Source organism: Saccostrea echinata, unplaced genomic scaffold (genome assembly GCF_033153115.1).
Source record: "Saccostrea echinata isolate AGI-Se365-2 ecotype Australia unplaced genomic scaffold, CSIRO_AGI_Sech_v1 ptg000054l, whole genome shotgun sequence".
Lineage (NCBI taxonomy): Eukaryota > Metazoa > Mollusca > Bivalvia > Ostreida > Ostreidae > Saccostrea > Saccostrea echinata.
The window spans coordinates 28,704,758-28,776,846 of record NW_026889803.1 but is presented as its reverse complement, the minus strand read 5'-3'; positions in this window follow the sequence as shown (position 1 = coordinate 28,776,846).

Sequence of the window (72,089 nt, the reverse complement as noted above, 5' to 3'; positions counted from 1 at the left end):
TGAATTCACTTCCGTTTGCGACCGGAAGTGGCGACGACGAAAAATAAAGGTCGTTCCCCATATTGGAATTTGATGTTCTATTTATTCATTGAGTTTCAATTTCATATCTTTAGCCGTTGTCGAGAAAAATTCTGGACAAAATGCCATTTAAAAAATACAAATTTCCCCAAAAATCGCGAACGGAAGTGAATTTTGAAAAAATGAAAAACACGTCTGGAGATATTTACATGATGCATCTTCCGCGAAAAAATCTCTGAAATCTGCTCACTCACAGCTGAGATATCGCCATAACTATGAAATAAAGAATAATAATAATAACTAGATGAGATCTCGTTGCGAGCAACGAGTAGGTCTTCCGTCCGATTTTTCGATAAGATGAGATATGATTTTGACTATGATCTTTGTTAAAAGATAATAATATATAAAGACTTCCCTAATTAGATTTCAATCCTTGGATTTATATACATTATCAAAGAGCTATTGATGAATTGCTTTTGGCCCCTCTGAACCCCTAGTTTGAGGGGTCAGCCCCTTTTTCTTGATATCAATTGAAAGGTCTTGTGATTTTGAAAACGTTTTGTTCAACAACTATTCAGAGATTTCTTTTCGTTGTCGAAATATGCTGAATGGAAATATTTAGGGGCCACCCCTCCAAGTCCTTAATGGGGCCGTTTGACAAAAATTGAAAGGGTGCATATTGTTTAGAACATTATTCTGACCATCTTTTGTTCAGTATTGCTTTTCAAAATATTCCCCCTTTTCGAGATATAAAACATCAAAAATTTAGTATTCTGGCCCCTTGTGACCCCTTATTACATAAAATATGATCAGAATCTTATCATATATTGTTGTAAATCGTTAAGATTAGCATCTTTGCTTCAGTAATGTATTACAAATTATTGATCGTTAAAGAGTTATAGGTTGAAGACTTTTGGCCCCTCTGAGCCCCTAATTTGAGGGGTCAGCCCCATTTTCTTGATATCAATTGAAAGGTCTTGTGATTTTGAAAACGTTTTGTTCAACAACTATTCAGAGATTTCTTTTCGTTGTCGAAATATGCTGAATGGAAATATTTAGGGGCCACCCCTCCAAGTCCTTAATGGGGCCGTTTGACAAAAATTGAAAGGGTGCATATTGTTTAGAACATTATTCTGACCATCTTTTGTTCAGTATTGCTTTTCAAAATATTCCCCCTTTTCGAGATATAAAACATCAAAAATTTAGTATTCTGGCCCCTTGTGACCCCTTATTACATAAAATATGATCAGAATCTTATCATATATTGTTGTAAATCGTTAAGATTAGCATCTTTGCTTCAGTAATGTATTACAAATTATTGATCGTTAAAGAGTTATAGGTTGAAGACTTTTGGCCCCTCTGAGCCCCTAATTTGAGGGGTCAGCCCCATTTTCTTGATATCAATTGAAAGGTCTTGTGATTTTGAAGACTTTTTGTTCAACAACTATTCAGAGATTTCTTTTCGTTGTGGAGATATGCTGAATGGAAATATTTAGGGGCCACCCCTCCAAGTCCTTAATGGGGCCGTTTGACAAAAATTGAAAGGGTGCATATTGTTTAGAACATTATTCTGACCATCTTTTGTTCAGTATTGCTTATCAAAATATTCCCCCTTTTCGAGATATAAAGCGTCAAAGATTTAGTATTCTGGCCCCTTGTGACCCCTTATTACGTAACATATGATCAGAATCTTATCATATATTGTTGTAAATAGTTAAGATAAGCATCTTTGCTTCAGTAATGTATTACAAATTATAGATCGTTAAAGAGTTATAGGTTGAAGACTTTTGGCCCCTCTGAGCCCCTAATTTAAGGGGTCAGCCCCTTTTTCTTGATATCAAATGAAAGATCTTGTGATTTTGAAGACATTTTGTTCAACAACTATTCAGAGATTTCTTTTCGTTATGGAGATATGCTGAATGGAAATATTTAGGGGCCACCCCTCCAAGTCCTTAATGGGGCCGTTTGACAAAAATTGAAAGGGTGCATATTGTTTAGAACATTATTCTGACCATATTTTGTTCAGTATTGCTTATCAAAATATTTCCCCTTTTCGAGATATAAAGCGTCAAAGATTTAGCATTCTGGCCCCTTGTGACCCCTTATTACATAACATATGATCAGAATCTTATCATATATTGTTGTAAATAGTTAAGATAAGCATCTTTGCTTCAGTAATGTATTACAAATTATAGATCGTTAAAGAGTTATAGGTTGAAGACTTTTGGCCCCTCTGAGCCCCTAATTTAAGGGGTCAGCCCCTTTTTCTTGATATCAAATGAAAGGTCTTGTGATTTTGAAGACATTTTGTTCAACAACTATTCAGAGATTTCTTTTCGTTCTGGAGATATGCTGAATGGAAATATTTAGGGGCCACCCCTCCAAGTCCTTATTGGGGCCGTTTGACAAAAATTGAAAGGGTGCATATTGTTTAGAACATTATTCTGACCATATTTTGTTCAGTATTGCTTATCAAAATATTCCCCCTTTTCGAGATATAAAGCGTCAAAGATTTAGCATTCTGGCCCCTTGTGACCCCTTATTACATAACATATAATCAGAATCTTATCATATATTGTCGTAAATTATTAAGATACGCATCTTTGCTTCAGTAATGTATTACAAATTATTGATCGTTAAAGAGTTATAGGTGAAAGATTATTGGCCCCTCTGAGTCCCTAATTTGAGGGGCCAGCCCTTTTTTCTTGATATCAAATGAAAGGTCTTGTGATTTTGAAGACTTTTTGTTCAACAACTATTCAGAGATTTCTTTTCGTTGTGGAGATATGCTGAATGGAAATACTTAGGGGCCACCCCTCCAAGTCCTTAATAGGGCCGTTTGACAAAAATTGAAAGGGTGCATATTGTTTAGAACATTATTCTGACCATCTTTTGTTCAGTATTGCTTATCAAAATATTCCCCCTTTTCGAGATATAAAGCGTCAAAGATTTAGTATTCTGGCCCCTTGTGACCCCTTATTATGTAACATATGATCAAAATCTTATCATATATTGATGTAAATCGTTAAGATAAGCATCTTTGCTTCAGTAATGTATTACAAATTATTGATCGTTAAAGAGTTATAGGTTGAAGACTTTTGGCCCCTCTGACACCCTAATTTGAGGGGTCAGCCCCTTTTTCTTGATATCAAATGAAAGGTCGTATCATTCTGCACAACTTTTCTTCTATATGTTTTAACAAATTCTTAACATGTATGAAGATACAAAAGAAAAGGTGTAAAATTTTGTGAGATGTTTCTGAGACATTTTTTGAGCCCTACCGAGCTTCGGCGCCTTTTGCGCTAGAGAGATTTGGACACCTGCCTGCAAATCTACAAACCTTCCCCTACCTTCACTGAAAATCTTGACTCAATATCTTAAGTCGTTTCGGAGGAGTTTCCAGGACAGGCCGACCCTCTGAAAATCAGAAAATCCTAAATATCTCGAGATGGAAAGTGACGTCATCAACGAAAAAAATTTCCAATAAGGTTCAGATCAATACCTATCAGATCTGAAAGTTTCATGAAAATCGGCCAAGACGTTACCGAGAACTTGCGTGCACAAAATCGGTAAGAATAATAATAATAACTAGATGAGATCTCGTTGCGAGCAACGAGTAGGTCTTCCGTCCGATTTTTCGATAAGATGAGATATGATTTTGACCATGATCTTTGTTAAAAGATAATAATATATATAGACTTCCCTAATTAGATTTCAATCCTTTGATTTTATATACATTATCAAAGAGCTATCGATGAATTGCTTTTGGCCCCTCTGAGCCCCTAATTTGAAGGGTCAGCCCCCTGTTCTTGATATCAAATGAAAGGTCTCGAGAATTTGAAGACTTTTTGTTCAACAACTATACAGAGATTTCTTTTCGTTGTGGAGATATGCTGAATGGAAATATTTAGGGGCCACCCCTCCAAGTCCTTAATGGGGCCGTTTGACAAAAACTGAAAGGGTGCACATTGTTTAGAACATTATTCTGACCATCTTTTGTTCAGCATTGCATATCAAAATATTCCCCCTTTTCGAGATATAAAGCGTCAAAGATTTAGCATTCTGGCCCCTTGTGACCCCTTATTACGTAACATATGATCAGAATCTTATCATATATTGCTGCAAAACGTTAAGATAAACATCTTTGCTTCAGTGATGTGTTACAGATTATTGATCGTTAAAGAGTTATAGATGAAAGACTTTTGGCCCCTCTGACTCCCTAATTTGAAGGGTCAGCCCCCTGTTCTTGATATCAAATGAAAGGTCTCGAGAATTTGAAGACTTTTTGTTCAACAACTATACAGAGATTTCTTTTCGTTGTGGAGATATGCTGAATGGAAATATTTAGGGGCCACCCCTCCAAGTCCTTAATGGGGCCGATTGACAAAAATTGAAAGGGTGCATATTGTTTAGAACATTATTCTGACCATCTTTTGTTCAATATTGCTTATCAAAATATTCCCCCTTTTCGAGATATAAAGCGTCAAAGATTTAGCATTCTGGCCCCTTGTGACCCCTTATTACGTAACATATGATCAGAATCTTATCATATATTGTTGTAAATTGTTAAGATAAACATTTTTGCTTCAGTAATGTATAACAAAATATTGATCGTTAAAAAGTTATAGATGAAAGACTTTTGGCCCCTCTGAGCCCCTTACTTGAGGGGTCAGCCCCTTTTTCTTGATATCAAATGAAAGCACTTATCATTCTGCACAACTTTTGTTATATATGTTTTAACAAAATATTTACAGGTATAAAGATATGATAGAAAACTTGTCAAATTTTGCGAGATGTTTGTGAGCCTATTTTTCGAGCCCAGGCGAGCTTTAGCGCCTTTTGCGCTGGAAAGATATGGACGCAAAAAAGCATATCTACAATCCCTCCTCTACCTTCACTGAAAATCTCAACTATATATCTTTATTCGTTTTGGAGTGATTACCAGGACAATCCGACCCTCTGAAAATCAGATAATTGTCTATATCTCACGACCGGAAGTGACGTCATCAATATAAAAAATTTCCAATAAGGTTCAGATCAATATCTATCAGATCTGAAAGTTTCATGAAAATCGACCGAGTCGTTTCCGAGAACTCGCGTGCACAAAATCGGTAAGAAAAAAAAAGAATAATAATAATAATAATAATAATAATAATAGGGAAAAAGAAACCGAACGAAAACAATAAGGTCTTCCGTTGGAGACGGAAGACCTTAATAATAGGGAAAAAGAAACCGAACGAAAACAATAAGGTCTTCCGTTGGAGACGGAAGACCTTAATAATAATAGAAAACAGACGGAAAACAATAAGGTCTTCCGAAGGAAGTCGGAAGACCTTAATAAGAAACAATAGAATCACTATAAGGTCTTCCGTGGAGACCGAAGACCTTAACTAGAAACTCATTGCGAGCAATGAGAGGTCTTCCGTCCGCTTTTGGAAATGAAAACTTAAATCCAAGCTAAAAAGGTGATAAATCAAGCTAATTCAGAGAATTCGTGTCCCCCACTTAGGGAAAAAAAGAAGAGCATGCGCAGTTGGGGGGGGGAGGGGGTGTCGGACCCCCCTGGATTTGAAGAGTTATTAAATGTATACATGTATTTTGAAGGAAATAAAAAATGCCAATATAGATATAAAGATTTGATTGCTTATTCTTTAATGTGTGTATAGAAGATTCTTTTTATATAGAATATTTATCACACTGTAATAATGATTTTATGAGTTTGAACAAGCCAGACGTCATAACTTTTTCATTTCACATGCTGAATACTATCATTTAGTGAATCCAAAAAAAAATTCCCTAAAAAAAGGGATCGTCCGGGATTTGAACCCGGCACCTCTCACGTGCTTAGCCAGAGTCATACCCCTTGACCACGGAGGCACTTGATTATGTAGCAAATAAAATGCAAACAGAAGGTCACATATAATGTTTATTTTCACGTTCGATATTGTCAAAATTTTACACAATACATGGTGTCTAATTTATCTTTTACTAAACAGTTCTAATAGACGTAATAAGAATATAAAGTCCGCCGGCAACCTGTATTATACGTAATAACTCTCCACATCCCCTGTGCTAAAAATAGTGCCAAGCGACTTTTAATATACAATAAATAATAATAAGAAAAAAGGGGCGGGACCCTTTGAGAGGGGTGAGAGAGGTCCTAGGGAGCTATGATATAAAATTTCATTGCGAAACCTCAAAGGGTTCTCGAGATAACGCGCGGAAAAGAAAGTGTTACAGACAGACAGAAATACAGACGGACGGACAGAACCAAATTAATATCCCCCACTTTCAGTGAAAGCTGGGGACAAAAAAAAAATCAGACACTCTTGAGATTTAACCCTTGTCGTCAGCGTGAAAATCCAACGCGCTAACCATTACGCCATTTGGACTCCCGCTTCAAAGTGAAAATGATGAATATCTAGAGATTGGATTTATCATTACGAAAACAAATTATATATTTAGTATTTTGAAAAGAGGCTCTCTTAACCCTACAAATATTACAGAAAAGTATTGAAATAGAAAAAATCATTTTTTTAAATTGGCTCCCGGTAGCCAATATTATGCTGAAAAAAAGGTACACAAAATCCAGACATTCTGGGGATTGAGTCCAGGTCGCCCGCGTAAAAATTGAACACGCTAACCACTTCGCTTGTGGTACCATCTCGCTATGTATCTTTGTTTGTAAGGATTTTTATGAAGTTTCGGAATCCAATATAAATATAGTAATTCGAATTCATTTTGGTTGTTTGGAATATTAAAAATATTCAAAACTGACACATGATTTTGAAGAAGTTCTTCCTTAGAAAGGGAACTATGAGAGTAAGTTGGATTACCACTTGTAGAATTAAATCCAAGTTCCTCTAAAATACATTTAATATAATGAGTCTTACAAACAAAGACAATGTTGTTACATGCTTTGTCAGCAGGGACCAATACGTACTGATCATGTAATCTATCTTTGTATTACATATCTTTGCAACAAATGCATCAATCAAAATGATAAAAACATACTTAGAACTCTTAGAAAACTCTCTATTAACCCTGTAAATCCTAGAGAAAAATATTGAAAAACAAAAAAAGTTACAAATTTAACATTTTTGAATTCACTTCCGTTTGCGACCGGAAGTACGAACGACGGAAAATAATGGTCGATCAACATATCTACATTTGATGTTCTATCACCTCAGCAAGTTTCATATTCATCTCTTATCATATATATCGAAAGACCTTAATAATAACAAGTAAACTAATTGTTCAGAGAACAATTAGAGGCCTTTCCACCTTTTTAAGTGTTTTCGTGTCGTTTAGGCCGAAAAAAAAAAAAAAAAAAAAAAAAAAAAAAAAAAAAAAAATCCTCCTTCAGCTGGGATCGAACTCAAAACCCTTGGTTTGAAAGGCAGGTGCTCTAACCACTGCGCTACACATCCCGATAAAATTGAGTAAGTTAATTGTTTAAGACTATAGAATAAATACAAGCATATTTTTAGAATCGGTAGGCGAAGAAAGAAGTTCCGTAAAAGGAAATAGTTCCTGAACTTGAAAGCAGTATATAAAATAACAAGGGACGGGTGTGCGTGAAAAAACGTTAACACTGTTCCCTAATGAAAATGTATTAATGGACTGTAGCCCGATTCATCGATATTGTGAGCATGCTGAATTTTTTGAAAATAGCTTTGTTGTAAGCTTAAAAGATCGGGTTCGGATTTTAACATTTCTGACTGAATATCCTGAAATAAATATGAAACATTTAAATAAGCATTTCTTTGGGTTAAATTAAATATGTGTAGCACAAATTAAACTCCCAACATGCATTTTTAGAAGGGAAACACGACAATGAAAGCGAGAATTGTTTTTAATCTACCGAAAATCGCTATTTCTGGAAACTGATTAATTCTAAATAAAAGTCAAATAAATTCCAAATGTAAAAGAAAGAGAGAATGCTTGGTATTAAAATGTCGTATCATATCAGGAAAATCGAATGCTTCTAACGACATCTGAAGAAATAGCCGATAAAAGGTTAAGATCATTTCTTCGTTCACCTGCACTTTAATTTCAAACACAACAGAACTTGTAGTTCTTGCCGTGAAACTTCATGACTTCTATAAACTTATAAGACTCACCGTAAAACTCTCAAGAAAGTTTCTCTGAGGTCTATACTACATATGTACCAAATATGTTGTCGATCCGAGGTCTGGTTTGAATTTTACAGAAATATTCTACGTTGTTGTTGATGTGATTTTTTTTTAAGAAGGGGGGGGGGGAATGAATTATTTATTTTATGCCTCTTTTAAACTAAGAATTGTAACTACTTTCACATCTTTCAGCCTGATTGTGACCTTTGGGTCAAGATCAAAGGTCAAGGTCAAAGGTCAAGGTCATTTCCAAAAAAAAAAAACACCAAACAAACAAAAAACAAAAAACAAAACAAAAAACAAAAAACCAAAACAAAACAAAACAAGGAAATCTTTACTTTTTATGTTTTTACCTGATACTGGAGCTGGATGCATGTCCTTACTTTTCATTTGACCCAATGTCAAGGCCAAAGGTCAAGGTCAAAGTTCAAGGTCATTTGGTGAATTGCTATATTTTACACATATATAAGGAATTTCTTATGTTTTTAAATGACTTTGATCTTGACCTATATTTCAAGGTCAAAGTCAAACATGCCGATGCAGTTGGTCCCATGTCTCTAGGATACACCGTTTTAAAAAAAGTTCATTAAATGTAAGCAGCATAAACTTTCAGGGGCAGTAACTCATACAAGGGACCAAAGAATGCTTTTGCAATGATAGAATGAAGAGAGTATTAAATGAGTCGAAGACACTGCTGAAGGCTTGGAATCTCTACGTTTTACGGTTTCGGAGGAGTAGCGATAACAAGGTTTTATTGCAAAAGGGGTGACAACTTTTGAATGGGTCAAGCTTTGGGGACAAGAATGAAATCCTTAAAATAGTTTTAGAAGGACATATTATAGATGCAAAGATATTCAGTATATGTCGAAAGGTTTTCTACAGAATCTCTGACAAAAAAGCTTTTAAAAATCAGCAAAAACTACCATACATGTTTTTAAAGAGAGAGAAGTCATTAGCAACTGAAAAAAAGAGAAAAACAAAGAAAAAAAAATTAACTACCTCCAGCAGGATTCGAACCCCAGACAGTGGGACAAAGTTTGGATGGGTCATATCTTTGCAATAAATGCACGCATCAAAATATTGAATACATATTTAGAATTTTTGTAAAACACTCTATATACCCTGTAAATCCTAAAGAAAAATATTGAAAAACAAAAAAGTTGAAAAATTGGACTTTTTGAATTCACTTCCGTTTGCGACCGGAAGTGGCGACAACGAAAAATAAAGGTCGTTCCCCATATTGGAATTTGATGTTCTATTTATTCATTGAGTTTCAATTTCATATCTTTAGCCGTTGTCGAGAAAAATTCTGGACAAAATGCCATTTAAAAAATACAAATTTCCCCAAAAATCGCGAACGGAAGTGAATTTTGAAAAAATGAAAAACACGTCTGGAGATATTTACATGATGCATCTTCCGCGAAAAAATCTCTGAAATCTGCCCACTCACAGCTGAGATATCGCCATAACTATGAAAAAAAGAATAATAATAATAATAATAATAGAAAACAGACGGAAAACAATAAGGTCTTCCGAAGGAAGTCGGAAGACCTTAATAATAATAACTAGAAACTCATTGCGAGCAATGAGAGGTCTTCCGTCCGATTCTGAAAATAAAAACAAAAATTCACTTTGAAAAAGTAATAAAAGAAATTCAGCGTGAAAGTCCAAGAAAGCTTACCATTAACCATTCACTTTTTTGGATCACTTCCTGTCACGACCGGAAGTACGGCGATACAAGATTTTCTCGCGATTTAAATAAACTGATGACTGACTATCAGACCTGAAAATTTTAGACTTCAGTCGTTTACTGTTGCGAAGCAATATTGTGAGAACAAATTCTAATTTTGAGGACAGGTAATCACTCGACGGGAAGTGAATTTTATAAAAAAAAAAACTTTTTCAATCAAAAAGATGAAAACATACATAAAACTCCTAGAAGACTCTCTATTAACACTGTAAATCCCAGAGAAAAATATTGAAAAACAAAAAAAGTTGCAAATTTAACATTTTTGAATTCACTCCCGTTTGCGACCGGAAGTAAGAACGACGAAAATTAATGGTCGATCCATATATCTACATCTGATTCTCTATCACCTCAGCAAGTTTCATGTTGATGTCTTTAGCCATTCTCTGATGATACTGTTTACTTTCTTTTATTCTTTATGTATTCAACTTTTTATTTCATGTAATTCCATATACAGGCATGTCCATGTAATCTTTTTCTGCACTTCTATATATGTACTTCTGCATCAGACCATTTGGCTACTACGAAAGGTTGATCACGATTCATTATTTCGCGCGAAACGTCATGGGTAAATATTCGCGCTTATCCTTTGGAATGTATTTTCTATTGAATGGTGATAGCTTCAATGAAATTTCAAAATGTATGTTCTTATAACCTGAATATCGAGCTTGAGAAAGTATACTTATCATATTGTACTTATTATATATCGTATGGATAAGTAACACTAAAGCAGTGATTTAGGTAAGATTTTCTACTAGTTTTATTTTCCTGTTTACCCTCAAAGTGGACTATCCCGATTAGTTACACATTCATGAAAAGACTGGAATGTTTCGTCCAAAAACATGTCTCGTCCTGCGACGGTCAAGGAATCTGATAACATTTATGTTCAATAACAACAACTTTTAGGAAAAAAATATTTAAATCATTTTCATTAAACAATCTTTAAAAAAAATGGTTTTCTTATTTTTGTTTTTTCTGTTCATTTAATATGACACAAGCCTGCATGGGGAAAAAAACAATGGCCACGTAATAATTACTATACATTGATTGCTTTAGTCAGGCAAGTTTCTTGAAAAGCTATTACTTATAACCATGGTTTAGGATAAGTTTTTCCGTGGTGTAAAACAAAAGGTTGTAGTTATCGTATTTTTACTTGTAGTCATGTCGTTTTTTTACTTTGAGATACAGACAAGAACAATTATAGTAGACGTTTGAGGAAACCCCGGATTAAAACTCTAGTTCGAAACAGAATTGCAACGTAATTGTGATGTGACAGTCCAACAATTCCTTCACATTTCTTTGATCCTTATGGAACTTTCATTCAAACAAACGCTCGGCTGACTCCATAAATTCTGACCTACTTATCGGAGTTTACGGAGACAGCCGCCATTTTGGACCCGCTTCAAATTTAGAAATGCGAATATCTAGAGTTTGGATTGATCAATTCTAAAATAAATTATATATTAAGCATTTTCAGAAGAGCCTCTATTAACCTTATTAAAATAAAAGAAAAACATAGAAAAACAAAAAAGTTTAAAATACGACTTTTTTAAATTCGCATCCGGTAAAGACCGGAAGTACTGACGACGCACAAAATGGTGATTCCCCTCATCTAGAAGACATAACCTATCATCTCTAACAAGTCTCCAGTTCATATCTTAAACCATTTTTGAAGAAAAGGGGGGGACAAAATTTCATTTTAAAATCAGAAAACTGTCAATAACTTGGCACCAGAAGCGAGTTTTCCAAATTTTCCTTCTGATGAACAAAGTCCATTTGACGACACATAATTCCTGAAAGTTTCATTTAAAACCACTGAATAGTTTTTGAGAAATCGCCTGCACAAAATTTTGGGGGGAAAAAAAAATAATAATAACTAGAAACTCATTACTAGTAATGAGAAGGTCTTCCGTTATACTACTTCCTGTTTGCATGACCATGTCTTTTCCAACTTCCGTATTAGCCTAAAACTTATGTTGAAACAAATTAATTTTAAAAATTACTTTTTGCTCGTTTCCTGTCACGACCGGAAGTAATGACGACACACGATTTTTTCACGATGCAAATGAACTGATGACTGACTATAAGTTCTGAAAGTTTTAGACTTCAGTCTTTTACTGTTGCCGAACAATTGTGAGAATAAATTCTAATTTTGAGGACAGGAAAACACACGACCGGAAGTGAACTGAATAAAAATCTCTGAATTTTCTCTTGACTTTTGCAGTATCTACAGCATATGTAAAAAAAAAAAAAAAAAAAAAAAAAAAAAAAAAAACATTTCAAATACTTGTCTATAAGTGATATTTATGAGAAAGTTTAACCACGAAATAACATAGTTTATCTCTTAAAACCGGAAGTTTAACGTTTTTGTTTCCGATGGAATCTAACATATTTCAAAGCAGTGAAAGAGAAGCAATAAAGTGATGAAAGTTTGAATTTAAAAAAAAAGTTGAAATTTTCAATTTCTTCGATCACTTCCTGTGACGACCGGACGTGACGGCTAACGCTTTTAACCCTATTTGTTTTGCCTTCTCACCAACGTTTATTACTCCTGTAAGTTTGACGTCTTACTCTCATGCCGTTTCCGAGATCTTGTTGATATAACTTTTCATTTTGAGGACAAGAAAACACGCGACCGGAAGTGAATTTTACTAAGGTATTTCATGTCACTCTAGACATCTGCAGTCTTAATAACATATATAAAAATCATTTAAAGAACTCTATCTATAAGCGATATGTATGGGAAAATTAAAAACCCCTATTATGTAGTTTTTCTCTGATAACCGGAAGTTGTCGTTTTCTGTTTCCGGTGGGACCAACACATATCGTAACTGTGAAAAAGATACAATCATATGATGCAAGTCTTATTCCAAAAGAGAAAAGTTAAAATTTTTGATTTCTTTGTTCACTTCCTGTGACGACCGGAAGTGACGGCTGACGCTCTTAACCCAAATGGTTTTGTCTACTTCTCAAGGTTTAATACTCCTATAAGTTTGGTGTCTAAATCTCTTACCGTTTCTGAGATCTCACTCGGACAAGTTTTCATTTTGCGGACATTTAAACGTGCGACCGGAAGTGAATTTTACAAAGATATTTGACGTTACTCTAGACATTTGCAGTCTTGATAACATATTCAAAAATCAGTTCAAATACTTTACCTATAAAAAATATTTATGGGAAAGTAAAATACTCAAATTATGCAGTTTTTTTGCTTATAGCCGGAAGTTGACGTTTTTGTTTCCGGTGAGACTAACATATTTCGAAACTACAAATAAAATGAAATAATGTGATGCAAAAAAAGATTCAAAAGAGAAAAGTTGAAATTTTCGATTTCTATTATCACTTCCTGTGACGACCGGAAGTGACGGCTGACGCTCTTAACCCAAATGGTTTTGCCTACCCCTCAAGATCTATTAAGCAAAAAAGTTTGGTGTCTTAATCTCTTGCCGTTTCTGAGATATGACTGGGACAAAATATTTTTGAAAAAAAACGGAAATCGGACATATCTGACGACCGGAAGTGAATTTTGAAAAAAAGAAAAAAACGCCTAAGGGTATTTTCATTTTCTATCATCCCTGAAAATTTAAAGAAAATCCGTCCAGCCATCTCTGAGAAATCGCCCCGAAAAGAAAAGGGGGGAAAAAAATAATAAAAAGAAGAAACAGTAGAATCACTATAAGGTCTTCCGTCTGAAACGGAAGACCTTAATAAGAAACAGTAGAATCACTATAAGGTCTTCCGTGAAGACGAAAGACCTTAATAACTAGAAACTCATTGCGAGCAATGAGAGGTCTTCCGTCCGATTTTGAAAATAAAAACGTTAATTCAAGCTTAAAAGGTGATAAAAGAAATTCAGACACTCTGGAGATTAAACCCTGGTCTTCAGCGTGAAAATCCAGAGCGCTAGCCATTAACCATTCACTTTTTTGCATCACTTCCTGTCACGATAGGAAGTAACGGCGATACAAGATTTTCTCGCGATTCAAATAAACTGACAGACTATCAGTCCTGAAAGTTTTAGACTTCATTGGTTTACTGTTGCCGAGCAATATTGTGAAAACAAATTCTTATTTTGAGGACAGGTAAACAAAGGACCGGAAGTGAACTTTATTAAAAAAAAAATCTCTAACGTTTCTTTAGATATTTGCAGTATCTACAAAATGCATAAAAACATCTGAAGTACTTTATCGATAAGTAATATTTATGAAAATTTAAATATCGAAATAACGTAGTTTATCACCTAAAACAGGAAGTTGTCGTTTTTGTTTCCGGTGGAAACTAGCATATTTCAAAACAGCGAAAGAGATGCAATAAAGTGATGCAAGCTTTAATTTAAAAAAGAAAAGGTTAAATTTTTGATTTCTTTGATCACTTCCTGTGACAAGCGGAAGTGACGACTGATGCGTTTAACCAAAACAGTTTTGCCTACTCCTCAAGGTCTGTTATTCATAAAATTTTGGTGTTTTAATCTTTTACCTGTTTTTGAGATCTCTCTCAGAGAACTTCTCATTTTGAGGAGAGAAAAAAAACACGCAACCGGAAGTGATTTTTTTGAAAGATATTTGAGCTTACTTTAGACATTTGCAGTCTGAATAACATATTTTAAATTCATTACAAATACTTTATCTATAAAGAATTTTATTGGAAAGTAAAATACTCAAATTATTTAGTTTTTCTTTTATTTCCGGAAGTTGTTGTTTTTGTTTCCGGTGGGACCAACATCTTTCGAATCTGCGAAAAAGAAGCAATAAAGTGATGCAATTTTTAACTAAAAAAAGAAAAAATTTAAATTTTCGATTTTTTTTATCACTTCCTGTGACGACCGGAAGTGACGGCTGACGCTCTGAACCCAAATGGTTTTAACTACATCTAAAGGTCTATTGCTCAAATAAGTCTGGTGTCTTAATCTCTTACCGTTTCCGAGATCTTGCCCCGACAACTTCTCATTTTTAGGACAGAAAAACACGCGACCGGAAGAGAATTTTACAAAGATATTTTAGGTTACTCTAGACATTTGCAATCTGAATAATATATTTAAAATTCATTCCAAAAACTTTATCTACAAACGATATTAATGGGAAAGAAAAATACTCAAATTATGTAGTTTTTCTCTTATAACCGGAAGTTGACGTTTTTGTTTCCGGTGGGACCAACATATTTCAAAACTACAAAAGAGATGCAATAATATGATGTAAGAATTGATTTAAAAAAGGAAAGTTGAAATTTAACGATTTCTTTGATCACTTCCGTAAGCGACCGGAAGTGCCGACGACGCACGAAAAGGCAATTTTGCAAATCTAGAAGTCGTGTCCTATCATCTCTAACAAGTCTCCAGTTCATATCTTTAGCCGTTCCTTAGATCCTTCGAAGACAAAATTTCATTTTAAAATCAGGAAATTGTCCATAACTTGGCACTGGAACCGAATTTACCAAAAAACGGAATTTTATATAAAATTCATATAAAGAACTTTTATCCCTGAAAATTTCAAAGAAATTCACTGAATAATTTCGAGAAATCGCGTGTACAAAATTTTGTCTAAAAAAAAAAGAATAACTAGAAACTCATTGCGAGCAATGAGAGGTCTTCCGTCCGATTTTGAAAATAAAAATGTAAATTCAAGCTGAAAAAGTTACACTCTGGAGATTTAACCCTAGTTGTCAGCGTGAGAATCCAACGTGCTAACCATTACGCCATTTCCACTCCCACTTCAAAGTGAAATTGACAAATATCAAGAGTTTGGATTAACCAATTCGAAAACAAATTATATATTTAGTATTTTGAAAGGAGGCTCTCTTAACCATACAAATAATACAGAAAAATATTGAAGTTGAAAAATTTGATTTTTTAAATTCACTTCCGGAAGCGACCCTAACTAACGACGACGCATGAAAAGGTCCCTTCGCCAATCTAGAAATCATGTTCTATCATCTCTAACAAAAAAACACTCAACATCATTTATAAAGTTGAAAACGTAAATTTAAGCAAACAAATTCGGGATTAAACCCAGATCGCCTTCGTGAATATTCAATATGGAAGACACTACACCAGCGCAATTTTACCAGCCATCATCAATGTTTACTTTGTATCATTGCCTGAAGTAACGAGCATCAGGGAGGTTAAAAGTTTTTTTATATAGTGCGGAATTATAAAATGAGAGCTAGCTAGCCAAATTTTGTGCAAGCAGATTCACATCGGAATTCGTTACTTGAGTTTAAACAATAACAAATAATCTATTACTGATGAACTGATGATACTGTTTACTTCCTTTATTCTTTGTGTATTCAACTTTTTTATTCCATGCAATTCCATATACCTGTATTTCATACAAACGTATCCGTCTAATCTTTTTCTGCACTTCTACAACAAACCATTTTTCTACTATGAACGAAGAGTCACGATACATTACATCACGAGTAAATCTTCGCGCCTTTTCTTTGAAATGTATTTTCTATTGAATGGTTTCGATTCTCATATATATCATGGTATGTACCGTACAAATTTCTTATTGAATTGGATTTGGAGGTCAGATTATTTATGTTTTCAAAGACAGATTATCCATTTCCAAAATCTGCCAGATCGAACAATTCTTTCACATTTCATTGATCCTTATGGTAGTTTCGTTCAACAAGACGCTCGGCTGTCTCCGTAAACTCCAACCTGCTAATCAGCAATCCTCGACTGACTCCGCTATGCCCCATACAAACCTCGGAAGTGATTGGTGGAGAAATATGCATCAAATCGATTAAATTTCTCCGCCGGAAACTGCCTTGTAACTCATTTCATATTTTACTCTGCATAAAGTTCTTCAAACATTTTTTTTTCTCTTGTCTAATTCTTCCTTGGATATTGGTTTTGATTACAACATCATGTAAGTAGTCTTTGAAAGCAAAAACATAGTGTTGACGTGGCACAAAGTAGCTCAGATTTCAAAGGTATACATTTGGAGAAATTTCAAATAAGATCACATGACTGTATCAGCAACATGGTAGAACACCGTTGACGTCCGAGGTTAGTGTGCGAGGTACGAGCCACCCAAGGAGATCCGAGTGTCGACCTGCTCGTCGGAGTGTACGGTGACAGCCGCCATTTTGGACCCGCTTCAGATTTTAAAATGCGAATATCTAGAATTCGAAGTTATCTATTTGAAAACAAATTATATATTAAGCATTTTCAGAGAAGCCTCTATTAATACTACTACTATCAAAGAAAAATATTGAAAATCAAAAATGTTTAAAAATTCAATTTTTTAAATTTGCATCTGGTAACGACCGGAAGTACTGACGACGAACGTAATGTCGCGACCCGGCTAGTATTTCTCACAATCTATAATCCCTGAAAGTTTCACATTGATATCTTTTACCGTTCTTGAGATTATCCGCGGACAAAATGTCATTTTAAATTCAGAAAATGGTCCGTAACTTGGCACCGAAAGTGAATTTCCAAATTTTCTCTCAGATAGATCAAGTTCATTTTACGACACATCTTTCCTGAAAATTTCATTTAAATCCGTCCAATAGTCTACGAGAAATCGCGTGCACAAAATTAGAAAGTCAAAAAATAATAAAAATAATAATGATAACTAGAAACTCATTACTAGTAATGAGAAGGTCTTCCGTTATACAACTTCCTGTTTGCATGAGCATGTCTTTTCCAACGTCGGTATTAGCCTAAAACTTATGTAGAAACAAAATAACTTTTAAAAAAATTACTTTTTTGCTTCGTTTCCTGTCACGACCGGAAGTTATGACGACACACGATATCTACACGATGCATATAAACTGATGACTGACTATAAGTCCTGAAAGTTTAAGACTACAGTCTTTTACTGTTGCCGAACAACTGTGAGAACAAATTCTAATTTTGAGGACAGGAAAACACACGACCGGAAGCGAACTGAATAAAAATCTCTGAATTTTCTCTTGACTTTTGCAGTATCTACGGCATATGTAAAAAACATTTCAAATACTTATCTATAAGTGATATTTATGAGAAAGTTAAACCACGAAATAACGTAGTTTATCTCTAAAAAACCGGAAGTTTAAAGTTTCTGTTTCCGGTGGAATCTTACATATTTCAAAACAGCGAAAGAGAAGCAATAAAGTGATGAAAGTTTGAATTTTAAAAAGAAAAGTTGAAATTTTCGATTTCTTCGATCACTTCCTGTGACGACCGGAAGTGACGGCTGACGCTTTTAACCCTATGTGTCTTGCCTTCTCACCAAAATTTATTACTCCTTTAAGTTTGGTGTCTTAGTTTCATGCCGTTTCCGAGATCTCGCTGAAATAACTTTTCATTTTGAGGACAAGAAAACACGCGACCGGAAGTCAATTTTACTAAGATATTTCACGTCACTCTAGACAACTGCAGTCTCAATAACATGTATGAAAATCGTTCAAAGAATTCTATCTACAAGCGATATGTTTTGGAAAATTCAAAACCCCTATTATGTATTTTTTCTCTGATAACCGGAAGTTGTCGTTTTCTTGTTTCCGGTGGGACCAACACATATCGTAACTGTGAAAAAGGTACAATTATATGATGCAAGTCTTATTCCAAAAGAGAAAAGTTGAAATTTTTGATTTCTTTGATCACTTCCTGTGACGACCGAAACTGACGACTGACGCTCTTAACCCAAGTGGTTTTGTCTACTCCTCAAGGTCTAATACTCCTATAAGTTTGGTGTCTAAATCTCTTACCGTTTTTGAGATATCACTCGGACAAGTTCTCATTTTGCGGACATTTAAACCCGCGACCGGAAGTGAATTTTACCAAGATATTTGACGTTACTCTAGACATTTGCAGTCTTGATAACATATTTAAAAATCAGTTCAAATACATTACCTATAAAAAATATTTATGGGAAAGAAAAATACTCAAATTATGCAGTTTTTCGCTTATAGCCGGAAGTTGTCGTTTTAGTTTCCGGTGAGACCAACATATTTCGAAACTACAAATGAAATGCAATAACATGATGCAAAAAAAGACTCAAAAAAGAAAAGTTGAAATTTTCGATTTCTATTATCACTTCCTGTGACGACCGGAAGTGACGGCTGACGCTCTTAACCCAAATGGTTTTGCCTACTCCTCAAGATCTATTACTCATATAAGTTTGGTGTCTTAAACTCTTAACGTTTCTGAGATATGACTGGGACAAAATATTTTTGAAAAAAACGGAAATCGGACATATCTGACGACCGGAAGTGAATTTTGAAAAAATGAAAAAATTGTCCAGGCGTATTTTCATTCTCTATCATCCCTGAAAATTTCAAGAAAATCCGCCCAGCCATCTCTGAGAAATCGAGGGGACAAGAAAAGGGGAAAAAATAATAATAACTAGAAACTCATTACTAGTAATGAGAAGGTCTTCCGTTATACGACTTCCTGTTTGCATGAACATGTCTTTTCCAACGTCGGTATTAGCCTAAAACTTATGTAGAAACAAAATAACTTAAAAAATACTTTTTTGCTTCGTTTCCTCTCACGACCGGAAGTAATGACGACACACGATTTTTACACCAAGCAAATGAACTGATGACTGACTATAAGTCCTGAAAGTTTTAGAGTTCAGTCTTTTACTGTTGCCGAACAATTGTGAGAACAAATTCTAATTTTGAGGACAAGAAAACACACGACCGGAAGTGAACTGAATAAAAATCTCTGAATTTTCTCTTGACTTTTGCAGTATCTACAGCATATGTAAAAAAAAAAAAAAAAAAAAAAAAAAAAAAAAAATTTCAATTACTTATCTATAAGTGATATTTATGAGAAAGCTAAACCACGAAATAACGTAGTTTATCTTTTAAAACCGGAAGTTTAAAGTTTTTTTCCGGTGGAATTTAACATATTTTAAAACAGCGAAAGGGAAGCAATAAAGTGATGAAAATTTTAATTTTAAAAAGAAAAGTTGAAATTTTCGATTTCTTTGATCACTTCCTGTGATGACCGGAAATGACGGCTGACGCTTTTAACCCTATGTGTTTTGCCTTCTCACCAAGTTTTATTACTCCTACAAGTTTGGTGTTTTACTTTCATGCCGTTTCCGAGATCTCGCTGAAATAACTTTTCATTTTGTGGACAAGAAAACACGCGACCGGAAGTGAATTTTATTAAGATATTTCATGTCAATCTAGACAACTGCAGTCTCAATAACATATATAAAAATCATTTAAAGAACTCTATCTATAAGCGATATGTTGGGGAAAATTCAAAACCCCTATTATGTAGTTTTTCTCTTAAAACCGGAAGTTGTCGTTTTTTGTTTCCGGTGGAACCAAGACATCTCGTAACTGTGAAAAAGATACAATTATATGATGCAAGTCTTATTTCAAAAGAGAAAATTTGAAATTTTCTATTTCTTTGGTCACTTCCTGTGACGACCGGAAGTGACGACTGACGCTCTTAAGCCAAATTGTTTTGTCTACTTCTCAAGGTTTAATACTCTTATCAGTTTGGTGTCTAAATCTCTTACCGTTTCTGAGATCTCACTCGGACAAGTTCTCATTTTGCGGACATTTAAACGCGCGACCGGAAGTGAATTTTACAAAGATATTTGACGTTACTCTAGACATTTGCAGTCTTGATAACATATTCAAAAATCAGTTCAAATACATTATGTATAAAAAATATTTATGGGAAAGTAAAATACTCAAATTATGCAGTTTTTCACTTATAGCCGGAAGTTGACGTTTTTGGTTCCGGTAAGACTAACATATTTCGAATCTACAAATAAGATGCAACAATGTAATGAAAGAAAAAAATCAAAAAAGAAAAGTTGAAAATTTCGATTTCTTTGATCACTTCCTGTGACGACCGGAAGTGACGGCTGACGCTCTTAACCCAAATGGTTTTGCCTACTCCTCAAGATCTATTAACCGTATAGGTTTGGTATCTTAATCTCTTACCTTTTCTGAGATATGACTGGGACAAAATATTTTTGAAAAAAACGGAAATCGGACATATCTGACGACCGGAAGTGAATTTTGAAAAAATGAAAAAAACGCCTAGGGGTATTTTCATTCTCTATCATCCCTGAAAATTTCAAGAAAATCCGTCCAGCCATCTCTGAGAAAACGCTCCGACAAGAAAAGGGGAAAAAAAAAATAATAATAAAAAGAAACAGTAGAATCACTATAAGGTCTTCCGTCTGAAACGGAAGACCTTAATAATAATAATAACTAGAAACTCATTACTAGTAATGAGAAGGTCTTCCGTTATACTACTTCCTGTTTGCATCAACATGTCTTTTCCAACGTCGGTATTAGCCTAAAATTTATGTAGAAACAAACTAACTGAAAAAATTACTTTTTTGCTTCGTTTCCTGTCACGACCGGAAGTAATGACGACACACGATCTTTACACGATGCAAATGAACTGATGACTGACTATAAGTCCTGAAAGTTTTAGACTTCAGTCTATTATTGTTGCCGAACAAATGTGAGAACAAATTCTAATTTTGAGGACAGGAAAACACACGACCGGAAGTGAACTGAATAAAAATCTCTGAATTTTCTCTTGACTTTTGCAGTATCTACAGTATATGTAAAAAACATTTCAAATACTTATATATAAGTGATATTTATGAGAAAGTTAAACCACGAAAAAACGTAGTTTATCTCTTAAGACCGGAAGTTTTAAGTTTTTGTTTCCGATAGAATCTAACATATTTCAAAACAGCGAAAGAGAAGCAATAAAGTGATGCAAGTTTTAATTTAAAAAAAAAAGTTGAAATGTTTGATTTCTTTGATCACTTCCTGTGACGACCGGATGTGACGGCTTACGCGTTTAACCCTGTATGTTTTGCCTACTAACCAAGGTTTATTACTCCTATAAGTTTAGTGTCTTAATCTCATGTCGTTTCCGAGATCTTTCTGAAATAAGTTTTCATTTTGAGGACAAGAAAACACGCGACCGGAAGTGAATTTTACTAAGATATTTCACGTCACTCTAGACATCTGCAGTCTCAATAACATATATAAAAATCATTTAAAGAACTCTATCTATAGGCGATATGAATGGGAAAATTAAATACCCTTTTATGTAGTTTTTTCTCTTATAACAGGAAGTTGTCGTTTTTTGTTTCCGGTGGGACCAACACATATCGTAACTGTGAAAAAGATACAATTATATGATGCAAGTCTTATTCCAAAAGAGAAAAGTTGAAATTTTTTATTTCTTTGATCACTTCCTGTGACGACCGGAAGTGACGACTGACGCTCTTAACCCAAATGGTTTTGTCTACTCCTCAAGGTCTAATAGTCCTATAAGTTTGGTGTCTAAATCTCTTACCGTTTCTGAGATATCACTGGGACAAGTTCTCATTTTGCGGACATTTAAACGCGCGACCGGAAGTGAATTTTACAAAGATATTTGACGTTGCTCTAGACATTTGCAGTCTTGATAACATATTCAAAAATCAGTTCAAATACATTGTCTATAAAAAATATTTATGGGAAAGTAAAATACTCAAATTATGCAGTTTTTCGCTTATAGCCGGAAGTTGACGTTTTTGTTTCCGGTGGGACCAACATATTTCGAAACTACAAATAAGATGCAATAATGTGATGCAAAAAAAGATTCAAAAAAGAAAAGTTGAAATTTTCGATTTCTTTGATCACTTCCTGTGACGACCGGAAGTGACGGCTGACGCTCTTAACCCAAATGGATTTACCTACTCCTCAAGATCTATTACTCATAGAAGTCGTCATAGGTGTCTTAATCTCTTACCGTTTCTGAGATATGACTCGGACAAAATATTTTTGAAAAAAACGGAAATCGGACATATCTGACGACCGGAAGTGAATTTTGAAAAAAATGAAAGATACATTTGTAGGTATTTTCATTCTCTATTATCCCTGAAAATTGAAAATCCGTCCAGCCTTCTCTGAGAAATCGCGAAAACAAGAAAGGGAAAAAAATATATATCTAGAAACTCATTGCGAGCAATGAGAGATTTTCCGTCCGTTTCTGAAAATAAAAACGAAAATTCAAGCTGATAAAATGATAAAATAAATTCAGACACTTTGGAGATTTAACCATGGTCGTCAGCGTGAAAATCCAAAGTGGTTACCATTTACCATTCACTTTTCTGCATCACTTCCTGTCACGACCGGAAGTAACGACGATACAAGATTTTCTCACGATTCAAATAAACTGATGACCTATCAGTCCTGAAAGTTTTAGACTTCAGTCTTTTTCTGTTGCCAAGCAATATTGTGAGAACAAATTCTAATTTTTAGGACAGGTAAACACGTGAGCGTAAGTGAATTTTATCAAAATCTCTTACTTTTCTCTAGACATTTGCAGTATTTACAACATACATAACATTATTTCAAGTACTTTATCGATAAGAAAAATTTATGAGAAAGTTAAATTAAAAAATAAAGTAGTTTATCTCCTAAAACCGGAAGTTGACGTTTTTGTTTCCGGTGGAAACAGCGAAAGAGTTGCAATAAAGTGATGCAAGTTTTAATTCAGAAAAGAAAAGTTTTAATTCAGAAAAGAAAAGAAATTTTTTTTGATTTCTTTGATCACTTCCCGTGACAAGCGGAAATGACGACTGACGCGTTTATCCCAAATGGTTTGCCTACTCCTCAAGGTGTATTACTCATAAAAGTTTGGTGTTTTAATCTTTTACCTGTTTTTGAGATCTCGTTCAGACAACTTAATTCTCATTTTGTGGACAGGAAAACACGCGACCGGAAGTGAATTTAAGGTTACTCTAGACATTTGCACTCCGAATAACATATTTAAATTCATTTCAAATACTTTATCTATAAAGAATATTTATGGGAAATTAAAATACTCAAATTATTTAGTTTTTCTCTTATTACCGGAAGTTGTCGTTTTTCTTTCCGGTGGGACCAATATCTTTGGAATCTGCGAAAAAGATGCAATAAAGTGTTGCAATTTTAAATTAAAAAAAGAAAAGTTGAAATTTTCGAATTCTTTGATCACTTCCTGTGACTACCGGAAGAGACGACTGACGCTCTGAACCCAAACGGTTTTGCCTACATCTTATGGTCTGTTGCTCGTATAAGTTTGGTATCTTAATCTCTTACCGTTTCCCAGATCTTGCTCATTCAACATCTCATTTTGAGGACAGAAAAACACGCGACCGGAAGTGAATTTAACAAAGATATTTGATGTTACCCTAGACATTTGCAGTCTTAATAACATATTTAAAATTCATTTCAAATACTTCATTTACAAAGGATATTAATGGGAAAGAAAAATACTCAAATTATGTAGTTTTTCTCTTATTACCGGAAGTTGACGTTTTTGTTTCCGGTGGGACCAACATATTTCGAAACTACAAAAGAGATGCAATAATGTGATGCAAGAATTGATTTAAAAAAAGAAGGTTGAAATTTTCCGATTTCTTTGATCATTTCCGTAAGCGACCGGAAGTGCCGACGACGAACGAAAAGAAGTGACCCGGCTAGTATCTCTCACGAACTATAATCCCTGAAAGTTTGACGTTGATATCTCTTGTCGGTCTGGAGATTATCCGCGGACAAAATGTCATTTTGAAATCAGAAAATGGTCCGTAACTTGGCACCGGAAGTGAATTTTCAAATTTTCTCTCAGATGGACTAAATTCATGTCAAAACACATTTTTCCTGAAAATTTCATGCAAATCCATCCAATAGTCTTCGAGAAATCGCGTGCTCAAAATTAGAAAGTCAAAAAAATAAGAATAATAATAATAAGAAGAAACAGTAGAATCACTATAGGTCTTCCGTTGAAAACGGAAGACCTAATAATAATAATAAAAAGACTAGAAACTCATTACTAGTAATGAGAAGGTCTTCCGTTATACTACTTCCTGTTTGCATGAACATGTTTTTTCCAACGTCGGTATTAGCCTAAAACTTATGTAGAAACCAAATAACTTAAAACAATACTTTTTTGCTTCGTTTCCTGTCACGACCGGAAGCAATGATGACACACGACTTTTACACAATGCAAATGACCTGATGATTGACTTTAAGTCCTGAAAGTTGTAGACTTCAGTCTTTTACTGTTGCCGAACAATTGTGAGAAAAAATTATAATTTTGATTACAGGAAAAGCACACGACCAGAAGTGAACTGAATAAAAATCTCTGAATTTTCTCTCGACTTTTGCAGTATCTACGGCATATGTAAAAAACATTTCAAATACTTATCTATAAGTAATATTTATGAGAAAGTTAAATCACGAAATAACGTAGTTTATCTCTTGAAACCGGAAGTTTAAAGTTTTTGTTTCCGGTGGAATCTAACATATTTCAAAACAGCGAAAGAGAAGCAATAAAGTGATGCAAGTTTTAATTTTAAAAAGAAATGTTGAAATTTTTGATTTCTTCGATCACTTCCTGTGGCGACCGGAAGTGACGGCTGACGCTTTTAACCCCATGTGTTTTGCCTTCCCACCAATGTTTTTTACTCCTATAAGTTTGGTGTCTTACTCTCATGCCGTTTCCGAGATCTCGCTGAAATAACTTTTCATGTTGAGGACAAGAAAACACGCGACCGGAAGTGAATTTTACTAAGATATTTCATGTCACTCTAGACAACTGCAGTCTTAAAAACATATATAAAAATCATTTACAGAACTCCATCTATAAGCGATATGTTTGGGAAAATTAAAAACCCCTATTATGTAGTTTTTCTCTGATAACCGGAAGTTGTCGTTTTCTTGTTTCCGGTGGGACCAACACTTATCGTAACTGTGAAAAAGATATAATTATACGATGTAAGTCTTATTCCAAAAGGGAAAAGTTGAAATTTTTGATTTCTTTGATCACTTCCTGTTACGATCGGAAGTGACGACTGACGCTCTTAACCCAAATGGTTTTGTGTACTTCTCAAGATCTAAAACTCCTATAAGTTTGGTTTCTAAATCTCTTAGAGTTTCTGAGATCTCACTGGGACAAGTTTTCAAATTGGGGACATTTAAACGCGCGACCGGAAGTGAATTTTACAAAGATATTTGACGTTACTCTAGACATTTGCAGTCTTGATAACATATTCAAAAATCAGTTCAAATACATTACCTATAAAAAATATTTATGGGAAAGTAAAATACTCAAATTATGCAGTTTTTCGCTTATAGCCGGAAGTTGTCGTTTTTGTTTCCGGTGAGAGCAACATATTTCGAAACTACAAATGAAATGCAATGACATGATGCAAAAAAAAATTCAAAAAAGAAAAGTTGAAATTTTCGATTTCTATTATCACTTCCTGTGACGACCGGAAGTGACGGCTGACGCTCTTAACCCAAATGGTTTTGCCTACTCCTCAAGATCTATTACTCATATAAGTTTGGTGTCTTAATCTCTTACCGTTTCTGAGATATGACTGGGACAAAATATTTTTGAAAAAAACGGAAATCGGACATATCTGACGACCGGAAGTGAATTTTGAAAAAATGAAAAAAACGCCTGGGGGTATTCCTATTCTCTATCATCCCTGAAAATTTCAAGAAAATCCGTCCAGCCATCTCTGAGAAATCGCCCCGAAAAGAAAAGGGGGAAAAAAAATAATAAAAAGAAGAAACAGTAGAATCACTATAAGGTCTTCCGACTGAAACGGAAGACCTTAATAACAGAATGCGGTGTAAGGTTCACGTCAAAACATGGTTGACGCAAAACAATTCCTGAATTTTCCCCTTCAATTCGAGCATTTCTGCATTGGACAGGGCTGATGGTTGTTTATGAGATGAAAAACTATGTGTAAGCTTTCTTAGTTTAGCGGAATCATGAACATTTTCGGCGTGATGAATAATTTGTTTACAGTAGTGATGAGGCTTTCGCGCACCTGCAGGAGCGGATCCAAGGATTTACAAATGAATAAAATTTAATAGAAATGAAGTTTTAATACTTTAAATATTATTTAATGAAATTATTAATATGCAAGTAATAGATATAGAAGAAAACGCGAAATGCTAATGAATGCAGCTGACAATCACTACTTTCTAAAGATAAATTAATTCTAAATAAAATAATTATAAATTCTAAAGACAAAACAGAAGAAGAATGAATGGTAGTAAAATATCAAATCACATCAGGGGAACCGAACTTTATTAATGAAACTCTTAAGAAGTTCCTTATAAGTTGTAAATTTTATATCTGTGTATTCTACCTGGTTGCTTCGAGGAAAGGGGGGGGGGTCTTGAACATAAACATGTAAATTAGCATTACTTTGTAGAAAGAATTAAGGCTTATAATTTTAAAAACGTCAAGAAGAGTTGCTTGTGATATGAAAGTCAAGGTCATTTTATAAAGAATGCAAAACATAAAAGCGAAAAAGAGAAAAAGGGGGGGGGGGGGTGGGTGGGTGTAAAGATGGCAATGTCTTCTACAGTTGACAAAAATAGGGGCGAATAAAATGCACACACATATCATATACAACCGTTTTTATTTAATATAAACTCGTTTCCATGGCAACGGCAAGGTTTTTCTGGCCTATCCCAATCACCCAGTAGGTTTTAACTCTACACCAGTTCCTACGTAAATGAGCACTGAGCAGTCCTCGCAAGCTATATATACGGGGGAAAAATCAATATTCTGTAGTGTTTAAGAAACGTTGGTCCTACGTTTTCGGAAATTCTAAGATATTTAAAGATATTTAATTCCTTCTTAATCCTATCAGGAAACTGGTAATACGTAAAATCTTCAAAGAGGGGCCTTTACATACCCTATGAATATTACAGAAAAAAGAAGTTAGAAAGACGAAGAAATAGAAAAAATCGACTTTTTAATCCAATTTCTGTGACGACCGGAAGTAATGACGACGGAAAGAATATTCATGGTGACATCTACAAGTCATTATCTATGATATCTGACAAAGTTAACTTTCATATCTTAAGCTGTTCTGGAGAAATGGAGCGGACATAGTCCTTTACCAAATTTCGTCTATACAATAATATTAAGAATACTAGAAACTCATTGCGAGCAATGAGAGGTCTTCCGTCCGATTTTGAATATAAAAAACGTAAATTCAAGCTGAAAAGGTGATAAAAGAAATTCAGACACTCTGGAGATTTAACCCTGGTTGTCAGCGTGAAAATCCAACGTGCTCTCCATTAACCATTCACTTTTTTGCACCACTTCCTGTCACGACCGGAAGTAACGGCGATACAAGATTTCCTCGCGATTCAAATAAACTGATTACTGACTATCAGTTCTGAAAGTTTTAGACTTCAGTCGTTTACTGTTGCCGAGCAATATTGTGAGAACAAATTCTAATTCTGAGGACAAGTAAACACGAGACCGGAAGTGAATTTTATAAAAAAAAATCTCTGACGTTTCGCTATACATTTGCAGTATCTACAAAATGCATAAAAACATTTCAAGTACTTTATAGATAAGCAATATTTATGAGAGAGTTAAATATAGAAATAACGTAGTTTATCACCTAAAACCGGAAGTTGACGTTTTTGTTTCCGGTGGAATCTAACATATTTCAAAACAGCGAAAGAGATGAAATAAAGTAATGCAAACTTTAAATTAAAAGAGAAAAGTTAAAATTTTTGATTTCTTTGATCACTTCCTGTCACGACCGGAAGTTACGACAGACGCGTTTAACCAATATGGTTTTGCCTACTCCTCAAGGTCTGCTACTCATAAAAATTTGGTGTTTTAATCTTTTACCTGTTTTTGAGATCTCGCTCAGACAATGTTTCATTTTGAGGACAGAAAAACAAGCAACCGGAAGTGAATTTTTGAAAGATATTTGAAGTCACTGTAGACCTTTGCAGTCTTGCATAACATATTTAAAATTCATTTCAAATACATTATCTATAAAGAATATTTATAGGAAAGTAAAATACTCAAATTTTGTAGTTTTTCTCTTATAACCGGAAGTTGTGGTTTTTGTTTCCGGTAGGACCAACATCTTTCGAATCTGCGAAAAAGATGCAATAAAGTAATGCAATTCTTAAATAAAAAAAAGAAAAGTTGAAATTTTCGATTTCTTTGATCACTTCCTGTGACGACCGGAAGTAACGGCTGACGCTCTGAACCCAAATGGATTTGGCTACATCTTAAGGTCTGTTGCTCATATAAGTCTGGTGTCTTAATCTCTTACCGTTTCCGAGATCTTGCTCAGACAACTTCTCATTTTGAGGACAGAAAAACACGCGACCGGAAGTGAATTTTGGAAAGATATTTAACTTTACTCTAGACATTTGCAGTCTGAACAACATATTCAAAATTCATTCTCAATACTTTATCTACAAAAGATATTAATGGGAAAGAAAAATACTCAAATTATGTAGTTTTTCTCGTATAACCGGAAGTTGGCGTTTTTGTTTCCGGTGGGAACAACATATTTCAAAACTACAAAAGAGATGCAATTAGGTGATGTAAGTATTAATTTAAAAAAGGAAAGTTGAAATTTAACGATTTCTTTGATCACTTCCGGTAGCAACCGGAAGTGCCGACGACGAACGAAAAGGCGCCCTCTCCAATCTAGAAATCATGTTCTATCATCTCTAACAAGTCTCCAGTTCATATCTTCAGCCATTCTTGAGAACACTCAAGGACAAAATTCCATTTTAAAATCAGAAAATTGTCCATAACTTGGCACTGGAACCGAATTTACCAAAAAACGGAATTTTATATAAACTTCATATAAAGACCTTTTATCCCTGAAAATTTCAAAGAAATTCGTTGAATAGGTTTCGAGAAATCGCGTGCACAAAATTTTGTCTAAAAAAAAAAGAATTACACGAAGCAAATGAACTGATGACTGACTCAAAGTTTTAGACTTCAGTCTTTTACTGTTGCCGAACAATTGTGAGAACAAATTCTAATTTTGAAGACAGGAAAACACACGACCGGAAGTGAACTGAATAAAAATCTCTGAATTTTCTCTTGACTTTTGCAGTATCTACAGCATATGTAAAAAACATTTCAAATACTTATCTATAAGTGATATTTATGAGAAAGTTAAACCACGAAATTACGTAGTTTATCTCTTAAAACCGGAAGTTTAAAGTTTTTTTCCCGGTGGAAACTAACATATTTCAAAACAGCGAAAAGGAAGCAATAAAGTGATGAAAGTTTTAATTTTAAAAAAGAAAAGTTGAAATTTTTGATTTCTTCGATCACTTCCTGTGATCACCGGAAGTGACGACTGACGCTTTTAACCCTATGTGGTTTGCCTTCTCACCAAGTTGTATTACTCCTATAAGTTTGGTGTCTTACTTTCATGCCGTTTCCGAGATCTCTCTGAAATAACTTTTCATTTTGAGGACAAGAAAACACGCGACCGGAAGTGAGTTTTACTAAAATATTTCACATCACTCTAGACATCTGCAGTCTCAATAACATATATAAAAATCATTTAAAGAACTCTATCTATAGGCGATATGTTGGGGAAAATTAAATACCCTATTATATAGTTTTTCTCTTATAACCGGAAGTTGTCGTTTTTTGTTTCCGGTGGGACCAACACATATCGTAACTGTGAAAAAGATACAATTATATGATGCAAGTCTTATTCCAAAAGAGAAAAGTTGAAATTTTTGATTTCTTTGATCACTTCCTGTGACAACCGGAAGTGACGACTGACGCTCTTAACCCAAAAAGTTTTGTCTACTTCTCAAGGTCTAATACTCCTATAAGTTTGGTGTCTAAATCTCTTACTGTTTCTGAGATATCACTGGGACAAGTTCTCATTTTGTGGACATTTAAACGCGCGACCGGAAGTGAATTTTACAAAGATATTTGACGTTACTCTAGACATTTGCAGTCTTGATAACATATTTAAAAATCAGTTCAAATACATTGTCTATAAAAAATATTTATGGGAAAGTAAAATACTCAAATTATGCAGTTTTTCGCTTATAGCCGGAAGTTGACGTTTTTGTTTCCGGTGGGACCAACATATTTCGAAACTACAAATAAGATGCAATAATGTGATGCAAAAAAAAATTCAAAAAAGAAAAGTTGAAATTTTCGATTTCTTTGATCACTTCCTGTGACAACCGGAAGTGACGGCTGACGCTCTTAACCCAAATGGATTTGCCTACTCCTCAAGATTTATTACTCCTGTAAGTTTGGTGTCTTAATATCTTACCGTTTCTGAGATATGACTCGGACAAAATATTTCTGAAAAAAACGGAAATCGGACATATCTGACGACCGGAAGTGAATTTTGAAAAAAATCAAAGATACGTTTGTAGGTATTTTCATTCTCTATTATCCCTGAAAATTTCAAGAAAATCCGTCCAGCCATCTCTGAGAAATCGCGAAAAATAGAAAAGGAAAAAAAATAATAATAATAATAATAATAACTAGAAACTCATTACTAGTAATGAGAAGGTCTTCCGTTATACGACTTCCTGTTTGCATGAACATGTCTTTTCCAACGTCGGTATTAGCCTAAAACTTATGTAGAAACAAAACTTAAAAAATACTTTTTTGCTTCGTTTCCTCTCACGACCGGAAGTAATGACGACACACGATTTTTACACCAAGCAAATGAACTGATGACTGACTATAAGTCCTGAAAGTTTTAGAGTTCAGTCTTTTACTGTTGCCGAACAATTGTGAGAACAAATTCTAATTTTGAGAAGTAGACAAACACACGACCGGAAGTGAACTGAATAAAAATCTCTGAATTTTCTCTTGACTTTTGCAGTATCTACAGCATATGTAAAAAAAAAAAAAAACAAAAAAACATTTCAATTACTTATCTATAAGTGATATTTATGAGAAAGCTAAACCACGAAATAACGTAGTTTATCTTTTAAAACCGGAAGTTTAAAGTTTTTTTCCGGTGGAATTTAACATATTTTAAAACAGCGAAAGGGAAGCAATAAAGTGATGAAAATTTTAATTTTAAAAAGAAAAGTTGAAATTTTCGATTTCTTCGATCACTTCCTGTGATGACCGGAAATGACGGCTGACGCTTTTAACCCTATGTGTTTTGCCTTCTCACCAAGTTTTATTACTCCTACAAGTTTGGTGTTTTACTTTCATGCCGTTTCCGAGATCTCGCTGAAATAACTTTTCATTTTGTGGACAAGAAAACACGCGACCGGAAGTGAATTTTATTAAGATATTTCATGTCAATCTAGACAACTGCAGTCTCAATAACATATATAAAAATCATTTAAAGAACTCTATCTATAAGCGATATGTTGGGGAAAATTCAAAACCCCTATTATGTATTTTTTCTCTTAAAACCGGAAGTTGTCGTTTTTTGTTTCCGGTGGAACCAAGACATCTCGTAACTGTGAAAAAGATACAATTATATGATGCAAGTCTTATTTCAAAAGAGAAAATTTGAAATTTTCGATTTCTTTGATCACTTCCTGTGACGACCGGAAGTGACGACTGACGCTCTTAAGCCAAATTGTTTTGTCTACTTCTGAAGGTTTAATACTCTTATCAGTTTGGTGTCTAAATCTCTTACCGTTTCTGAGATCTCACTCGGACAAGTTCTCATTTTGCGGACATTTAAACGCGCGACCGGAAGTGAATTTTACAAAGATATTTGACATTACTCTAGACATCTGCAGTCTTGATAACATATTCAAAAATCAGTTCAAATACATTATGTATAAAAAATATTTATGGGAAAGTAAAATACTCAAATTATGCAGTTTTTCACTTATAGCCGGAAGTTGACGTTTTTGGTTCCGGTAAGACTAACATATTTCGAATCTACAAATAAGATGCAACAATGTAATGAAAGAAAAAAATCAAAAAAGAAAAGTTGAAAATTTCGATTTCTTTGATCACTTCCTGTGACGACCGGAAGTGACGGCTGACGCTCTTAACCCAAATGGTTTTGCCTACTCCTCAAGATCTATTAACCGTATAGGTTTGGTGTCTTAATCTCTTACCTTTTCTGAGATATGACTGGGACAAAATATTTTTGAAAAAAGCGGAAATCGGACATATCTGACGACCGGAAGTGAATTTTGAAAAAATGAAAAAAACGCCTAGGGGTATTTTCATTCTCTATCATCCCTGAAAATTTCAAGAAAATCTGTCCAGCCATCTCTGAGAAAACGCTCCGACAAGAAAAGGGGAAAAAAAAATAATAATAAAAAGAAACAGTAGAATCACTATAAGGTCTTCCGTCTGAAACGGAAGACCTTAACTAGAAACTCATTACTAGTAATGAGAAGGTCTTCCGTTATACGACTTCCTGTTTGCATGAACATGTCTTTTCCAACGTCGGTATTAGCCTAAAACTTATGTAGAAACAAAATAACTTAAAAAATACTTTTTTGCTTCGTTTCCTCTCACGACTGGAAGTAATGACAACACACGATTTTTACACCAAGCAAATGAACTGATGACTGACTATAAGTCCTGAAAGTTTTAGACTTCAGTCTTTTACTGTTGCCGAACAATTGTGAGAACAAATTCTAATTTTGAGGACAAGAAAACACACGACCGGAAGTGAACTGAATAAAAATCTCTGAATTTTCTCTTGACTTTTGCAGTATCTACAGCGTATGTAAAAAAAAAACAAAAAAACATTTCAATTACTTATCTATAAGAGATATTTATGAGAAAGCTAAACCACGAAATAACGTAGTTTATCTTTTAAAACCGGAAGTTTAAAGTTTTTTTTCCGGTGGAATTTAACATATTTTAAAACAGCAAAAGGGAAGCAATAAAGTGATGAAAATTTTAATTTTAAAAAGAAAAGTTGAAATTTTCGATTTCTTCGATCACTTCCTGTGATGACCAGAAATGACGGCTGACGCTTTTAACCCTATGTGTTTTGCCTTCTCACCAAGTTTTATTACTCCTACAAGTTTGGTGTCTTACTTTCATGCCGTTTCCGAGATCTCGCTGAAATAACTTTTCATTTTGTGGACAAGAAAACACGCGACCGGAAGTGAATTTTACTAAGATATTTCATGTCAATCTAGACAATTGCAGTCTCAATAACATATATAAAAATCATTTAAAGAACTCTATCTATATGCGATATGTTGGGGAAAATTCAAAACCCCTTTTATGTAGTTTTTCTCTTAAAACCGGAAGTTGTCGTTTTTTGTTTCCGGTGGAACCAAGACACCTCGTAACTGTGAAAAAGATACAATTATATGTTGCAAGTCTTATTCCAAAAGAGAAAATTTGAAATTTTCGATTTCTTTGATCACTTCCTGTGACGACCGGAAGTGACGACTGACGCTCTTAAGCCAAATGGTTTTGTCTACTTTTCAAGGTCTAATACTCCTATCAGTTTGGTGTCTAAATCTCTTACCGTTTCTGAGATCTCACTCGGACAAGTTCTCATTTTGCGGACGTTTAAACGCGCGACCGGAAGTGAATTTTACAAAGATATTTGACGTTATTCTAGACATTTGCAGTCTTGATAACATATTCAAAAATCTTTTCAAATACATTATGTATAAAAAATATTTATGGGAAAGTAAAATACTCAAATTATACAGTTTTTCGCTTATAGCCGGAAGTTGACGTTTTTGTTTCCGGTGGGACCAACATATTTCGAATCTACAAATAAGATGCAACAATGTGATGAAAGAAAAAAATCAAAAAAGAAAAGTTGAAAATTTCGATTTCTTTGATCACTTCCTGTGACGACCGGAAGTGACGGCTGACGCTCTTAACCCAAATGGTTTTGCCTACTCCTCAAGATCTATTAACCGTATAGGTTTGGTGTCTTAATCTCTTACCGTTTCTGAGATATGACTGGGACAAAATATTTTTGAAAAAAACGGAAATCGGACATATCTGACGACCGGAAGTGAATTTTGAAAAAATGAAAAAAACGCCTAGGGGTATTTTCATTCTCTATCATCCCTGAAAATTTCAAGAAAATCCGTCCAGCCATCGCTGAGAATTCGCTCCGACAAGAAAAGGGGGAAAAAAAAATAATAATAAAAAGAAACAGTAGAATCACTATAAGGTCTTCCGTCTGAAACGGAAGACCTTAAAAAGAAAAAACAGTAGAATCACTATAAGGTCTTCCGACTGAAACGGAAGACCTTAAAAAAGAAGAAACAGTAGAATCACTATAAGGTCTTCCGTCTGAAACGGAAGACCTTAACTAGAAACTCATTGCGAGCAATGAGAGGTCTTCCGTCCGATTTTGAAAATAAAAATGTAAATTCAAGCTGAAAAAGTGACACTCTGGAGATTTAACCCTGGTCGTCAGCATGAGAATCCAACGTGCTAACCATTATGCCATTTCAACTCCCACTTCAAAGTGAAATTGACAAATATCAAGAGTTTGGATTTATCAATTTGAAAACAAATTATATATTTAGTATTTTGAAAGGAGGCTCTCTTAACCCTACAAATAATACAGAAAAATATTGAAGTTGAAAAAATCGATTTTTTAAATTCCCTTCCGGAAGCGACCCGAACTAACGACGACGCATGAAAAGGTCCCTTCGCCAATCTAGAAATCGTGTTCAATCATCTCTAACAAAAAAAACAACACTCAACATCATTTATAATGTTGAAAACATAAATTTTAGCAAACAAATCTCTGATTAAACCCAGATCGCCTTCGTGAAAATTCAATATGGAAGCCACTACACCAGTGCAATTTTACCAGCCATCTTCGATGTATACTTTGTATCATTGCCTGAAGTAACGAGCGTCAGGGAGGTTAAAAGTTATATAGTGCGGAATTATAGAATGAGAACTAGCTATCCAAATTTTGTGCAAGCAGATTCACATCGGAATTCGTTACTTGAGTTTAAACAATAACAAATAATCTATTACTGATGAACTGATGATACTGTTTACTTCCTTTATTCTTTGTGTATTCAACTTTTTATTCCATACAATTCCATATACCTGTATTTCATACAAACGTGTCCGTGTAATCTTTTTCTGCACTTCTGCATCAGACCATTTTTCTACTATGAAAGAAGAGTCACGATACACTACGTCACTAGTAAATCTTCGCGCCTTTTCTTTGAAATGTATGTTCTATTGAATGGTCTCCATTCTCATATATATTATTGTATGTACCGTACAAAATACTTATTTTATTGCATTTGGAGGTCAGAGTATTTATGTTTCCAAAGACAGGTTATCCATTTCATAATCTGAAAGATCCAACAATTCATTCATATTTCATTGATCCTTATGGTAGTTTCGTTCAACAAGACGCTCGGATGTCTCCGTAAACTCCAACCTGCCAATCGGCAATCCTCGACTTACTCCGCTACGCCCCATACAGACATACAAATACATCAGCAACATGGTAGAACACCGTTGACGTCCGAGGTTAGTGTGCGAGGTACGAGCCACCCGAGGAGCTCTGAGTGTCGACCTGCTCGTCGGAGTGTACGTAGACAGCCGCCATTTTGGACCCGCTTCAAATTTTAAAATGCGAATATCTAGAGTTCGAATTTATCTATTTGAAAACAAATTATATATTAAGGATTTTCAGAAGGGCTTCTATTAATACTACTTCCATCAAAGAAAAAAAATTGAAAATCAAAAAAGTTAGAACATTCAATTTTTTAAATTTGCATCTGGTTACGACCGGAAGTACTGACGACGAACGATAGGTCACGTCTTGGCTAGTATTTATTACGATCTATCATCCCTGAAAGTTTCACATTGATATCTTTTACCGTTCTTGAGATTATCCGCGGACAAAATGTCATTTTAAATTCAGAAAATGGTCCGTAAGTTGGCACCGGAAGTGAATTTCGAAATTTTCTCTCAGATAGATCAAGTACATGTTACGACACATCTTTCCTGAAAATTTCATGTAAATCAGTCCAATAGTATTTGAGAATTCGCGTGCACAAAATTAGAAAGTCAAAAAAAGAAGAATAATAACTAGAAACTCATTACTAGTAATGAGAAGGTCTTCCGTTATACTACTTCCTGTTTGCATGAACATATCTTTTCCAAAGTCGGTATTAGCCTAAAAATTATGTAGAAACCAAATAACTTAAAATAATACTTTTTTGCCTCGTTTCCTGTCACGACCGGAAGTAATGACGACACACAATCTTTACACGATGCAAATGAAGTGATGACTGACTATAAGTCCTGAAAGTTTTAGACCTCAGTCTATTATTGTTGCCGAACAAATGTGAGAACAAATTCTAATTTTGAGGACAGGAAAACACACGACCAGAAGTGAACTGAATAAAAATCTCTGAATTTTCTCTTGACTTTTGCAGTATCTACAACATATGTAAAAAAAAAAACATTTCAAATACTTATCTATAAGTGATATTTATGAGAAAGTTAAACCACGAAATAACGTAGTTTATCTCTTAAGACCGGAAGTTTAAAGTTTTTGTTTCCGATAGAATCTAACATATTTCAAAACAGCGAAAGAGAAGCAATAAAGTGATAAAAGTTTTAATTTTAAAAAGAAAAGTTGAAATTTTTTATTTCTTTGATCACTTCCTGTGACGACCGGAAGTGACGGCTTACGCGTTTAACCCTATATGTTTGCCTTCTCACCAAGGTATATTACTCCTATAAGTTTAGTGTCTTAATCTCAAGTCGTTTTCGAGATCTTTCTGAAATAAGTTTTCATTTTGAGGACAAGAAAACACGCGACCGGAAGTGAATTTTACTAAGATATTTCACGTCACTCTAGACATCTGCAATCTCAATAACATATATAAAAATCATTTAAAGAACTCTATCTATAGGCGATATGTATGGGAAAATTAAATACCCTTTTATGTAGTTTTTCTCTTATAACCGGAAGTTGTCGTTTTCTGTTTCCGGTAGAACCAACACATATCGTAACTGTGAAAAAGATACAATTTTATGATGCAAGTCTTATTCCAAAAGAGAAAAGTTGAAATTTTTGATTTCTTTGATCACTTCCTGTGACGACCGGAAGTGACGACTGACGCTCTTAACCCAAATGGTTTTGTCTACTCCTCAAGGTCTAATACTCCTAAAAGTTTGGTGTCTTAATCTCTTACAGTTTCTGAGATATCACTCGGACAAGTTCTCGTTTTGCGGACATTTAAACGCGCGACCGGAAGTGAATTTTACAAAGATATTTGACGTTACTCTAGACATTTGCAGTCCTGATAACATATTCAAAAATCAGTTCAAATACGTTATCTATAAAAAATATTTATGGGAAAGTAAAATACTCAAATTATGCAGTTTTTCGCTTATAGCCGGAAGTTGAGGTTTTTGTTTGCGGTGGGACCAACATATTTCGAATCTACAAATAAGATGCAACAATGTGATGAAAGAAAAAAATCAGAAAAGAAAAGTTGAAAATTTCGATTTCTTTGATCACTTCCTGTGACGACCGGAAGGAACGGCTGACGTTCTTAACCCAAATGGATTTGCCTACTCCTCAAGATCTATTAATTATATAAGTTTGGTGTCTTAATCTCTTACCGTTTCTGAGATCTCACTCGGACAAAATATTTTTGAAAAAAACGGAAATCGGACATATCTGACGACCGGAAGTGAATTTTGTAAAATTGAAAGAATCATCTGGGCGTATTTTCATTCTCTTTCACCCCTGAAAATTTCAAGAAAATCCGTCCAGCCATCTCTGAGAAATCGCCAAGAAAAGAAAAGGGGAAAAAAAAATAATAATAATAATAAAAAGAAGAAACAGTAGAATCACTATAAGGTCTTCCGACTGAAACGGAAGACCTTAATAATAAGAAGAAACAGTAGAATCACTATAGGTCTTCCGTTGAAAACGGAAGACCTAATAAGAGAATGCCGTGTAAGGTTCACGTCAAAACATGGCTGACGCAAAACAATTCCTGAATTTCCCCCTTCAATTCGAGCATTTCTGCATTGGACAGGGCTGATGGTTGTTTATGAGATGATAAACTATGTGTAAACTTTCTTAGTTTAGCGGAATCATGAACATTTTCGGCGTGATGAATAATTTGTTTACAGTAGTGATGAGGCTTTCGCGCACCTGCAGGAGCGGATCCAAGAATTTACAAATTAATAAAATTTAATAGAAATGAAGTTTTAATACTTTTAAATGCTATTTAATGAAATGATTAATATGCAAGTAATAGATATACAAGAAAACGCGAAATGCTAATGAATGCAGCTGACAATCACTCCTTTTTAAAGATAAATCAATTCTAAATAAAATAATTATAAATTCTATAGACAAAACAGAAGAAGAATGAATGGTAGCAAAATATCAAATCACATCAGGGGAACCGAATTTTATTAATGAAACTCTTAAGAAGTTCCTTATAAGTTGTGAATTTTATATCTGTGTATTCTACCTGGTTGCTTCGAGGAAGGGGGGGGGGGTTCTTGAACATAAACATGTAAATTACCATTATTTTGTAGAAAGAATTAAGGCTTATAATTTCGAAAACGTCAAGAAGAGTTGCTTGTGATATGAAGGTCAAGGTCATTTTATAAAGAATCCAAAACATAAAAGCGAAAAGAGAGAGAAAAAAAGGGGGGGTTAAGATGACAATGCCTTCTACAGTTGACAAAAAAGAGGGGCGAATAAAATGCACACACATATCATATACAACCGTTTTTATTTAATATAAACTCGTTTCCATGGCAACAGGAAGGTTTTTCTGGCCTATCCCAATCATCAGGTAGGTGTTAACTCTACACCACTTCCTACGTGAATGAGCACTGAGCAGTCCCCGCAAACTATATATACGGGGAAAAAATCCATATTTTGTAGTGTTTAAGAAACGTTGGTCCTACGTTTTCGGAAATTCTAAGATATTTAAAGATATTTAATTCCTTCTTAATCCTCTCAAGAAACTGGTAATACGTAAAATCTTCAAAGAGGGGCCTTTACATACCCTATGAATATTACAGAAAAAAAGAAGTTAGAAAGACGAAGAAATTGAAAAAATGGACTTTTTAATCCAATTTCTGTGACGACCGGAAGTATTGACGACGGAAAGAATATTGATGGTGACATCTAAAAGTCATTATTTATGATATCTGACAGAGTTAACTTTCATATCTTAAGCTGTTCTGGAGAAATGGAGCGGACAAGGTCCTTTACAAAATTTCGTCTATACAATAATATTAAGAATACTAGAAACTCATTACTAGTAATGAGAAGGTCTTCCGTTATACTACTTCCTGTTTGCATGAACATGTCTTTTCCAACGTCGGTATTAGCCTAAAACTTATGTAGAAACACATTAATTAAAAAAATTACTTTTTAGTTTCGTTTCCTGTCACGACCGGAAGTAATGATGACACACAATTTTTACACTATGCAAATGAACTGATGACTGACTATAAGTCCTGAAAGTTGTAGACTTCAGTCTTTTACTGTTGCCGAACAATTGTGAGAACAAATTCTAATTTTGAGGACAGAAAAACACACGACCGGAAGTGAACTGAATAAAAATCTCTGAATGTTCTCTTGACTTTTGCAGTATCTACAGCATATGTAAAATACATTTTAAATACTTGTCTATAAGTGATATTTATGAGAAAGTTTAACAACGAAATAATGTAATTTATCTCTTAAAACCGGAAGTTTAAAGTTTTTGTTTCTGGTGGAATCTAACATATTTCAAAACAGCGAAATAGAAGCAATAAAATGATGAAAGTTTTAATTTTAAAAAGAAAAGTTGAAATTTTCGATTTCTTCGATCACTTCCTGTGATGACCGGAAATGACGGCTGACGCGTTTAACCCTATGTGTTTTGCCTTCTCACCAAGTTTTATTACTCCTATAAGTTTGGTGTCTTACTTTCATGCCGTTTCCGAGATCTCGCTGAAATAACTTTTCATTTTGAGGACACGAAAAATTGCCACCGGAAGTAAATTTTACTAAGATATTTCACGTCACTCTAGACAACTGCAGTCTCAATAACATACATAAAAATCATTTAAAGAACTCTATCTATAAGCGATATGTTGGGGAAAATTCAAAACCCCTATTATGTAGTTTATCTCTTATAACCGGAAGTAGTCGTTTTTTGTTTCCGGTGGGACTAACACATATCGTTACTGTGAAAAAGATACAATTATATGATGCAAGTCTTATTCCAAAAGAGAAAAGTTGAAATTTTTTATTTCTTTGATCACTTCCTGTGACGACCGGAAGTGACTGCTGACGCTCTTAACCCAAATGGTTTTGTCTACTCTTCAAGGTCTAATACTCCTTTAAGTTTGGTGTTTAAATCTCTTACCGTTTCTGAGATCTCACTGGGACAAGTTCTCATTTTGCGGACATCAAAACGCGCGACCGGAAGTGAATTTTACAAAGATATTTGACCTTACTCTAGACATTTGCAGTCTTGATAACATATTCAAAAATCAGTTCAAATACATTATGTATAAAAAATATTTATGGGAAAGTAAAATACTCAAATTATGCAGTTTTTCGCTTATAGCCGGAAGTTGACGTTTTTGTTTCCGGTGGGAACAACATATTTCGAATCTACAAATAAGATGCAACAATGTGATGAAAGAAAAAAATCAAAAAAGAAAAGTTGAAAATTTCGATTTCTTTGATCACTTCCTGTGACGACCGGAAGTGACGGCTGACGCTCTTAACCCAAATGGATTTGCCTACTCCTCAAGATCTATTACTCATATAAGTTTGGTGTCTTAATCTCTTACCGTTTCTGAGATATGACTGGGACAAAATATTTTTGAAAAAAACGGAAATCGGACATTTCTGATGACCGGAAGTGAATTTTGAAAAAATGAAAAAAACACCTGGGGGTATTTCCATTCTCTATCATTCCTGAAAATTTCAAGAAAATCCGTCCAGCCATCTCTGAGAAATCGCCCCAAAACGAAAAGGGAAAAAAAAATAATGATAATAAAAAGAAGAAACAGTAGAATCACTATAAGGTCTTCCGTCTGAAACGGAAGACCTTAACTAGATACTTATTGCCTAGGCAATAACAGGTCTTCCGTTTTCTTGATTCTTTTGCCAATTGGTTTGAAAAAAGAGCTCAAAATGCACAAAAAAAAAAAAAAAAAAAAAAAAAAAAGTTCTCCCAGCAGGGATCGAACTCAAAACCTTTGGTTTGAAAGGCAGGCGCGCTAACCACTAGACCACGTATTCCGATGAAAATGGAAGTAGTAAATTAATTGTTTAGGAATAAATAGGAATAAAAGCACGTGTTGTTTTGTTTGTTATGGAATGTAGTAATCAGTATTGAATAGATTGAGAAACACGATTGGTGTATAATGCAAATGCAGATTTTCGGTTTAAAAAAAATATTTGAGTTGGTCTATATTTGGAATGCATTGAGTTAATCATTCATAGCCTATGATGCATTAGAACTGCAGTGTCGAGACTTTGTTTACAAATATATGAAAATTCGGATCGGGTTCGGAAGTGACTGAATATCCTGAAATAATAGGTAGGATTAAAATAAGCATCTCTGTGTGGATTGAATTAAATGTAAGTAGCATGAATCAAAATTTCAGATATGCATTTTAGGAAGAAAAATATGTCAATGAGAGCGTAAAAATTTATTTGCTAGGAAAAAATCGCTGTTTTCGACATTCATTCGATTAATATTAATTCTAAATAAAATTGAAATAAATTCCAAATACTAGAGAAAGCAAGAGTGCTTGGTGTTAAAATATCATATCATATCAAGAGAATCGACTGCTATTCATAACAATTGAAGAAATAATCGAGAAAAGCTTTAATTAATTTTTATGTTCATCGGCACCTAAATTTCAGATACGAAAAAAGATGTAGTGTTTGCCGTTAACATTCATAATTTCTATATCCTTTAGAGATTCATCGTCAAACATTCAGGAAACTTTCTTTTAGGTTTCTTCTGCACATCACCGAAATTTTATGTCGATCCGAGATGTTGTATGAGTTTACGAGAAATATTCTAGGTTGCTGTTGATTTGATTTTTTTTTTTTTGAAAAGAGGAGTAAATTAATCATTGATTCTGACCTTTTGGTCAAAGGTCATCAATGTTCAAGGTCAAAGGTGAAGGTCAAATGTCATAAAAAAGGAAATAACTCTACTTTCTATGTTTTTTTTACTTCATCATGACTGAAATTACTCCAAACAAATAAAATGTTCATTCTACACATAAATTATTCACAACTGATCATCCCTAAAAGTTTCCGTGAAACCTACTGATGTTTGAGACAACTTCCGGTTTTTCTGCCGGCACTTCCGGTGAAAATAATTTGCAATGTCATGGTCAAACTATCATCCGCATTACGAAAACATTTTTTTAGAAAGAAAAAAACAAACTCGAAAAATTCACTTTTTTGCATCGCTTCCTGTCACGACCAGAAGAGATGGCAACGTACGATTTTCACATGATGTAGATAAACTGATGACTGACTATCAGTCCTGAAAGTTTTAGACTTCAGTGGTTTACTGGTGCTGAGCAGTTAGGTGAACAAAATCTCATTTTGAGGACTGGAAAACACACGACCGGAAATGAATTTTACTAAGAAGTTTGACGTCACTCTAGACAACTGCACTCTCAATAACATATATAAAAATCATTCAAAGAACTTTATCTATAAGCGACATTTATGGGAAAGTTAAAAATCTCTATTATACAGTTTTTCTCTTATAACCGGAAGTTGTTTTTTTTAATGTGCTGGGTAGGTCCAACACATATCGAATCTTTAAAAAAGATAAAATGAATTATATGTTGCAAGTCTTTTATTTCAAAAGAAAAATGTTTAAATTTTTGATTTCTTTGATCACTTCCTGTGACGACCGGAAGTGATGGTTGACGCGTTTAATCATATATGTTTTGTCTACTCCTCAAGATCTATTATTCTTATAAGTTTGGTGTCTTAATCTCTTACTCTTTCCGAGATCTCGCTCAGAGAACTTCTCATTTTCAGGACAGGAAAACACGCGACCGGAAGTGAATTTTACAAACTTGTCTGAAATTACCCTAGACATTTGCAGTCTGAATAAAATGTCTAAAAATCATTTCAAATTCCTTGTCAATAAAAGGTATTTATGGGAAAGTATAAAACTCAAATTTTGTGGTTTTTCTCTTATAACCGGAAGTTGTCGTTTTTGTTTCCGGTGGGACTGACATATTTCGAAACGACAAATAAGATGCAATAAAGTGATGCAAGAAAAGATTTAAAAACGAAAAGTTGAAATTTTCAATTTCTTTGATCACTTCCTGTGACGAGCGGAAGTGACGGCTGACGTTCTTGACCCAAATGGTTTTGCCTACTTTTCAAGATCTATTACTCCTAAAAGTCTGGTGTCTTAATCTCTTACCGTTTCTGAGATCTGGCTCAGACAAATTCTCATTTTACGGACAGTAAAACACGCGACCGGAAGTGAAATTTATCAAGATATTTGACGTTACTCTAGACATTTGCAGTCTTAACAACATATATAAAAATCAATTCAAATACTTAATGTATAAGCGATATTTATGGGGAAGTATAATACTCGAATTATGTAGTTTTTCTCTCATAACCGGAAGTTGACGTTTTTGTTTCCGATGAGACTAACATATTTCAAAACTACAAATGAGATGCAATAATGTGATGCAAAAAAAATTTCAAAAGAGAAAAGTTGAAAATTTCGATTTCTATGATCACTTCCTGTGACGACCGGAAGTGACGGTTGACGCTCTTGACCCAAATGGTTTTGCCTACTCCTCAAGATCTATTACTCATATAAGTTTGGTGTCTTAATCTCCAACCGTTTCTGAGATATGACTGGGACAAAATATTTTTGAAAAAAACGGAAATCGGACATATCTGACGACCGGAAGTGAATTTTAGAAAAATGAAAAAAACGCCTGGGGGTATTTTCATTGTCTATCATCCCTGAAAATTTCAAGAAAATCCGTCCAGCCATCTCTGAGAAATCGAGGGGGACACGAAAAGGGGGAAAAATAATAATAACTAGAAACTCATTACTAGTAATGAGAAGGTCTTCCGTTATACTACTTCCTGTTTGCATGAACATGTATTTTCCAACGTCAGTATTAGCCTAAAACTTATGTAGAAACAAAATAACTTAAAAAAATACTTTTTTGCTTCGTTTCCTGTCACGACCGGAAGTGATGACGACACGATTTTTACACGAAGCAACGATAAGTCCTGAAAGTTTTAGACTTCAGTCTTTTACTGTTGCCGAACAATTGTGAGAACAAACTCTAATTTTGAGGACAGGAAAACACACGACCGGAAGCGAACTGAATAAAAAAATCTGAATTTTCTCTTGACTTTTGCAGTATCTACAGCATATGTAAAAAACATTTCAAATACTTATCTATAAGTGATATATATGAGAAAGTTAAACCACGAAATAACGTAGTTTGTCTCTTAAAACCGGAAGTTTAAAGGTTTTTTTTCCGGTGGAATCTAACATATTTCAAGACAGCGAAAGGGAAGCAATAAAGTGATGAAAGTTTTAATTTTAAAAAAGAAAAGTTGAAATTTTCGATTTCTTCGATCACTTCCTGTGATGACCGGAAGTGACGTCTGACGCTTTTCACCCTATGTGTTTTGCCTTCTCACCAAGTTTTATTACTCCTATTAGTTTGGTGTCTTACTTTCATGCCGTTTCCGAGATCTCGCTGAAATAACTTTTCATTTTGAGGACAAGAAAACACGCGACCGGAAGTGAATTTTACTAAGATATTTCACGTCACGATAGACATCTGCAGTCTAAATAACATATATAAAAGTCATTTAAAGAACTCTATCTATAAGCGATATGCTGGGGAAAATTCAAAACCCCTATTATGTAGTTTTTCTCTTATAACCGGAAGTTGTCGTTTTTTGTTTCCGTTGGGACCAACACATATCGTAACTGTGAGAAAGATACAATTACATGATGCAAGTTTCATTCCAAAAGAGAAAAGTTGAAATTTTTTTCTTAAAAATTTCGGAATGACCCTGACCTTTGACCTTGAGCAAATATTCAAGGTCAAAGGTCAGGGGTCACATTGCACTTGACTCCATGCTTCAACGACTTTTAGTTTTAAAGTTATAAGGTTTAATAGTAAGCGCAAAGACATTAAAGGGCAATAACTCATATAAGGGGTCATCGGATCCTTTCGCACTGAATAGATTGAAGTTGTGTCTAAAGACCCTGAAGACATTAGTGAAGGTTTGATGTCTTTACAGTCTACGGTTTCGGAGGAGCAGCAATAACAAGTTTTTAATGAAAAGGGCAATAATTTTTAAAGGGGTCAAACTTTGGGGACAAGTATGAAATATTTGAAATAGTTTTAAGAGGACATATTAAAGATGCAAAGATATATATTATATGTTGAAAGACAAAAAAGATATAAAAAGAGCTTAATTTCTCAATTTTGGAATGACCTTGACCTTTGACCTTTGCATCTATTTTAAGGTCAAAGGTCAATAAATCTCATGCAGTTGGTCCCATGTCTCTACGACCTATCGTTTTGAAAATTTTTAATTATTTGTAAACATCGAAAACTTTCAGGGGCAATAACTCATAAAAGGGGTCCACATATACTTTCCCAATGAAAAGATTGAAGAGTCCTCTCAATTAGTCGAAGACATTTGTGAAGGTTCCGTACCTCTATGGTTTACGGTTTCGAAGGAGTAGTGATAACAAGGTATTTCGTACAAGGGGCAAGAACTCCGAAAGGGGTCATAGGTCATACTCGTTGGGTAGTTTTTCGAAATAACTTTTGATGTCAAGTATCATGAACTATAAAGTTTTTCGATAAGTCTTTCGGTTCAAAAGGCCGTAGCGGAAAAATAATAATAACTAGTAGACTAATTGTTCTCGAACAATTAGAGGTCTTTCCACCTTTAAATTTCATATATTCTTCATATTTAACTCTCTACTCTTTATTTTTATACAAAAGAAACCAGAAATGGCTTGAGAGATGGAAAAAATGAAAATTTAAAAATTTTGAAATGACCTTGACCTTTGACCTTGAACAAATATTCAAGGTCAAAGGCCAAGGGTCACATTACAATTAACCCCATGCTTCTACGACTTTTAGCTTTAAAGTTATAAGGCTTACTAGTAAGCGCAAAGACATTAAAGGGCGATAACTCATATAAGGGGTCATCGGATACTTTCGCACTGAATAGATTGAAGTTGTGTCTAAAGACACTGAATACATTAGTGAAGGTTTCGTGTCTCTGCGGTTTACGGTTTCAGAGGAGTAGCGATAACAAGGTTTTTCGCACAAGGGGCAATAACTTTTAAAAGGGTTAAGCTAAGGGGACAAGATTGAAATCTTTGAAATAGTTTTAAAAGTACATATTAAAGATGCAAAGATATACTGTATATGTTGAAAGACAAAAGAGCTATAAAAAGAGCTTTATTTCTCTTATTTGGAATGACCTTGACCTTTGACCTTGACATAAACTTCAAGGTCTAGGGTTAAGGAATCTAATGCAGTTAGTTTCATGTCTCTACGACTTATCGTTTTGAAAATTTTTCATTATTTGTAAACTTCAAAAACTTTCAGGGGCAATAACTCATAAAAGGGCTCAACGAATCCTTTCGTAATGAATAGATTGAAGAGTCTCCTCAATTAGTCGAAGACATTGGTGAAGGTTTCGTACCTCTATAGTTTACGGTTTCAGAGGAGTGGCGATAACAAGGTTTCTAGCAAAAGGGGCAATAACTGCGAAAGAGGTCATAGGTTATATGCGTTGGGTCAAATTTGTTCATAACTTTTAATGACCTTTACGATGAACAAAAAATCTTTTCGATAAATGTTGAAACAAAAAATCAGCGGAAGAAGAATAATAATAATAATAACTAGGAGACTAATTGTTCAGAGAACAATTAGAGGCCTTTCCACCTTTTTAAGTGTTTCCGTGTCATGTGGGTTGAAAAAAAGAAGAAAAATGCAAAACATGGAAAAAAAAAAAAAAAAAAATTGCTCCTCCAGCTGGGATCGAACCCGGCACCCTTGGTTTGAAAGGCAGGTGCGCTAACCACTGCGCTACGCATTCCGATAATATTGGTATGTTAATTGTTTAAGACTATAGAGGAAATGCAAGCGTATTTTTAGAATCGGTAGGGAAAGAAAGAAGTTCCGTAAAAGGAAATAGTTCCTGAATTTGCAAGCAGTATTAAAAATAATAAGGGACGGGCTGCGTGAGAAAACGTTAATACTGTTCCCTAAGGAAAATGTATTAATGGACTGTAGCCCGATTCATCGATATTGTGCGCATGTTGAATTTTTTGTAAATAGCTTTCTTGTAAGCTTAAAAGATCGGGTTCGGATTTTAACATTTCTGACTGAATATCCTAAAATGAATATGAAACATTTAAATAAGCATTTCTTTGGGTTAAATTAAATATGTGTAGCCCAAATTAAACTCCCAACATGCATTTTTAGAAGGGAAACACGACAATGAAAGCGAGAATTGTTTTTAATATACCGAAAATCGCTATTTCTGGAAACTGATTAATTCTAAATAAAAATCAAATAAATTCCAAATGTAAAAGAAAGAGAGAATGCTTGATATTAAAATGTCGTATCATATCAGGAGAATTGAATGCTACTAACGACATCTGAAGAAATAGCCGATAAAAGGTTTAGATCATTTCTTCGTTCTCCTGCACTTAAATTTCAAACACAACAGAACTTGTAGTTTTTGCCGTGAAACTTCAGGACTTCTATAAACTTATAAGACTCACCGTAAAACTCTCCAGAAAGTTTTTCTGAGGTCTATACTACATTTGTACCAAATATGGTGTCGATCCGAGGTCTGGTTTGAATTCTAGAGTAATATTCTACGTTGTTGTTGATGTGATTTTTTTTTTTTTAAGAAGGGGGGGGGGGTGAATTATTTATTTTATGCCTCTTTCAAACTAAGAATTGTAACTACTTCCACATCCTTAAGCCTTATTGTGACCTTTGGGTCAAGGTCAAAGGTCAAGGTCAAAGGTTAAAGGTCAAGGTCATTACCAAAAAAAAAAAAAAACCCAAGAAATCTTTACTTTCTAAGTTTTTACCTGATACTGGAGCTGAATGCATGTCCTTACTTTTCCATTTGACCCAAAGTCAAGGTCAAAGGTCAAGGTCAAAGTTCAAGGTCATTTGGTGAATTGCTATATTTTACACATATATAAGGAATTTCTTATGTTTTTAAATGACCTTGACCTTTGACCTTGACCTATATTTCAAGGTCAAAGGTCAAATATGCCGATGCAGTTGGTCCCATGTCTCTAGGATACGCTGTTTGAAAAAAAAGTTCATTAAATGTAAGCCGTGTAAACTTTCAGGGGCAGTAACTCATACAAGGGACCAAAGAATGCTTTCGCAATGATAGAATGAAGAGAGTACTAAATGAGTCGAAGACACTGATGAAGGTTTGGAATCTCTACGGTTTACAGTTTCGGAGGAGTAGCGATAACAAGGTTTTGTTGCAAAAGGGGTGACAACTTTTGAATGGGTCAAGCTGGGGGGACAAGAATGAAATCTTTGAAATAGTTTTAGAAGGACATATTATAGATGCAAAGATATTCAGTATATGTTGAAAGACAAAAGAGATATCAAAAAAGCTAATTTTCTCATGTTTTGAATGACCTTGACCTTTGTCCTTCACAAAAATTTCAAGGTCAGAGGTCACAAAATCTAATGCAGTTGGTCCCATGTCTTTACGACTTATCGTTTAGAGAATTTTGTCATTATTCGTAAACATCAAAAACTCTCAGGGGCAGTAATTTATTAAAGGGCTCGACAAATCGTTTCGCAATGAAAAGATTGGAAAGTCCTCTCAAGTAGTCAAAAACATTGGTGAAGGTTCTGTATCTCTACGGTTTACGGTTTCGAAGGAGTAGCGATAACAGGCTATTCTTGCGAAAGGGGCAATAACTTCGTAAGAGGTCATGGGTCAAACACGGGGGGTCGTTTTTCGAAATAACTTTTAATGTCCAGTATCATGAACTATAAAGTTTTTTGATAAGTCTTGCGGTTTCAAAAGTCTGGGAAGAAAAAGAATAATAACTAGTAGACTAATTGTTCTCGAACAATTAGAGGTCTTTCCACCTTCTTTAAATTTCATATATTCTTCACGTTTAACTCTCTACTGTTTATTTCTATAGGAAAGAAACCAGAAATGGCTTGAGAGATGGAAAAAATGAAAATTTTAAAAATTTTGGAATGACCTTGACCTTTGACCTTGAACACATATTCAAGGTCAAAGGTCAAGGGTCACATTGCAATTAACCCCATGCTTCAATGACTTTTAGTTTTAAAGTTATAAGGTTTACTAGTAAGCGCAAAGACGTTAAAGGGCGATAACTCATAGAAGGGGTCACCGGATACTTTCGCACTGAATAGATTGAAGTTGTGTCTAAAGACACTGAGTACATTTGTGAAGGTTTCGTGTCTCTGCGGTTTATGGTTTCAGAGGAGTAGCGATAACAAGGTTTTTCGCACAAGGGGCAATAACTTTTAAAAGGGTTAAGCTAAGGGGACAAGATTGAAATCTTTGAAATAGTTTTAAAAGTACATATTAAAGATGCAAAGATATACTGTATATGTTGAAAGACAAAAGAGCTATAAAAAGAGCTTTATTTCTCTTATTTGGAATGACCTTGACCTTTGACCTTGACATAAACTTCAAGGTCTAGGGTTAAGGAATCTAATGCAGTTAGTTTCATGTCTCTACGACTTATCGTTTTGAAAATTTTTCATTATTTGTAAACTTCAAAAACTTTCAGGGGCAATAACTCATAAAAGGGCTCAACGAATCCTTTCGTAATGAATAGATTGAAGAGTCTCCTCAATTAGTCGAAGACATTGGTGAAGGTTTCGTACCTCTATAGTTTACGGTTTCAGAGGAGTAGCGATAACAAGGTTTCTAGCAAAAGGGGCAATAACTGCGAAAGAGGTCATAGGTTATATGCGTTGGGTCAAATTTGTTCATAACTTTTAATGACCTTTACGATGAACAAAAAATCTTTTCGATAAATGTTGAAACAAAAAATCAGCGGAAGAAGAATAATAATAATAATAACTAGGAGACTAATTGTTCAGAGAACAATTAGAGGCCTTTCCACCTTTTTAAGTGTTTCCGTGTCATGTGGGTTGAAAAAAAGAAGAAAAATGCAAAACATGGAGAAAAAAAAAAAAAAAAAAAAAATTGCTCCTCCAGCTGGGATCGAACCCGGCACCCTTGGTTTGAAAGGCAGGTGCGCTAACCACTGCGCTACGCATTCCGATAATATTGGTATGTTAATTGTTTAAGACTATAAAGGAAATGCAAGCGTATTTTTAGAATCGGTAGGGAAAGAAAGAAGTTCCGTAAAAGGAAATAGTTCCTGAATTTGCAAGCAGTATTAAAAATAATAAGGGACGGGCTGCGTGAGAAAACGTTAATACTGTTCCCTAAGGAAAATGTATTAATGGACTGTAGCCCGATTCATCGATATTGTGCGCATGTTGAATTTTTTGTAAATAGCTTTCTTGTAAGCTTAAAAGATCGGGTTCGGATTTTAACATTTCTGACTGAATATCCTAAAATGAATATGAAACATTTAAATAAGCATTTCTTTGGGTTAAATTAAATATGTGTAGCCCAAATTAAACTCCCAACATGCATTTTTAGAAGGGAAACACGACAATGAAAGCGAGAATTGTTTTTAATATACCGAAAATCGCTATTTCTGGAAACTGATTAATTCTAAATAAAAATCAAATAAATTCCAAATGTAAAAGAAAGAGAGAATGCTTGATATTAAAATGTCGTATCATATCAGGAGAATTGAATGCTACTAACGACATCTGAAGAAATAGCCGATAAAAGGTTTAGATCATTTCTTCGTTCACCTGCACTTAAATTTCAAACACAACAGAACTTGTAGTTTTTGCCGTGAAACTTCAGGACTTCTATAAACTTATAAGACTCACCGTAAAACTCTCCAGAAAGTTTTTCTGAGGTCTATACTACATTTGTACCAAATATGGTGTCGATCCGAGGTCTGGTTTGAATTCTAGAGTAATATTCTACGTTGTTGTTGATGTGATTTTTTTTTTTAAGAAGGGGGGGGGTGAATTATTTATTTTATGCCTCTTTCAAACTAAGAATTGTAACTACTTCCACATCCTTAAGCCTTATTGTGACCTTTGGGTCAAGGTCAAAGGTCAAGGTCAAAGGTTAAAGGTCAAGGTCATTACCAAAAAAAAAAAAAAAAAAACCCAAGAAATCTTTACTTTCTAAGTTTTTACCTGATACTGGAGCTGAATGCATGTCCTTACTTTTCCATTTGACCCAAAGTCAAGGTCAAAGGTCAAGGTCAAAGTTCAAGGTCATTTGGTGAATTGCTATATTTTACACATATATAAGGAATTTCTTATGTTTTTAAATGACCTTGACCTTTGACCTTGACCTATATTTCAAGGTCAAAGGTCAAATATGCCGATGCAGTTGGTCCCATGTCTCTAGGATACGCTGTTTGAAAAAAAAGTTCATTAAATGTAAGCCGTGTAAACTTTCAGGGGCAGTAACTCATACAAGGGACCAAAGAATGCTTTCGCAATGATAGAATGAAGAGAGTACTAAATGAGTCGAAGACACTGATGAAGGTTTGGAATCTCTACGGTTTACAGTTTCGGAGGAGTAGCGATAACAAGGTTTTGTTGCAAAAGGGGTGACAACTTTTGAATGGGTCAAGCTGGGGGGACAAGAATGAAATCTTTGAAATAGTTTTAGAAGGACATATTATAGATGCAAAGATATTCAGTATATGTTGAAAGACAAAAGAGATATCAAAAAAGCTAATTTTCTCATGTTTTGAATGACCTTGACCTTTGTCCTTCACAAAAATTTCAAGGTCAGAGGTCACAAAATCTAATGCAGTTGGTCCCATGTCTTTACGACTTATCGTTTAGAGAATTTTGTCATTATTCGTAAACATCAAAAACTCTCAGGGGCAGTAATTTATTAAAGGGCTCGACAAATCGTTTCGCAATGAAAAGATTGGAAAGTCCTCTCAAGTAGTCGAAAACATTGGTGAAGGTTCTGTATCTCTATGGTTTACGGTTTCGAAGGAGTAGCGATAACAGGCTATTCTTGCGAAAGGGGCAATAACTTCGTAAGAGGTCATGGGTCAAACACGGGGGGTCGTTTTTCGAAATAACTTTTAATGTCCAGTATCATGAACTATAAAGTTTTTTGATAAGTCTTGCGGTTTCAAAAGTCTGGGAAGAAAAAGAATAATAACTAGTAGACTAATTGTTCTCGAACAATTAGAGGTCTTTCCACCTTCTTTAAATTTCATATATTCTTCACGTTTAACTCTCTACTGTTTATTTCTATAGGAAAGAAACCAGAAATGGCTTGAGAGATGGAAAAAATGAAAATTTTAAAAATTTTGGAATGACCTTGACCTTTGACCTTGAACACATATTCAAGGTCAAAGGTCAAGGGTCACATTGCAATTAACCCCATGCTTCAATGACTTTTAGTTTTAAAGTTATAAGGTTTACTAGTAAGCGCAAAGACGTTAAAGGGCGATAACTCATAGAAGGGGTCACCGGATACTTTCGCACTGAATAGATTGAAGTTGTGTTTAAAGACCCTGAGTACATTTGTGAAGGTTTCGTGTCTCTGCGGTTTATGGTTTCAGAGGAGTAGCGATAACAAGGTTTTTCGCACAAGGGGCAATAACTTTTAAAAGGGTTAAGCTTAGGGGACAAGATTGAAATCTTTGAAATAGTTTTAAAAGTACATATAAAAGATGCAAAGATGTACTGTATATGTTGAAAGACAAAAGAGCTATAAAAAGAGCTTTATTTCTCATATTTGGAGTGACCTTGACATTTGACCTTGACATAATCTTCAAGGTCTAGGGTTAAAGAATCTAATGCAGTTGGTTTCATGTCTCTACGACTTATCGTTTTGAAAATTTTTCATTATTTGTAAACTTCAAAAACTTTCAGGGGCAATAACTCATAAAAGGGGTCGACGAATACTTTTGCAATGAATAGATTGAAGAGTCCCCTCAATTAGTTGAAGACATTGGTGCAGGTTTCGTAATTCTACGGTTTACGGTTTCGGAGGAGTAGCGATAACAAGGTTTCTAGTGAAAGGGGCAATAACTGCGAAAGGGGTCATAGGTTATACGTGTTGGGTCAAATTTGTTCATAACTTTTTATGACCTTTACGATTAACAAAAAATCTTTTCGATAAATGTCGAAACAAAAAATCAGCGGAAGAAAAATAATAATAAGAAGAAGAATAATAATAATAATAATAAACAGAAGAAAATCAATAGGTCTTTCCACAGAAAGGTGGAAAGACCTAATAAACAGAAGAAAATCAATAGGTCTTTCCACAGAAAGGTGGAAAGACCTAACAATTAGAGGCCTTTCCACCTTTCTAAGTGTTTCCGTGTCATTTGGGTTGAAAAAAAGAAGAAAAATGCAAAAAATGAAAAAAAAAAAAAAAAAAAAAAAAAATGCACCTCCAGCTGGGCTCGAACTCAAAACCCTTGGGTTGAAAGGCAGGTGCGCTAACCATTCGGCCACGCATTCCGATAACATACGTAAGTTAATTGTTTAAGACTATAGAAGAAATGCAAGCGTATTTTTCGAATCGGTAGGGGAAGAAAGAAGTTCCGTAAAAGGAAATAGTTCCTGAACTTGCAAGCAGTATATAAAATAACAAGGGACGGGCTGCGTGAGAAAACGTTAACACTGTTCCCTAATGAAAATGTATTAATGGACTGTAAGCCCGATTCATCGATATCGTGAGCATGCTGAATTTTTTGTAAATAGCTTCGTTGTAAGCTTAAAAGATCGGGTTCGGATTTTAACATTTCTGACTGAATATCCTGAAATAAATATGAAACATTTAAATAAGCATTTCTTTGGGTTTAATTAAATATGTGTAGCCCAAATTAAATTCCCAACATGCATTTTTAGAAGGGAAACACGACAATGAAAGCGAGAATGGTTTTTAATATACCGAAAATCGCTATATCTGGAAACTGATTAATTCTAAATAAAAATCAAATAAATTCCAAATGTAAAAGAAAGAGAGAATGCTTGGTATTAAAATGTCGTATCATATCAGGAGAATTAAATGCTACTAACGACATCTGAAGAAATAGCCGATAAAAGGTTTCGATCATTTCTTCGTTCACCTGCACTTAAATTTCAAACACAACAGAACTTGTAGTTTTTGCCGTGAAACTTCATGACTTCTATAAACTTATAAGACTCACCGTAAAACTCTCCAGAAAGTTTCTCTGAGGTCTATACTACAATTGTACCAAATATGGTGTCGATCCGAGGTCTGGTTTGAATTCTAGAGTAATATTCTACGTTGTTGTTGATGTGATATTTTTTTTTTAGAAGGGGGGGGGGGATGAATTATTTATTTGATGCCTCTTTCAAACTAAGAATTGTAACTACTTCCACATCCTTAAGCCTTATTGTGACCTTTGGGTCAAGGTCAAAGGTCAAAGGTCAAGGTCATTACTCCCCCTCCCAAAAAAAAACAAAACAAAACAAAACAAAAAAAAAACCCAAGAAATCTTTATTTTCTGTATTTTTACCTGATGCTGGAGCTGGATGCATGTCCTAACTTTTCTATTTGACCCAAGGTCAAAGGTCAAGGTCAAAGTTCAAAGGTCAAGGTCATTCAAAAAAAAGAAAGAAAAAAAGAGAAATCTTTACTTTCTGTATTTTTACCTGATACTGGAGCTGGATGCATGTCCTAACTTTTCTATTTGACGCAATGTCAAGGTCAAAGGTCAAGGTCAAAGTTCAAGGTCATTTGGCGAATTGCTATATTTTACACATATATAAGGGATTTCTTATGTTTTTAAATGACCTTGACCTTTGACCTTGACCTATATTTCAAGGTCAAAGGTCAAATATGCCGATGCAGTTGGTCCCATGTCTCTAGGATACACCGTTTTAAAAATAAGATCATTCAACGTAAGTAGCGTAAACTTTCAGGGGCAGTAACTCATACAAGGGACCAAAGAATGCTTTCGCAATAATAGAATGAAGAGAGTACTAAATGAGTCGAAGACACTGATGAAGGTTTGGAATCTCTACGGTTTACGGTTTCAGAGGAGTAGCGATAACAAGGATTTGTTGCAAAAGGGGTGACAACTTTTGAATGGGTCAAGCTCGGGGGACAAGAATGAAATCTTTGAAATAGTTTTAGAAGGACATATGACAGATTCAAAGATATTCAGTATATGTTGAAAGACAAAAGAGATATTAAAAAAGCTAATTTTCTCATATTTTGAATGACCTTGACCTTTGACCTTCACAAAAATTTCAAGGTCAGAGGTCACAAAATCTAATGCAGTTGGTACCATGTCTTTACGACTTATCGTTTAGAGAATTTTGTCATTATTCGTAAACATCAAAAACTCTCAGGGGCAGTAATTTATTAAAGGGCTCGACAAATCTTTTCGCAATGAAAAGATTGAAAAGTCCTCTCGAGTAGTCGAAAACATTGGTGAAGGTTCTGTATCTCTATGGTTTACGGTTTCGAAGGAGTAGCGATAACAGGTTATTCTTGCGAAAGGGGCAATAACTTCGTAAGAGGTCATGGGTCAAACTCGGGGGGTCGTTTTTCGAAATAACTTTTAATGTCCAGTATCATGAACTATAAAGTTTTTCGATAAGTCTTGCGGTTTCAAAAGTCCGGGAAGAAAAAGAATAATAATAATAATAATAATAATAAACATAAGCATTTCAAGAGGTCTTTCCACAGAAAGGTGGAAAGACCTAATAATAATAATAATAATAAACATAAGCATTTCAAGAGGTCTTTCCACAGAAAGGTGGAAAGACCTAATAATAATAAACAGAAGAAAATCAATAGGTCTTTCCACAGAAAGGTGGAAAGACCTAATAAGAATAATAAGACTAGTAGACTAATTGTTCTGGAACAATTAGAGGTCTTTCCACCTTCTTTAAATTTCATATATTTTTCATATTTTACTCTCTAAAGTTAATTTTTATACAAAAAGAATCCATAAATGGCTTGAAAGATAGAAAAAATGAAAATTTTCAAAATTTTGAAATGACCTTGACCTTTGACCTTTACCACAAATTGAAGGTCAAAGGTCAAGGGTCACATTGCACTTGACCCCATGCTTCTACGACTTTTAGTTTTAAAGTTATAAGGTTTAATAGTAAGCGCAAAGATGTTAAAGGGCGATAACTCATATAAGGGGTCATCGGATACTTTTGCACCGAATAGATTGAAGTTGTATCTAAAGATCCTGAAGACATTAGTGAAGGTTTTGTGCCTCTACAGTTTACGGTTTTGGAGGAGTAGCGATAACAAGGTTTTCAGTAAAAGGGGCAATAACTTTTAAAGGAGTAAATCTTAGGGGACAAGTATGAAATCTTTGAAATAGTTTTAAGAGGACATATTAATGATGCAAAGATGTTTAGTATATGTTGAAAGATAAAAGAGATATAAAAACAGCTTAATTTCTAATATTTTGAATGACCTTGACCTTTGACCTTTGCATATATTTTAAGGTCAAAGGTCAATGAATCTTATGCAGTTGGTCCGATGTCTCTACGACTTATCGTTTTGAAAATTTTTAATTATTCGTAAACATGAAAAACTTTCAGGGGCAATAACTCATAAAAGGGGTTGACGAATACTTTTGCAATGAAAAGATTGAAGAGTCTACTCAATTAGTCGAAGACATTTGTGAAGATTCCATACCTCTACGGTTTACGGTTTCAAAGGAGTAGCGATAACAAGCTATTCTTGCGAAAGGGGCAATAACTTTGTAAGAGGTCATAGGTCAAACATGGTGGGTCGTTTTTCGGAATAACTTTTGATATCCAGTATCATGAACTATAAAGTTTTTTGATAAGTCTTGCGGTTTCAAAAGTCCGGGAAGAAAAAGAAGAAGAATAATAATAATAACTAGTAGACTAATTGTTCTCGAACAATTAGAGGTCTTTCCACCTTCTTTAAATTTCATATATTTTTCATATTTTACTGTCTAAAGTTAATTTTTATACAAAAAGAATCCATAAATGGCTTGAAAGATAGAAAAAAATGAAAATTTTCAAAATTTTGAAATGACCTTGACCTTTGACCTTTACCACATATTGAAGGTCAAAAGTCAAGGGTCACATTGAACTTTACCCCATGCTTCTACGACTTTTAGTTTTAAAGTTATAAGGTTTAATAGTAAGCGAAAAGACGTTAAAGGGTGATAACTCATATAAGGGGTCATCGGATACTTTCACACTGAATAGATTGAAGTTGTGTCTAAAGACCCTGAAGACATTAGTGAAGGTTTTGTGCCTCTACAGTTTACGGTTTCGGAGGAGTAGCGATAACAAGGTTTTCAGTAAAAGGGGCAATAACTTTTAAAGGGGTAAATCTTAGGGGACAAGTATGAAATCTTTGAAACAGTTTTAAGAGGACATATTAATGATGCAAAGACAGATAGTATATGTTGAAAGACAAAAGAGATATAAAAAGAGCTTAATTTCTCATATTTTGAATGACCTTGACCTTTGACCTTTGCATATATTTTAAGGTCAAAGGTCAATGAATCTTATGCAGTTGGTTTCATGTCTCTACGACTTATCGTTTTGAAAATTTTTAATTATTTGTAAACATCAAAAACTTTCAGGGGCAATAACTCATAAAAGGGGTCCACGAATACTTTCGCAATGAAAAGATTGAAGAGTCCCCTCAAGTAGTCGAAGACATTGGTGAAGGTTCCGTACCTCTATGGTTTATGGTTTCGAAGGAGTAGCGATAACAAGGTTTTATTGCAAAAGGGGTTGTAACTCCTTAAGGGGTCAAAGTTCATATACGCAGGGTCAACTGCAAAAATCTTTTACAAAGTACATTCTTATGGACCATGAATCTTTTCGATATCTTTTGAAACAAAAAACCATTCGGCGGAAAAATAATAATAATAATAATAACTAGTAGACTAATTGTTCACAGAACAATTAGAGGTCTTTCCACCTTTTTAAGTGTTTCCATGTAATTTGGGCTGTAAAAAAAGAAGAAAAATGCAAAAAAAAAAAAAAAAAAAAAAAAAAAAAAAAATCTTCCAGCAGGGATCGAACTCATAACCCTTAGCTTGAGAGGCAGGCGCGCTAACCACTACGCCACGAATTCCAATGAAGATGTATGCAGTAAACTACCTATTTAGGAATCAAAAATTGTTGTACAATGTAGTTATCGGAATTAAATAGTTTTGAGAAACATGTTTCCATATCATTTGGCTTTCAAAAGAACAAAAGAAACAAAGAAAGAAGAAGAAGGAGAAAAATACAAGAAAATAAATAAAACTCAAAAATTCGTCTTTTGCTATAGATTTATAGTCGGGCTCGTTTCTCCGTAGAGTTCAAAAGGTCTTCGCGCAGCTCCAAAAAAAGATGGTTTTTTTTTTTTTTTTTTTTTGCGATTTAGGGGCCAATTTTTCTCTCTTTCCCCTTCTCTCTTCCTTTCTCTTCTTCTCTCTTCCTTTCTCTCTCTCTCTCTCTTTTCTTTTTGCTTCCGTGTTGATGGCATTTGTTTACATAGTTACCATGGAAGTACAATGCATGCATGACATGTGTTTTACTGTGCATATCGTAATTCTATTTTTGTGCACTGTGCATTCGAAGGTTTAATTTGAGGTGTTAAATGTTCTGATTTAGTTAAACTACTTAGAAAAGTGCCGATGAAATAAATCGGACTCGAGGCTAATGGTATGTAGGTCGTCATATAGGAAAACATGGACTGGACTCAAAGCGACCTGACTGCGGATCCTAAGATTGTTGCAGGCTCAGTAAGAAGATTCCTGAATGAAACAAGCTTCCATGTGGGTTATATTAAATGCAGCTATGATAAATAAAATGTTCTACATGCATTTTAAGAAGAAAACAAGATAATTAAAGCGTGGAATAGTTTATTTCATACATTTATATTGGTTTAACCCCCCCCTTTTCATATATTCCGTATTTCTCGTATTTTGGATGACCTTGACCTTTGACCTTGACCTAAATTTCAAGGTCAAAGTTTCTAAAGTAGTCGAAGACACTGTTGAAGGTTTCGCATCTCTACGCTCAATGGTTGTGGAGGAGTAGCGATAACAAGGCTTTTGGCACAAGGGGCAAGAAATTTTTAATGCGTCAGGCTAAGGGGTTGAAAAGTGAAATCTGAAAATAGTTTTAAAAGGACATATGATGTATTTAATGTTATGTAATATATGTTGTCAGACAAAAGAGATTTTAAAAGAGCTAAATTTCTCATATTTAGAGTGACCTTGACCTTTGACCTTGAACAAATTTTGAAGTCAAACGACGAAAAATCCAATGCAGTTAGTTTCGTGTCTCTACGATGAATCGTTTTAATTTTTTTCATCATACGTAAAGAAGAAAAACTTTCAGGGGGCAATAACTCATCAAAGTGCTGGATCTATCATTTCGCAATGCAAGATCGAAAAGTCTTCTCAAGTAGTCAAAGACATCGGTGAAGGTTTCGTAACTCTAGGGTTTATGGTTTCGGAGGAGTAGCGATAACAAGGTTTTATTGCGAAAGGGGTTATAACTCCTCGAGGGTTCAAAGTTCATATACGCAGGGTCAACTGCAAAAATCTTTTACGAAGTACATTCTTATGGACCATGAATCTTTTCGATAAATCTTGAAACTCAAAAACACGTGGCGGAAAAATAATAATAATAATAAACAGAACAATTTCAATAGGACTTTCCACAGAAAGGTGGAAAGCCCTAATAAGATGAAAGAGACATCAAAAGCACTGACTTTTTCATGTTTTGAATGACCTTGACCTTTGACCTTGACCTAAATTTCAAGGTCAAAGTTTCTAAAGTAGTCGAAGACACTGTTGAAGGTTTCGCATCTCTACGCTCAATGGTTTTGGAGGAGTAGCGATAACAAGGTTTTTCCCACAAGGGCAAGAACTTTTTAATGCATCAGGCTCTACGGGTTAAAAAGAGAAATTCATAAACAGTTTTATAAGGACATTTGATATATTTGATGTTATGTAATACATGTTGTAAGACAAAAGAGATATAAAAAGAGCTATAATTCTCATATTCAGAGTGACCTTGACCTTTGACCTTGAACAAATTTTGAAGGTCAAATGATGAAAAAGCCATTGCAGTTGGTTTCGTGTCTCTACAATTAATCGTTTTAATTTTTTTCATTATACGTGAAGAACAAAAACTTTCAGGGGGCAATACTTGATCAAAGTGCTGGATCTATCATTTCGCAATACCAAGATTGAAAAGTATTCTCAAGTAGTCAAAGACATCGGTGAAGGTTTTGTAACTCTAGGGTTTACGGTTTCGGAGGAGTAGCGATAACAAGCAATTCTTGCGAAAGGGGTCATAGGTTATATGCGTTGGGTCAAATTTGTTCATAACTTTTTATGACCTTTACGATGAAGAAGAAATCTTTTCGACAAACCTCGAAACAAAAAATCAGCGGAAGAAAAATAATAATAAGAAGAAGAAGAAGAATAAACAGAAGAAAATCAATAGGTCTTTCCACAGAAAGGTGGAAAGACCTAATAAAACACTAGTAGACTAATTGTTCACAGAACAATTAGAGGTCTTTCCACCTTTTTAAGTGTTTCCATGTAATTTGGGCTGTAAAAAAAGAAGAAAACTGAAGGAAAAAAAAAAATTGTTCTTCCAGCAGGGATCGAACTCGGAACCCTTAGCTTGAAAGGCAGGCGCGCTAACCACTACGCCACCAATTCCGATGAAGATTTATGCAGTAAACTACCTATTCAAGAATAAAAAATTGTTGTACAACGTAGTTATCGGAATTGAATAGTTTTGAGAAACATGTTTCCATATCATTTGGCTTACAAAAGAACAGAAGAAAGAAAGAAAGAAGAAGAAGAAGAAAAAAGCAACAAAATAAATAAAAAATCAAAAATTCGTATTTTGCTATAGATTTATTGTCGGGCTCGTTTCTCTATAGAGTTCAAAAGGTCTTTGCGCATCTCCAAAAAAAGATGTTTTTTTTTTTTTTTTTTTGTTTTTTGTTTTTTTTTTTGCGATTTAGGGGCCAATTTTTCTCTCTTTCCCCTTCTCTCTTCCTTTCTCTTCTTCTCTCTCTCTCTCTCTCTCTCTCTCTCTCTCTCTCTCTCTCTCTCTCTCTCTCTCTCTCTCTCTCTCCTTTTTTCTTTTTGCTTCCGTGTTGATGGCATTTGTTTACATATAGTTACCATGGAAGTACAATGCATGCATGACATGTGTTTTACTGTGCATATCGTAATTCTATTTTTGTGCACTGTGCATTCGAAGGTTTAATTTGAGGTGTTAAATGTTCTGATTTAGTTAGACTACTTAGAAAAGTGCCGATGAAATAAATCGGACTCGAGGCTAATGGTATGTAGGTCGTCATATAGGAAAACATGGACTGGACTCAAAGCGACCTGACTGCGGATCCTAAGATTGTTGCAGGCTCAGTAAGAAGATTCCTGAATGAAACAAGCTTCCATGTGGGTTATATTAAATGCAGCTATGATAAATAAAATGTTCTACATGCATTTTAAGAAGAAAACAAGATAATTAAAGCGTGGAATAGTTTATTTCATACATTTATATTGGTTTAACCCCCCCCCCCTTTTCATATATTCCGTATTTCTCGTATTTTGGATGACCTTGAACTTTGACCTTGACCTAAATTTCAAGGTCAAAGTTTCTAAAGTAGTCGAAGACACTGTTGAAGGTTTCGCATCTCTACGCTCAATGGTTGTGGAGGAGTAGCGATAACAAGGCTTTTGGCACAAGGGGCAAGAAATTTTTAATGCGTCAGGCTAAGGGGTTGAAAAGTGAAATCTGAAAATAGTTTTAAAAGGACATATGATGTATTTAATGTTATGTAATATATGTTGTCAGACAAAAGAGATTTTAAAAGAGCTAAATTTCTCATATTTAGAGTGACCTTGACCTTTGACCTTGAACAAATTTTGAAGTCAAACGACGAAAAATCCAATGCAGTTAGTTTCGTGTCTCTACGATGAATCGTTTTAATTTTTTTCATCATACGTAAAGAAGAAAAACTTTCAGGGCGCAATAACTCATCAAAGTGCTGGATCTATCATTTCGCAATGCAAGATCGAAAAGTCTTCTCAAGTAGTCAAAGACATCGGTGAAGGTTTCGTAACTCTAGGGTTTATGGTTTCGGAGGAGTAGCGATAACAAGGTTTTATTGCGAAAGGGGTTATAACTCCTCGAGGGTTCAAAGTTCATATACGCAGGGTCAACTGCAAAAATCTTTTACGAAGTACATTCTTATGGACCATGAATCTTTTCGATAAATCTTGAAACTCAAAAACACGTGGCGGAAAAATAATAATAATAATAAACAGAACAATTTCAATAGGACTTTCCACAGAAAGGTGGAAAGCCCTAATAAACAGAACAATTTCAATAGGTCTTTCCACAGAAAAGTGGAAAGACCTAATAAACATAAGCATTTCAAGAGGTCTTTCCACAGAAAGGTGGAAAGACCTAAATAATAATAAACAGAAGAAAATCAATAGGTCTTTCCACAGAAAGGTGGAAAGACCTAATAACTAGGAGACTAATTGTTCAGAGAACAATTAGAGGCCTTTCCACCTTTTTAAGTGTTTCCGTGTTATTTGGGGTGAAAAAAGAAGAAAAATGCAAAAAATGCCAAAAATACCAAAAAAAAAAAAAAAAAAATGTGTTTCCAGCTGGGCTCGAACTCAAAACCTTTAGCTTGAAAGGCAGGCGCGCTAACCATTAGGCCACGCACTCCGATGACGATGTAGGTCGTAAATATATTGTTTAGGAATAAATAGGAATCTAAAAGCACGTGGCGATTTGTTTGTTATGGAGTGTAGTAATCAGTATTAAATAGTTCTGAGAAACACGATTGGTGTATAATAAAAATGCCGATTTTCTGTAAAAATAATTTATTTGAGTTGGTTTATACTTTGAATAAATGGAGTTAATCATCTAGAGCCTAGGATACATTAGAACTGCAGTGCCGTGACTTTGTTTACAAATTTATGAAAAATGTCGCGTTCGGTTTGACCGAATATGGTGATTCAAAATAATAGGTAAGGTTAAATAAACATCTCTGTGTGGGTTGAGTTAAATGTAACTAGCATAAATTAAATTTCAGACATGCATTTCAGGGGGAAAAAAAGGAGTCAAGGAGAGCGTCGAAATTTATTTGATAGGAAAAATCGCTATTTTCGAGATTCTTTCCATTAATATTAAATCTAAATAAAATTGAAATAAATTCCACATACTAAAGAAATCAAGAATGCTTGGTATTAAAATATTGTATTAGAGCAGGAGAATCGAATGATATTAATAACAACTGAAGAAATAGCCGATAAAAGCTTAAATTCATTTTTATGCTCATCAGCACCTAAATTTCAGATAGAAAAAAAATGTAGTATTTGCCGATAAAATTTATAATTTCGATACACTTCAAAGACTCGCCGTAAAACTTTCTGGAAACTCTCTTTGAGGTCTTTTCTCTGCTGTTGCTTCAAATCTTATGTCGATCCGAAGTGTTGTATGAGTTTTTAGAGTAATTATCTACGTTGCTATTGATATTTTTTTAAAGGGGGGGGGGTATTTATTTATTCCTAACATTTTTTAAAGTAAGAGTTGTAGCCACCTCCACGAACTTAAGCTTGATTGTAACCTTTGGGTCAAAGGTCAAGGTCAAAGGTCAAGGTCATTAAAAAAAAACAACTTTGCTTTAAGCTTAGTTCTACACTGAAATGTACATGAATCTAGATGCATGTTCTAATTTTTTTTTACCCTTGAGTCAGTGTCAAGGTCAAGGGTTAAAGGTCAAGGTCAAAGTTCAAGGTCATTTAAATAAATAGCTTATATCAACAATTTATATAGTTTTTCAATGACCTTGACCTGTGACCTTGACCTGAATTTCAAGGTCAAGGTAAAGAAAATCTATTGCAGTTGGCCCAATGTCTTTACGACTTGTCGTTTAGGAAAATTTTATTATTCGTAAACATCAAAAACTTTCAGGGGCAATAACTACTTAAAGGGGTTTACGAATCCTTTCGCACTGAAAAGATTGAAGAGTCTACTTAATTAGTCAAAGACATCAGTGAAGGTTTCATATCTCTATGGTTTATGGTTTCGGAGGAGTAGCGATAACCAGGTTTTTCGCACAAAGGGGCAGTAACTTCTAAGGGGGTCAATCTTGGGGAACAAGAATGAAATGTTTGAACTCATTTTAAGAGGACATATTAAAGATGCAAAGATATATAGTATATGTTGAAAGACAAAAAAGCTATCAAAAGAGCTAATTTTCTTATATTTTGAATGACCTTGACCTTTGACCTTCACAAAAATTTCAAGGTCAGAGGTCACAAAATCCAATGCAGTTGGTCCCATGTCTTTACGACTTATCGTTTAGAGAATTTTGTCATTATTCGTAAACATCAAAAACTGTTAGGGGCAGTAATTTATCAAAGGGCTCGACAAATCGTTTCGCAATGAAAAGATTGAAAAGTCCTCTCAAGTAGTCAAAAACATTGGTGAAGGTTCTGTATCTCTACGGTTTACGGTTTCAAAGGAGTAGCGATAACAGGCTATCTTGCGAAAGGGGCAATAACTTCGTAAGAGGTCATAGGTCTAACACGGGGGTCGTTTTTCGGAATAACTTTTGATATCCAGTATCATGAACTTTAAAGTTTTTCGATAAGTCTTGCGGTTTCAAAACATAAGGTGAGAAATAGAATAATAAAAAACATAAGCATTTCAAGAGGTCTTTCCACAGAAAGGTGGAAAGACCTAATAACTAGGAGACTAATTGTTCAGAGAACAATTAGAGGCCTTTCCACCTTTTTAAGTGTTTCCGTGTCATTTGGGTTGAAAAAAAAGAAGAAAAAGAAAAAAAAATGCTCCTCCAGCTGGGATCGAACTCAAAACCCTTGGTTTACAAGGCAGGTGCGCTAACCACTGCGCTACGCATTCCGATAAGATTGGTATGTTAATTGTTTAAGACTATAGAGGAAATGCAAGCGTATTTTTAGAATCGGTAGGGGGAAGAAAGAAGTTCCGTAAAAGGAAATAGTTCCTGTATTTGCAAGCAGTATATTAAATAATAAGGGACGGGCTGCGTAAGAAAACATTAACACTGTTCCCTAATGAAAATGTATTAATGGACTGTAGCCCGATTCATCGATATTGTGAGCATGCTGAATTTTTTGTAAATAGCTTTGTTGTAAGCTTAAAAGTTCGGGTTCGGATTTTAACATTTCTGACTGAATATCCTGAAATAACTACGAAACATTTAAATAAGCATATCTTTGGGTTAAATTAAATATGTGTATCACAAATTAAACTCCCAACATGCATTTTTAGAAGGGAAAGACGACAATGAAAGCGAGAATTGTTTTTAATCTACCGAAAATCGCTATTTCTGGAAACTGATTAATTTTAAATAAAAATCAAATAAATTGCAAATGTAAAAGAAAGAGAGAATGCTTGGTATTAAAATGTCGTATCATATCAGGAGAATCGAATGCTGCTAACGACATCTGAAGAAATAGCCGATAAAAGGTTTAGATCATTTCTTCGTTCATCTGCACTTTAATTACAAACACAACAGAACTTGTAGTTTTTGCCGTGAAACTTCAAGACTTCTATAAACTTATAGGACTCACCGTAAAACTCTCCAGAAACTTTCTCTGAGGTCTATACTACAATTGTACCAAATATGGTGTCGATCCGAGGTCTGGTTTGAATTTGACAGAAATATTCTACGTTGTTGTTGATGTGATTTTTTTTTTTTAAGAAGGGGGGGGGGGAGATTAATTATTTATTTTATGCCTCTTTTAAACTAAGAATTGTAACTACTTCCACATACTTAAGCCTGATTGTGACCTTGGGTCAAGGTCAAAGGTCAAAGTCATTAAAAAAAAGAGAAATCTTTACTTTTCTACGTTTTTACCTGATACTGGAGCTGAATGCATGTCCTTACTTTTTCATTTGACCCAAGGTCAAGGTGAAAGGTCAAGGTCAAAGTTCAAGGTCATTTGGGAAATTGCCATATTTTACACATATATAAGGAATTTCTAAAGTTTTTAAATGATCTTGACCTTTGACCTTGACCTATATTTCAAGGTCAAAGGTCGAACATGCCCATGCAGTTGATCCCATGTCTCTGGGATACACCGTTTTAAAAAAAAGTTCATTAAATGTAAGCGGCGTAAACTTTCAGGGGCAGTAACTCATACAAAGGGACCAAAGAATGCTTTCGCAATGATAGAATGAAGAGAGTACTAAATGAGCCAAAGACACTGATGAAGGTTTTGAATCTCTACGGTTTGCGGTTTCGGAGGAGTAGCGATAACAAGGTTTTGTTGCACAAGGGGTGACAACTTTTGAATGGGTCAAGCTCGGGGGACAAGAATGAAATCTTTGAAATAGTTTTAGAAGGACATATTATAGATGCAAAGATATTCAGTATATGTTGAAAGACAAAAGAGATATTAAAAAAGCTAATTTTCTCATATTTTGAACGACCTTGACCTTTGACCTCTATATAAATTTCAAAGTCAAAGGTCACACATGCCAATGCTATTGGTCCCATGTCTCTACGATTAATCGTTTAGATAAAAATTAATTTTTCGTAACCATCAAAAACTTTCAGGGGGAATAACTAATTAAAGGGGTTTATGCAACCTTTCGCACTGAATAGATTGAAGAGTCTACTAAATTAGTCAAAGACATTAGTGAAGGTTTTGTATCTCTACGGTTTAGGGTTTCGAAGGAGTAGCGATAACAAGCTTTTATTGCGAAAGGGGTTATAACTCCTTGAGGGGTCAAAGTTCATATACGCAGGGTCAACTGTAAAAATCTTTTACGAAGTGCATTCTTATGGACCATAAATCTTTTCGATAACTTTAAAACAAAAAACCATTCGGCGGAAAAATAATAAAAATAATAATAATAATAAACAGAACAATTTCAATAGGTCTTTCCACAGAAAGGTGGAAAGACCTAATAATAATAATAATAACTAGTAGACTAATTGTTCTCGAAAAATTCGAGGTCTTTCCACCTTCTTTAAATTTCATATATTCTTCATATTTAACTCTCTAAAGTTAATTTTTATGGAAAAAGAATCCATAAATGGCTTGAAAGATAGAAAAATTGAAAATTTTCAAAATTTTGAAATGACCTTGACCTTTGACCTTGACAATTTTCAAGGTCAAAGGTCAGGGGTCACATTGCACTTGACCCCATGCTTCTATGACTTTTAGTTTTAAAGTTATAAGGTTGAATAGTAAGCACAAAGACGTTAAAGGGCGATAACTCATATAAGGGGTCATCGGATACTTTCGCACTGAATAGATTGAAGTTGTGTCTAAAGACCCTGAAGACGTTAGTGAAGGTTTTGTGTCTCTACGGTTTATGGTTTCGGAGGAGTAGCGATAACAAGGTTTTCAGTAAAAGGGGCAATAACTTTTAAAGGGGTCAATCTTAGGGGACAAGTATGAAATCTTTGAAATAGTTTTAAGAGGACATATTAATGATGCAAAGATATTTAGAATATGTTGAAAGACAAAAGAGATATAAAAAGAGCTTAATTTCTCATATTTTGAATGACCTTGACCTTTGACCTTTGCATATATTTTAAGGTCAAAGGTCAATGAATCTTATGCAGTTGGTCCCATGTCTCTACGACTTATCGCTTTGAAAAATTTTTATTATTCGTAAGTTTCATGAACTTTCAGGGGCAATAACTCATAAAAGGGGTTGACGAATACTTTCGCAATGAAAAGATTGAAGAGTCCCCTCAATTAGTCGAAGACATTGGTGAAGGTTCCGTACCTCTACGGTTTATGGTTTCAAAGGAGTAGCGATAACAAGCTGTTCTTGCGAAAGGGGCAATAACTTTGTAAGAGGTCATATGTCAAACACGGGGGGTCGTTTTTCGGAATAACTTTTGATATCCAGTATTATGAACTATAAAGTTTTTTGATAAGTCTTGCGGTTTCAAAAGTCCGGGAAGAAAAAGAAGAAGAATAATAACTAGTAGACTAATTGTTCTCGAACAATTAGAGGTCTTTCCACCTTCTTTAAATTTCATATATTTTTCATATTTTACTCTCTGAAATTAATTTTTATAGAAAAAGAATCCATAAATGGCTTGAAAGATAGAAAAGATGAAAATTTTAAAATTTTGAAATGACCTTGACCTTTGACCTTGAACAAATATTCAAGGTCAAAGGTCAAGGGTCACATTGCACTTGACCCCATGCTTCTATGTCTTTTACTTTTAAAGTTATGAGGTTTAATAGTAAGCGCAAAGACGTTAAAGGGCGATAACTCATATAAGGGGTCATCGGATACTTTTGCACTGAATAGATTGAGGTTGTGTCTAAAGACCCTGAAGACATTAGTGAAGGTTTTGTGTCTCTACGGTTTACGGTTTCGGAGGAGTAGCGATAACAAGGTTTTCAGTTAAAGGGGCAATAACTCTTAAAGGGGTAAATCTTAGGGGACAAGCATGAAATATTTGAAATAGTTTTAAGAGGACATATTAATGGTACAAAGATACTTAGTATACATTGAAAGACAAAATAGATATAAAAAGAGCTTAATTTCTCATTTTTTGAATGACCTTGACCTTTGACCTTGACATGAATTTCAAGGTCTAAGGTCAAAGAATCTTATCCAGTTGGTTTCATGTCTCTACGACTTATCGTTTTGAAAAAAAATTATTATTTGTAAACTTCAAAAACTTTCAGGGGCAATAACTCATAAAAGGGCTCCACGAGTACTTTCGCAATGAAAAGATTGAAGAGTCTCCTCAATTAGTCGAAGACATTGGTGAAGGTTTCGTACCTCTACGGTTTACGGTTTTGAAGGAGTAGCGATAACAAGCTTTTATTGCAAAAGGGGTAATAACTCTTGGAGGGGTCAAAGTTCATATACGCAGGGTCAACTGTAAAAATCTTTTAAAGAGTACATTCTTATAGACTATAAATCTTTTCGATATATCTTGAAACATAGAATCACATCAGGGGGTGGAAAAATAATAATAATAATAATAATAACAATAACTAGTAGACTAATTGTTCACAGAACAATTAGAGGTCTTTCCACCTTCTTTAAATTTCATATATTCTTCATATTTAACTCTCTACTGTTTATTTTTATACAAGAGAAACCAGAAATGGCTTGAAAAATGGAAAAAATGAAAAATTTAAAAATTTTGAAATGACCTTGACCTTTGACCTTGAATAAATATTAAAGGTCAAAGGTCAAGGGTTACATTGCACTTGACCCCATGCTTCTACGACTTTTAGTTTTAAAGTTATAAGGTTTAATAGTAAGCACGAAGACGTTAAAGGGCAATAACTCATATAAGGGGTCATCGGATCCTTTGGCATTGAATAGATTGCAGTTGTGTCTAAAGACCCTGACGACTTTAGTGTAGATTTCGTGTCTCTGCGGTTTACGGTTTTGGAGAAGTAGCGATAACAAGGTTTTTCGCACAAGGGGCAATAACTTTCAAAGGGGTTAAGCTTAGGGGACAAGAATGAAATCTTTGAAATAGATTTAAGAGTACATATTAATGATGCAAAGACAGATAGTATATGTTGAAAGACAAACGAGTTGTAGAAAGAGCTTATTTTCTCATTTTTGGAATGACCTTGACCTTTGACCTTTACTTATATTTTAAGGTCAAAGGTCAATGAAACATATACAGTTGGTCCCATGTCTCTACAACTTATCGTTTTGAAAATTTTTAATTATTCGTAAACATCAAAAACTTTCAGGGGCAATAACTCATAAAAGGGGTCAACGAATACTTTCGCAATGAAAAGATTGAAGAGTCCTCTCAATTATTCCAAGACATTGGTAAAGGTTTCGTACCTCTACAGTTTACGGTTTCGAAGGAGTAGCGATAACAAGGTTTTTCGTACAAGGGGCAAGAACTCCAGGGGTCATAGGTCATACTCGTTGGGTAGTTTTTCGAAATAACTTTTGATGTCGAGTATCATGAACTATAAAGTTTTTCGTTAAGTCTTTCGATTCAAAAGGCCGTAGCGGAAAAATAATAATAATAATAATAACTAGGAGACTAATTGTTCTCGAACAATTAGAGGTCTTTCCACCTTCTTTAGATTTCATATATTCTTCATATTTAACTCTCTACTGTTTATTTTTTTACAAGAGAAGCCAGAAATTGCTTGAAAAATGGAAAAAAATGAAAATTTTAAAAATTTCAAAATGACCTTGACCTTTGACCTTAAACAAATATTAAAAGTCAAAGGTCAAGGGTCACATTGCACTTGACCCCATGCTTCTACAACTTTTGGTTTTAAAGTTATAAGGTTTAATAGTAAGCGCAAGACATTAAAGGGCAATAACTCATATAAGGGGTCATCGGACCCTTTCGCACTGATAGATTGAAGTTGTGTCTAAAGACCCTGAAGACATTAGTGAAGGTTTGATGTCTTTACGGTCTACGGTTTCGGAGGAGTAGCGATAACAAGGTTTTTAATGAAAAGGGCAATAACTTTTAAAGGGGTCAAACTTTGGGGACAAGTATGAAATATTTGAAATAGTTTTAAGAGGACAAATTAAAGTTGCAAAGATAAATAGTATATGTTGAAAGACTAAAAAGATATAAAAAGAGCTTAATTTCTAATTTTTGGAATGACCTTGACCTTTGACCTTTGATATATTTTAAGGTCAAAGGTCAATGAATCTTATGCAGTTGGTCCCATGTCTCTACGACTTATCGTTTTGAAAATTTTTAATTATTTGTAAACATCAAAAACTTTCAGGGGCAATAACTCATAAAAGGGGTCCACGAATACTTTCGCAATGAAAAGATTGAAGAGTCCCCTCAATTAGTCGAAGACATTGGTGAAGGTTTCGTACCTCTACGGCTTACGGTTTCGAAGGAGTAGCGATAACAAGGTTTTTCGTACAAGGGGCAAGAACTCCGAAAGGGGTCATAGGTCATACTCGTTGGGTAGTTTTTCGAAATAACTTTTGATGTCAAGTATCATGAACTATAAAGTTTTTCGATAAGTCTTTCGGTTCAAAAGGCCGTAGCGGAAAAATAATAATAATAATAACTAGTAGACTAATTGTTCTCGAACAATTAGAGGTCTTTCCACCTTATTTAAATTTCATATATTCTTTATATTTAACTCTCTACTGTTTATTTTTATACAAAAGAAACCAGAAATGGCTTGAGATATGGAAAAAATGAAATTAAAAAAAATTAAATGACCTTGACCTTTGACCTTGAACAATTATTTAAGTTCATAAGTCAAGGGTCACATTGCACTTGACCCCATGCTTTTACGACTTT